Source organism: Miscanthus floridulus, chromosome 6 (genome assembly GCF_019320115.1).
Source record: "Miscanthus floridulus cultivar M001 chromosome 6, ASM1932011v1, whole genome shotgun sequence".
Classification (NCBI taxonomy): Eukaryota; Viridiplantae; Streptophyta; class Magnoliopsida; order Poales; family Poaceae; genus Miscanthus; species Miscanthus floridulus.
This window is the reverse complement of record NC_089585.1, coordinates 7,080,521-7,152,291: the sequence shown is the minus strand read 5'-3', so window position 1 is coordinate 7,152,291 and position 71,771 is coordinate 7,080,521. Positions and strand designations below refer to the sequence as shown.

Genomic DNA, 71,771 nt, shown 5'->3' with positions numbered 1-71,771 from the left:
TTGGTGAAGCAACAAGTGAAGCCTTAACCAAAGCCACAAGTTGAGCAAGAGAAGACACCCCAAGTTCAAATCAAGATCAACCATGAAGATGGTGGTGATTTAATGATAAAGAAGAAGAAAACAAGAAGGGGTGGAAAGGCAAGGCATCCAATGCAAACTCAAGATGTCAAGATGATGAGCAAGAATGAAGATGAGAAGAAAGTCTATGCTCACATCAAGTGCTTCAAGTGTGGAAGTATGGGACATTTTGCCTCTAAGTGTCCTACCAAGCTTAAGAAGAAGGCTCAAGAAATCCATGAGAGGCAAGGCAATGAGAAGCACCACATGAGCAAGAAAAAAAAGGCTCAAGCAAAGAGAAAGTGCTACTCATGCCAAGAAAGAGGACACATGGCATATTTATGTCCCCTAGGTAAAATTTCTAAGCCTATTTCAATTGTTGATGATAATATGCTTAGAAAGGATGGCAATGGTACCTCATTGGTTGTAATTATAAAACATCCCGCTACTCATACTAGGGCTTTGCCTAAGTATGTTGCTTCTAACTTGAGAGGACCCAAATTAGTTTGGGTACCATCAAAAAGTGGATGAATGATTGTAGGTACCATTGTGTAACACCCCGGGTGTTTAAATACTAAAACTGCCATGTCGTCATCATATGCATTGAAAGGCATTTGGTCATATTAAAAACTTTGTATGCATTCACTAAAATAAGTTTACATTTATGTTATAAGCATTGCTTGGTATTGTTTGAATCAAGTTCGAAATCTTTGTATTGATTTGAAATTTCGAAAACCCTGATTTTCAATATTTAAACTCTACTCTGAAAATCCATTTCAAAATCTAAGCATATTTTGGGGTTGAGACCAAAAGCAAAAGTGTAGAGCTTTACAAGTTATACAAAGTTTGTTTTTGGAGTTTTTCAAGTTGTTTAGAAAAATTTGGAGTAATTCAAAAAGGCGTAATTCGGTAAATTTCCCTATTCAAATTCAAAAGTTCATTTCAAAATCTAGACCGAATTAGGAGATGGTTATAAAAGCAAAGTTGTAGAACTTTTTATTTTTGAACAACTTTTGTTTTTGGTGATTTTTTAGTTGTTATGAAAATTTAAGAGTAATTTGTGAATTTTGGCGAATGGCAAATCTGTAATTTTTGTGAACAGTGTCCACCGCCGAAGCTACATTGCTGACGTTTCCTTCTTCGGTGTTCCAGGCGCGGTCGTGGCCGTTTTGGCGTCGTGCTGGCGCGGTAAAGGCCACAGCGCGGCTTCCTCGAGCTTCTTGGCCCCCTTTATAGCCTGAGCCGCCGTCGTCTTTGCCCTTTCTCCTTGCTCTGTTTTTTTCCCGTCGCCTTGCTCATCTCCGGTGAGCCTGCGCCGTCGTTGTTGTGCTCCACCATCGCTGATAAGCTAGTTCCAACTTCGCTTACTCCTTGCGCATCCAGCTGACCCACCAATTCGGCTTGTCTTTGTTGGGAACTCGAGTTGCGTCGTCTTCTTCCTCGCGGTCGGCAACCCCTCCGCCGAGCACGATTCGCCGTGGCCAGAGCTCCACGGTGCATCTCCATCCTTGGTTTTGGTTGATTCCATTTTGTCTCGATGCTGTGGTACTTAATCCATAGTTGGTTGCTCATTTTGACCACTGTAGTTGCCGGTACACCATCGTCGACGACGTTTTGCTCCACCGTGCTTGCGCTGATCGTCGAACCACCTTGCTGTTGCTCCTTAGGCTCGGTATTTGACTCCAAACCGTTCGGGGTAAGCTACTGATGCTTCCCAGACCTTTTGTTTAACTGCTACCGGCCTGTTGTTGCCGGCATAGCGCCATCGTGCATTCGCGTCCACCATGGCCAGCGTTGTGCTCGGTCCAGTCGTTGTTGGGTCTTGATTTTGCCACCAATCGATGCGTCCTGTTGTCGTGAACGTATTAGAGCTTTGTGTGTCGCCGGTGATCTCACCGTCGGCGAGTTTGCGTCGGTCAGCACCGTCGTCATCGTAGTGGTTTATGAGAGGTTTGAATACCAAGCTGCAAACAATGATGACAACTTGCACCAATGTCACTTATCATGAGGCCGTAAATATTGCAATTGCTTCAGAGTCAAAGTATCGACAGCATAAGGAGCTCAAAAAGAAAAAGAGTATGTCGTCCGGATCTTTTGGGGGAAATCAGAAGAGGTAGAGGGTGATTTATCATCCAGTACATCATAATCGTCCTCCTTATCGTCTGCCGCAGTTCCAAGCCGGGCAACAGACAAATATCCGTCATGCTATAACCTATCCGAATTCACAATCAACCAATGCTCCTGGTGGCAATGCTCCAACGTCTCAGGGTCACAACTATCCATGTTACAATTGTGGAAGGACTAGTCATTTCTCTAGGGAATGTCCATATCCTAGGCAGGCTAATCAAAATTATCAGAAGGCCCCTGCCAATCAACAACAGGGTCAGGCACCAAACAAGAACCCCATTCTAAATGCTCAGAAGGGCAAAGATGAGAGGAAGACAGGACGGGTGTTCTATATTCAAGCTGGAGAAATTCCAGAAGAGGAGCCAGTGATGATGGGTATGTTTTCTGTTGCTAATCACCCTGCAGTTATACTTTTTGATTCTAGCGCATCGCATTCATTCATCAATAGAACATTTGTTGTGAAGTATGAAATTTCAATTGAGGCAACAAAGGAAAGTTTCTTTATACAGTCGCTCAGGAGACGTCTGTGTACTAAGGAAATGGTATACCAGGTACCCGTAAACCTGGGTGGGCATATTTTTCCTACTACCATGATTATCCTTAAGGATCAGGATATAGATGTAATCTTGGGAATTAATTGAATGTATCAGCATAAGGCTGTTATAGATGCTTTAAATAGGACATTAAGGGTGAGTTTGCCTGATAGTAATTCTCAACTTCTCATCCAACTTCCAACCCTAAGAAGATCAGTGGGCAAGGTTTGTGCAACTGCTGTCAAAGAGATTAGAGATATTCTGGTAGTGTGTGAATTTCCGGATGTATTTCTAGAAGATCTACCCGGTCTACCACCTGATAGGGATGTACAGTTTAACATAGAGTTACAACCTAGAATAGCTCCGATTTCTCGGAGAGCTTATGGGATGCCACCTAAGGAATTGGCTGAGTTGAAGACTCAGTTACAAGAATTGATTGAGAAGGGGTTTATCCAGCCTAGTTCCTCACCTTGGGGATGTCCGACAATTTTTGTGAAAAAGAAAGATAAGACCCTGAGGTTATGTGTTGACTATCGTCCGTTGAATGAAGTGACCATCAAAAATAAGTATCCATTACCTCGGATAGATTTGCTTTTTGATCAATTGGTCGGAGCCAAAGTTTTCTCTAAGATAGATTTGAGGTCGGGATATCACCAAATTAAGATAAAGCCTGAAGATATTCCCAAAACAGCATTTACCACAAGATATGGATTATATGAATACTTGGTAATGTCTTTTGGATTGACAAATGCTCCAGCTCATTTTATGTATCTGATGAATTCAGTATTCATGCCTGAGCTAGACAAGTTTGTAGTGGTGTTTATTGATGATATTTTAGTATATTCCAAGAATAAGAAAGAACATGCGAAACATCTTAGAATTGTTCTGACCCGCTTGAGGGAACATCAACTATATGCCAAGTTCAGCAAATGTGATTTTTGGCTCAAGGAAGTACAATTTCTTGGACATGTCTTATCAGCTGAAGGCGTTGCAGTTGATCCAAGCAAAGTGAAGGATGTGCTTGATTGGAAACCGCTAACCACAGTTCATCAAGTTTGGAGTTTTCTGGGTTTGGTAGGGTATTACCGTTGGTTTATTCCAGATTTCTCTAAAATATCAAAGTCCATAACTGAACTGTTGAAAAACCAAGTCAAGTTTGTCTGGTCATCTGATTGTGAAGAGGCTTTCTAGACTTTGAACAGACTGTTGACTACTGCACCAGTGCTAGCCCAACCTGATATCGAAAAGCCGTTTGATGTTTATTGTGATGCTTCAGGTATTGGTATTGGATGTGTGCTGATACAAGAAGGCCGAGTTATTGCTTATGCATCTAGATAACTTATGCAACATGAAGAACACTATCCAACTCATGATCTGGAGTTAGCAGCTGTGGTTCATGCTCTGAAAATTTGGCGGCATTACTTGCTTGGTAATACGTGCCATATGTATACAGACCACAAGAGCTTAAAGTATATATTTACTCAGTCAGAGTTGAACATGCGACAAAGAAGATGGTTAGAACTAATTAAAGATTATGACTTGAAAGTACATTATCACCCCGATAAAGCAAATATAGTTGCAGATGCCCTCAGTCGCAAAAGTTATTGCAATTGTTTGACAGTGAGAACAATGGGTCTGAATTTATGTCAAGAAATGGAGAAGTTGAATGTAGAAGTAATTCAACAAGGTAGTTTGACCAACATAATTGTTGAAGCCACTATTCGAGATCAAGTTATTGTTGCTCAGAAGGAAAACAAGGGTATAGCCCATATCAAGGAAAGAGTCAAGAATGGAAAAGCGGAATGCTTTAGCATAGATGATGAAGATGTGTTATGGTTCAAGGATCGCCTAGTGGTACCAAAAGTTCCTGAGTTGCGGCAGTCAATTCTAAATGAGGCACATGCTACTAGGTTATTTATCCATCCGGGAAGCAACAAGATGTACCATGACTTGAAGCAAAGATTCTGGTGGACTAAAATGAAAATCGAGATTGCTAGATATATAGCGAAGTGTGATACTTGTCAAAAGGTGAAAGCTATACATTTGAGGTCTGCTGGTGAATTACAATCATTACCTATTCCATCTTGGAAGTGGGAGGACATAAGTATAGATTTTATTATTGGTCTACCCAAGACATCAAAAGGATTTGACTCGGTATGGGTTATTGTAGATCGACTCACTAAGTCCGCATATTTTCTTCCTGTCAAGACTATATATCCTACGATCCAATATGCCAAGATGTACTTAGGAAGAATCATGAGTTTGCATGGAGTACCAAAGACCATAGTGTCAGATAGGGGTACATAGTTTGTCTCCAGCTTTTGGAAACACTTACATGCTTCGTTGGGTACCAAACTTCTATATAGTACAGCTTATCATCCGCAGACTGATGGACAGACTAAAAGAGTCAATCAAGTACTTGAAGATATGTTAAGGTGTTGTGTCCTTAACTATTCCAATAAGTGGGATGAGTGCTTACCTTTGGCCGAGTTCTCATACAACAATAGTTATCAGGAAAGCATTAGAATGGCTCCATTTGAAGCACTCTATGGTCGTAGATGCAGAACATCGTTGAGTTGGTCTGAGCCTGGAGAAAGAAGATTATTTGGAGTTGACCTTGTGAAAGAAATAGAAGACAAGGTTAGGCAAATACAGAGTAATTTGAAGATAGCTCAGTCCCACCAAAAGAGTTATGCGGATAGAAGACAGAGACCATTGGTATTTAACAAAGGAGATTTTGTATATCTGAAAGTATCACCAATGAAGGGAGTTACCCGTTTTGGTGTTAAAGGAAAGTTGGCACCCCGATACATTGGACTGTATCAAATTTTGGAGAGGTATGGAAAAGTGGCATATCGCTTTAAATTACCTGAACATCTTGTAGCTATGCATGATGTGTTCCATGTTTCTCAATTGAAGAAGTGTCTCCGAGTGCCTGAACAGAATGTTGAAGTTGAAGGAGTGGAACTAGAACCGGATTTAACTTATTCCGAATATCCTATCCGCATGTTAGATCAGAAAGATCGTGTTACTCGAAGACGGACAATCAAGTTCTATAAAATATAATGGAATCAACATTCAGAAGAGGAAGCTACTTGGGAATTAGAAGATTACTTGTTAGACAAGTTTCCAGAGTTTCTAGCGTCAATATAGAATAGAGTAATGTTAGTTGAGCTCGATTGCTACAAGTTGCATTTTGTAAAGGAACCTCAGCTGTTTTATGGACAAGTTTTGGATATTTTTGGACTGACACATTTCCTTTTCCGTTACTTACTCTATGGCTTTGAATCTCGGGGCTAGATTTCTTTTAGGGGGAAGGATTGTAACATCCCGGGTGTTTAAATACTAAAACTGCCATGTCATCATATGCATTGCAAGACATTTGGTCATATTAAAAACTTTGTATGCATTCACTAAAATAAGTTTATATTTATGTTATAAGAATTGCTTGGTATTGTTTGAATCAAGTTCAAAATCTTTGTATTGATTTGAAATTCCGAAAACCCTGATTTTCAATATTTAAACCCTACTCTGAAAATTCATTTCCAAATCTAAGCATATTTTGGGGTTGAGCCCAAAAGCAAAAGTGTAGAGCTTGACAAGTTATAAAAAGTTTGTTTTTGGAGTTTTTCAAGTTGTTTAGAAAAAATTGGAGTAATTCAAAAAGGCGTAATTCGATAAATTTCCCTATTCAAATTCAAAAGTTCATTTCAAAATCTAGACCGAATTAGGAGATGGTTATAAAAGCAAAGTTGTAGAACTTTTGATTTTGAACAACTTTTGTATTTGGAGATTTTTGAGTTGTTATGAAAATTTAAGAGTAATTTGTGAATTTTGGCGAATAGCAAATCTGTAATTTTTGTGAAAAGTGTCCACCGTCGAAGCTACATTGCCGGCGTTTCCTTCTTCGGCATTCCAGGCGCGGTCGTGGCCGTTTTGGCATCGCGCTGGCGCGGTAAAGGCCACAACGCGACTTCCTCGAGCTTCTTGGCCCCTTTATAGCCTGAGCCGCCGTCGTCTTTGCCCTTTCTCCTTGCTCTATTTTTTTCCCGTTGCCTTGCTCATCTCCGGCGAGCCCGCGCCATCGTTGTTGTGCTTCACCGTCGCTGATAAGCTAGTTCCAACTTCACTTACTCCTTGCGCATCCAGTCAACCCACCAATTTGGTTTGTCTTCATCGGGAACTCGAGTTGCGTCGTCTTCTTCCTCGTGGCCGGCAACCCCTCCACCGAGCACGATTCGCCGCGGCCAGAGCTCCACGGTGCATCTCCGTCCTTGGTTTTGGTTGATTCCGTTTCGTCTCGATGCTGTGGTACTTAATGCATAGTTGGTTGCTCATTTTGACCACTGCAGTCGCCGGTACACCATCGCCGACGATGTTTTGCTCCGCCGTGCTTGCGCTGATTGTCGAACCACCTTGTTGTTGCTCCTTAGGCTCGGTATTTGACTCCAAACCGTTCGGGGTAAGCTACTAATGCTTCCCAGACCTTTTGTTTAACTACTACCAGCCTATTGTCGCTGGCATAGCGCCACCGTGCATTCGCGTCTGCCATGGCCAGCGTTGTGCTCGGTCCAGTTGCTGTTGGGTCTTGATTTTGCCACCAATCGATGCGTCCTGTTGTTGTGAACGTATTAGAGCTTTGTCTGTCGCCGGTGATCTCACCGTCGGCGAGTTTGTGTCGATCAGCACCGTCGTCATCGTAGTCAATGTCGGAGGTTGAAGATGACATGTGGGGTCATGGTGTCAGTGACTCAGCGTTCAAATGGATTTTTTCTATTTTTAGATTTGAATGAGTAGTGATGTAATTTGTTATTTTTGTGTAGATTTATTTAGAGCTCCAAAAATTATGAAAATTTTTGTGTGACTTCTCTGTGATGTATAGTATTTAAGAAAAATATGAAATAATGTTTTTCAGTACTTTTTGAATATGATAAAAATTATGGATGATTCAGGGTTCCTCGAGGACACCCGACAGACTTCCTAAGTTACCAGGAACATATGCATAGTTGTCAAAGGTCGATGGACAGTGACAAGTGCGTGTGGGTCCTATAATTTAGGAGGTTCTACCACACATTGGCATTGGAGACTTGATTCAATTGATTTCATATTGATCATCATATGTTGAGTCAAGACATTGAAGCTTAGTGCATATCCAACCCAAAGCTAAGTGAAAATTGAGTGAAGTCCAAATGTGCTACAACATACAAGTGTCAATATTCAAGCTGTGGTGATTTATTGGATTATTTGATGGCTTGCAAATATTTGAATTGAAGCTTGCTAAATGGATGATCATGAGTTAACCAAGGTATATCTCTTGTTGATTATTTCATTTAGGTGCATATAAGTTGATTGAATTGGATAAATATGCGAAGTTGCTTGCTATAAGAAGTTTGAATGGATAAATGATTAGTAATCAAGTTTGGATTGATTTGTGTTAGATAAATTCATGAGATGACTTTTAGTAAGTGGTTTGAATGGATATATGTCTTATGAAAGTATTCAAATAAGTTAGTTTCAAGTTTGATTCATATTTGATGAAGTATAGCTCAAGTGTTGAAATCTGTCCTAAAATTGAAAATCTGAGCTAGATGGGACCTTGGTCATGTTTGAGTAATCAAAATCTATTGGATTGGCATGAAAATTGGTATACATGCTCTAGACTTATGGTATAAGATGCTGTAGAAATTTCATGTAAATTGGATAAGAAATGCTTCAGTTTTGGAGTGGTTCTTGTCAGCTGTAGTGCAGCAATTTTCAGCATGTAGCAGTGGTGAAAGAATTGAAATCTGGTAGCAATCTATAAGTCAAATGAAGCTTAAATTTTTACAGCTGCTAGATAACTTAGTAAATCACATCTTCACCAAATTTTGTGGTATTTGGATATGTACTTTGGGAAATATACTTGTTTCTTTGAAAGGTACAGAATCTAGAGTCACTTTGATTGAAAGGTCCTCAAGTTGGAAACATGTTTACAAGTGTTTGAGGTACCTAAGTTTGGTTTTGAGATGATCTAGAAGCATGACAAGAAAAGAGTACAAGGCCATTTGATTGAGTAGTGTACTTTGCACACATTTGGTACTCAAGATGAAGATCAAGATCAAACTCAAGTTGAAATTGAAGTTTAAGTTCTAGATATGATTGGAAATCTTTTGGTAGAAAAAAGGACTTAAACAAGTAGAAAGAAAAGATCTTAAAGAAGGAATCAAGGTTACTCATCAAGTTAAGTCCATCACTTAGATCAATCAATCAAATCATTTCAAGTGAGTATCAAGAATGGTTCTTGGAGAAAGGTCACTTCTCCCTAGTGTAGGGGCTAGCCGCCTATGAGTAGGTAAACCAAGTGTGGTACTTGGAAGGCTAACATGGAAGTGGTGATCCGAGAAACATTTGAGATGCTTAGTTGAAGCAATCAAAAGGGTTGATCAAGAAAAGCAAGCAACACCCAAAAGAGAGCTAGTCATGGTATTTCAAATGGTATTATCACGTTGATGCTCTCATGCAAGCATAGATCAAAAGACAAAGCAAGTCAACCACAACAAGAAAGTGCACTTGATCATAAGTGGTATTTATTTCATATGGGTGAAGAATGGAATTCAAAATGGTATCTATTGGTCTTCACTAAGCTTATAATTGGACTTCACATTGCTATTGGAGTAATGAATTGGAATCTATGTGACTATCCTCTACTCCAGCATAGCAAAGGTATCATTATAATGTGCATGATCATTTCATCCCTTACTAGTATGCGGTTAGTGTATATAGTACATGCTTCATAGGATCATGCATAACAAATGAAATGTTTAAATTCATAGCCTACCACTATTGCTTGAATGATTACTTGATCTAGTGGTTAGTATATGAATTTGTTCATGAGCTAGTGAACCTAAGTACTTGATTTAATATGGATTGCTAACAAGTGACAAGTACAACATTGGCAAGATGACCCTTGCAAGAGGTGTGAAGAAGCTTGTCATTGGTTCAAACCGGACTTGGAAGCTTAGGCAAATCAATTTAGTTCAAGTCAACCATAAAAGCTCATGATAGTGATAAGAGTACAAGCACAAGACAACAATGCAAATAGATATCTAGTTTGTATGTTTCAAATGGTATCTAGACTCAAGTATTTCATCAAGAATTCATAAATGATGTCTAGATCAACTCACAAGTAATATCCTATAAGTGGTACTCATAAAGATAGCAAATGTTCAAGAAAATGATCAAAATTGATAAATCCAACAAGTGGTTCCAAAATAGAAATTTATTTCAAATGGTATCACATCTACATATAGTATCAATTATACAAGTAATATCAACCATGAAAGATGATGGTTCCACAAGTGATCCTCAACTTTAAGTGATCATCAAATGAAGAATGTATCCCTCACCTACAAGAGCTCAAGTATGTCAATTGGATGACCCATGCTATCACATAAGGGAAGGTGTACCATTGATATCAAGATCAAAAAAAATTACAAGTGGTATCTCAAGAAGCCCTATACAAGTTACAAGTGGTATCTACAAACGGTGTCATTCCAACAATCAAGTGATGTCCATAAAAAATGCTAGATTCAAGCCTCAACCATCTACCCCAAATGCATACCTTTGCATCAATAAGAAACACACCTTTTATGGAAATTGATGACAAAGGGGGAGAGATTGTACAAAGATATGAAAGCTTTTATAAGGGGGAGAGATAAATTATGTAAGAGGAGAGATAAGATATGAAAGCTTAAGAGGTTGGACATGAATTTGGACAAAGAGGGAGCAACATTGGAGAAGAGATGGATCAAAATTCTTGGACAAGAGAAGCACATAAGTAGGGGGAGCAAGCTCATAAACTTTGATTGATTGCATTTAATATGTGCATATTCATGTGCTTGCTTGCATTGCATAAGTTCTTAAATTCAATATGCATGCTTGTGTGTTGTATGCTAGTTATAGAACTTGAATGATGATTTGATAACTAGCACACTTAGGATGATAGCTAGTACCATGCTTTTAAAGTTGATCTCATGAGGTATCTAGTGATTTTATTTCCAAGTGATATCTAGCTAACCATGGTGCTAAGGATGAACTTAAAGGTGCAACTCCGATTGGTATCACACTTTAAAGGTTTATTCTATACACCTTAGTATCATTCGGTAGTAATCACTCTCCCACAATTTTAATCCATGCATATGTGAGAGCTTCAAATCAAACACTCTAGCACATATGTAGGGGGAGCTAATACTACCATTTCGGATTTGTGGTACTTGTCCAAAATCATTTACACATGGTAAAATTGCTTGGGCAAGCAACATGAATCCAAAAGAGCTTAATTTCCATATCTTTGTAGAGTTGTCATCAATTACCAAAAAGGGGGAGATTGAAAGGTCCCTGTTTAGTTTTGGTAATTGAGTGACAACCTAGGTGGACTAATTGTATTTATGTGAGATACATAGGTGATTAGTCCACAAGTACATGTGTGTGAGCAACATATGACATGAAGGTGAAAATGGCTTGGAGATGTTATAAAGCTCACACATGTGGTGATGAAGGAGCTTATTGCACATGAGACATGACATTGAGTCATGTGATCAAGGTGGAGAAGATCAAGACAAGACTTGGCTTGATGGACCAGTTGCAAGCGTGAAGGGCAAGTCGAAGGCTTTGGAGTGATGGACCGCGTAGCGGTGAAGCTTGAGCAAGACTTGGCGCCGATGGACGATGGCAACGGTGAAGAGCAAGTGAAGTCAAGATCGATAAACCAATATGATCACATGATGATATGAAGTGGATTATATCATTGTTGATCATGTTGGTGCATGTGTTGCATCAACATTGGAGGAGATGGAATAGAATGCGCAAGGCAAAGGTATAACCTAGGGCATTTCATTTCACCGGTCATAGGTGTGTAGAGAAGTTTATGACCGGGTTTAGGATAGATGGTCGTACTATCAAGAGGGGCAAACTTGTTTGCATATCGGTCATATAAGTGCCACTCGAGTGATCTAACTTTGCATCGTCGCTAGGATTGAGTGGCGTGACAAGTTAAGTGGCTAACCCTTTGGGAAATGATTGTGAAAAGCTAACACACATACACATGGTGGTGTACACTTGTTGGTGTTGGCACATTTACAAAGGAGATAAAGTTAGAGTTGATGTGGATCAATTCGGTGAAGAAATAGAGATGAGAAAGGTCCCACAGTGTGGACCGGACTCTAGTCATGCAGTGACCGGACGCTGAGGCTCAGCGTCCGGTCAGTGGTGGCAGTCAACGTGCAGCATCGGTCAGTCGACCGGATGCTGGCTTTGAAGGTGATCAGACGCTGGTGGTAGTGTCCGGTCCTGTTATCGGACGAAGTAGTGTCACTAGAGAGTGATCGGACGTTGGGGCTACGTCTGATCACATCCGACCAGACACGTTTGGTTTGGGTCGGTACCTTACTGTAAACAACCGGACGCTAAGGGTCCAGTGTCTGGTCAGTTGAAGCTGCTGCGTCTGGTCAGAAGATAACCGTTGAGATCAGAAGAATGCCGTTGAACGTAGGTGACACGTGGCTATCATCGGACGACCGAACGCTGAGGTCTAGCGTCCGGTCAACACGACCGGAGCGTCCGGTCGACCCAACAGTTGCCTAGTGAAGGGGTAACGGCTAGTTTAGCCCTTGGGGCTATAAATAGAAGTGGCCTTCAGCCATGGCTAGAGTTGAGCACCTTGGGAGACTTAGTGTCCATGCTTGAGAGTGCTTCGGAGCCCTCCATCTCACATATACTTGATAGTGATCATTCGATTGTGTGAGAGAGCGATTCTAGTGCGATTGCATCGTGAGGTTGCATCGAGTGGCACTAGGTGATCGAGTTGCAAGCCGGTGGTGCTTGTTACTCTTGGAGGTTGCCACCTCCTAGATGGCTTGGTGGTGGTCTCCGTGGAAGCCCGCAAGAAGCTTGTGCGGCGCTCCGGAGAAGTGCTTTGTGAGGGACATTGTGCTCGCCCCATGGGAGCCGCGAAGAGCAACTTTAGTAAAGCGTGTCATTGAGCTACCCTCTCCTTCGGGGTAGGTTCTTGCGGCGCCCGATGTGCGGGCTTAGCGGGTGATGCTAATTAGCCGCCGAACCACCAAGTGAGAGGTCGACACAACGGGGACTAGCGTGTTGGTAAACACGTGAACCTCGGGAGAAAAATCATCGTGTCAACCTTGTTCTTCCCATTGGTTTGCATCCCCATTACACAAGTGTCGATGTTTTACCACCGATAGCCTACCACGGGGGTACCTGGGGCAGTATGTTCGGGCTTCGGCGTATGCTGAACTTGATGGTTAATGCAAGAGATAGTCGATTTATCTTGATTTAGGCCCCCGATCGTAGATCGAGTAATAACCTTACGTTCAGTCGGCGTTAGCCTTTGTGTTGGATTGATTGTGATATGTTGTGTTGTAAAATTGTCGTCTTCTTCTCTTAGGAGCCCTGCCCTCCTTTATATAGTTAGGAGGCCAGAGTCCTAGTCGGTTTATAATGAGATTTCCTAGTAGGATTACTTAATAGTTCTACTACTAAGATTACATGGGAAGAATCCTAGTTGGATTAGATCTTCTCTCTCCCTTGTGGGGTATCCTGTGGGTCCCGCATCAACAAGTCCCCGAGCACTTCATGGTTGAGCTCTAAAAGTCTCGCTTTGCTCCTTCGAGTCTTGTTGAGTAGGAACAAAATGTCATCCGAGTGCTTTCTGGAGTGAAACCTTGTAGCGCTTCTTGGGATCTTCGAGTGGTGAGTGCTTTTTGAAGAAAAAGTATATCCATCTAGTTGTAGCCCCTGAGCCTCTTGCTATTTGTAACAAGGAGCTAGAGGATCTTGTCTTGAAGTTACTCTGATTGTTCGTTGAAGTTTTATCAAAAAGAACTCGAATATGGCTCGTTCTGGGTTCTTTTTGTCGTAATGTCTTGAAGTGGTCTACGTTGAGGAAGTCCTTTGGTGACATGCGCTTTTTCAAAGAAAAAGTGCACTCACTGAGTGTAGCCCCCGAGCCTCTTGCTATTTGGAACAAAAAGTTGGAGGGTCTTGATCCTTTATGTTGTTTGAAAATTTGTGTTCTTAAGTAGTCCCTGAGACTTGGATTATGTCATCATCCGAGTAGTTTTGTGGCATCTTTCCATAGCAGCCCTTTAGTCTTGGATTAAACCATCATCCGAGTAGTTTCGCGGCATGCAGCCTCCGAGCTTATGTCTGAGTTCTTTTTGGGTGGGTGCAATTTTTCATAAAAATTGCACTCACTGAGTGTAGCCCCCGAGCCTCTTGCTTTTACTTGCAAAAGTTGGAGGGTCTAGATTCTTGTCTTCAAAAAAATTCTGGGGCTATGTATCCCGTAGCCCCGTGCTTTGTCCAAAGAAAAGAAGTCGGATGAAGAGTCTTGATGTGTCATCGTCGTTGTAGTCTTGAGTTTCTTGTATTCTTGGTCCTTTGTCTTTGGTTTTGAGCCTCTGGGAGTAGTTGAAATGAAGGCCGATCTCCCTAGCTTAGTGTTGATTAAGCTATGATGCTGGCCGAGCCCCCGAGCGTATATCCGTGTTGTTTCGTTCAGGAAGAACTCGGATGCGAGGTCTTGGCGTATTCTTTGATAGTCTACTATTGTCAGATATAGTTGTATGGTGGTGGTTGAGTGTAAATGCCTTTTGTTCATGGGTTGTACTGTGCTGGTATATTCTTCCGAATATGCCTATCTTCGAGTATTGTTTCCTCTTGCCTGAGTCATTCATTATTGAGTCCTATCTTTAGGCTTATTTCGTTGGTACTCCTAGTCCATGTGCGCCGCTCCTTTGGTCTATAAATACTGTCCCGGAGTGCTTGTTTTCATCCATTGGACATTCTGTTGAAACCTTTGTGGTTATAAACATGGTAGTTTGTGAAGTAGAACAGCCCCCGGGCATATTTTGTAGTTCCTGTGTGTCTTGTCGTAGCTGGAGGAAGTCTTGTGATAGGGATTAGAGGTAGGCTAATCCCACGACAGCATTGTGCCAGGATGTATGTGGTGGTAGTTGGAGGAAGTCTTGTGATGTGGGCTTCGTTCCTTCATCCGGCAGTTCTAGGTTGATCCTCGTTGCCTGTCTTGAGACTGTCTGGTGCAGATCAACACCATATCTAGCATCACATCGGTCTTGGGTAGACAGATGCCCGCCGGCCTTCTCTACTCCATGTTGCCCTGCCGTGCTGCCGATTTCTGCCTTGGATGCACTACGTCCGTCCTTCGAAGAAAACAGTGTAGTTGATGGCGGTTTGTCCTTCCGAGTAGCAATTTGGGACACGTAGTCATTCCAGAGCCTAGCTGTGTCCGTGTTCATCTTTGCTACTTTGCTTTTCGTGGTGCCGAGTTCGTTGGGTCTTGTAAGATTTGTAATCTTCTATTTTTGAAGTCGCTTGTAATGTAACGAATCTTGTCTTCTGAGTTGTCTTTTACTTTTTTGCTGTGATCCCTATCGTTCATGAGATTACCGAGTTCTTTCTTAAATAACCGGGTTCCTTTGTTCCTTGCGAGGTAGCCCTTTCTTTCTTCTTGGTTTGACGAGTTGTTCTTGTAGCGATCTGATAACCCTGCCGTGGTGCTAGACGGATAAGTCTGAAATCTGCCCGTTGGTTTGTACCGTTGTGTGAATTCGTGCCCTCCGTCGTTTTAGCTGTGTTGGTAAATGGACCGTTGCGTTCTCACACTATGTTTTAATGGGCCTCGTGGGCCGTTTTCATCACTGAAAAATCTATTTAAAGACCTTTTATCTTCCTTTCCTTTGCTGCCTAGCTCTTGCCTTTAAACCCTAACTTTCAGAAATCCGCCGCCGTCATCGTCGCTGTCACCCGAGCACCATCATCCTAGCTTCCTCTTCCCTATTGCCTTCTTTGCTTCTGCTAGTTCATGGGAAAGAAGAAAACCGCAAGCAAGTCTTAGGCGACCTTCGTGGACGAGGAGTCATCCCTTTCTTTGATCGAAAACCAGGAGTTCGTGACCATGAGGGCTGCTCAGAAGGTTTAGCCGGCTCCAACAACAAGCAAAGACCAGCTGCACGAGCTCGTTAGCGACGACTTGATCCAAAGCAAAGTCATCGCTGAATGGAGAGTTCCGGGCGAGCATCGGGTTCTAGCTCTGGGTCCTAGTGAGATTGTCCTCTTCGTTTCCTTTGTCTGCGCCGGACTTTGCCTTCCTGCTTCCACCTTCCTTCATCAGTTTCTTGATTATTTCGGGGTTAGTCTGAACCATCTAACCCCCAATGTCCGTTCTCCATCTTTCTGTTTTCGTTCATCTTTGTGAAGCTTTCCTTGGGATCCCTCCTTCTCTATCTCTTTTTCACTTTTTCTTTCGTCTGAAAACCTCAACCCTACCATGAAGAAACCAGCGTTCTTGGCGATTGCGGGATTCAGTTTCGCCAGAGTCTCAAGATTAAGTTTTTTGACTATGACCTGGTCGATTCTGTAAAAGATTGGCGTGCCGAGTGGTTTTACGCTGCCAATTTGATCCCTTCCCTTGTCGTCCACTCTAGATCTGGTCCTATGATGAATGACCGATGGGACAAGAAGCTTGAGTCACCTGCTGAGATTCAAGTGATCCAGCCACTCCTTGATAGGATTAGCATGCTGAAGCAGCAGGGTTTGACCGCCTTTGGAATTGTCTCGAGCTTTCTTTGTCGCCGGGTTCAGCCTTTGAAAGAGCGGGAGCATCTTGGCTTTGAGTATTCTAGGGCTGAGGATCCCTCACGCATGGTCCCAGCTCTTGAGCTGACTGGTGAGGAGGTACTCGAGCATCTCCAGAAGATGCTGAAAGGAGTGAGCGTCATTCCTCCTGTTGTCCTCGAGTTCTCAGCCAACAACCCGCCCCCAGCTGTGAGTTGTCTATCTTTTTGTCTGAGTACTTTATGTACTCTTGCTGCATCCGTTCCTGCTTAGCTTTTCTTTGTCTCGGTGTTTTATCCTTTTTCGCAGGAGCTTGGGCAGAACTTTGTCGACCCGATCCCCCTTGATGTTCTCCCTGCCGTGGCGAAGACTGGGGATCGTCTAGCTGGAACTTCTGCAATTAGTAAGTCCCAAACCTCTACAGCCCTTCCTGGGGTTTCTTCTGGATTTGTTGATGTATATGAAGAATATGTTCCTCGTCTAGTCCCTCGCGGTCCTCATAGTATCCTAAAGAGGGGGCAAACGGATGGGTCTTCATCAGGCCAGCCTGTCTCCAAGAAGCCTCGCAAACCAAGTACTCCCTTAGGTACTCCAGTTGTTGCTAGCATGCTCTTAGGTGAGCACATTTAATACTCTTTGTTCCTTTATTTTCCTGTTTCTCTCTTGAACCGAGTACTTTTTATCCTTTTTTCAGCAGGTGCTCTGGTTTCCTTGGCTAAGGGAGAAGAGGATGATGAAGTACCCCTCATCATGCGGCGGTGAGTTGTTTTTCATATTCCTGTTGCATTGAATTTCTCTTCTTTGTCTTGACTTTTAGTCTTGAATTTTTTTGAAGTAATCGGAGGTCGGGTGTGAGTCCTTCCGAGGCCCTCGCGCCGACTTCTTCTGAAGCTTCGGTGTCGAGTTCTTTGGTAGCCTCTGTCCCGAGCTCTACCGCTCCTCCAGTGCGGAGTTCTTCCATGGCTCCAGCCCCGGCTTCTTCTGTGGCTCCGTTGTCGGCTATCCTGCTCCCGTCGCCGGGTGGTGGGGATGTTTTCGCCGTCGTGGTTCCCCCTGCGAGGCCTTCTTTTGGCTTCGCGAAGAAGAAAGTGGTCGGGTGAGTAAATTCTGGCTTTTATCTTTTTGGCTTCTATCTTGCTTCTTCTGGTTCTTATCGGTGCTTCCTTTTATCACTTTTCAGTGTTTCGTCTTCTCTTGTTTCTTCATCGACTTCTTCTCTGCCTCCCGCTATGCCAACGAGTTCCGAGCCTCAGGACTCACAACATTCTGTTGATGAAGTTGCTGCGGGGGCTTCGGAGCTACCTGACGAAGTTGCGGATTTGGCCTCTCTGGAGGTGACTGTGGCCGTCGTGCTGGGTCCTTCTGAGGGTTTGGCTCTGGCTTCCCTAGAGGTTGCTTTGGTCGCTCCTTCTTCGCCCCAGCCGGCCTCTCCTTCCCCTTCTCTTGCTTCCGGTGGTCCTTCTTTTTCTGGTGACGTGGTGCAACAGTTCGATGCCACCCATCGGTTATCGGAGCTGACCACAGCCTGGGGGAGCTTGTCGACCCTCGCGACTTCTTTTGGTGAAAAGCTCTAGGTAGGTTTTACTGCCACTCCTTTTTTGCGTGCTTGTTTTTCTTCTGTCCTTACGCCTTGTTTCTCTTTGCCCCTTTTTGCTCAGTCTTTCTCTCATGATCATTCTGGCTTCTTTTTCTCATCTGAGAATGAGAGAAAGTTGTCTTCTGAGGTGGACGCTCTGAAAGCCAATCTCGACCTTCTCCGGGCTGAGTTGGAGACAGAGCGTCAAATGCACCAAAAGGAGGAGAATACCCTTCGTGCCCGGGTTGTGGAGACGGAGAAGCAGAGAGATGCCGCGGTGGAGTCTGTGAAGAATGAATGCAAAGGTGTTGCGGGTTCTGCCTGTTTCTTCTTGTATTTTGACTTCTTTTTTCGCTGACTTGTTCTTGGGTGTCTTGTCTAGTTCTCCGAGTTGAGAAGCAGAAACTCTCGAAGAGTATCGATGAAATGAAGGCTCTTGTCCGCTCTAGTCATAATAAGGCTGAGGAGGTAATTACTCATGCTGAGGAAGAACTCACCCTTGCTAAGCTGATTAGGCACGGAGCTGACAGAGATCTTATGCAGGCCCAAAAAACTATTGAAGGCTTGTCCGGGAAGCTGGCGACGGCTACTGAAAATTGGAATGTTTTGTGGAAATCTTTTCGTTCAGTAGCCGATGTTCTCCGGACTCCAGCAGATGATGGGCAATCTTGGGCGCAGTTCATTCCCCGGATTCCGACTCGTTTCCAAGAGTTCATGAAGAAGTGTGCTCAAGTATGTACCAAGAATGTGCTGGCCCAGGTCTAGGTCCTTGCTCTAGAGGCGCCTCTGTCCAAGATAGCAGAGGAAGCTGAAAGCCAAGAATACCTTAACGCCGCTGAGAGGATGGAGCCTGAGGTCGAAGGTTTAGCCAGTAGGGTTGTAGACAGTCTAAATATTAACATTTCCCTTTCTGATGACAATGCCTTATCCGATTGAGCATCCCATTGTAATATTACACTCCTCTTTAAATGAGGATTCTTTATTTTTGTTGATGTATTCTTTGCCTGGGTGCGGTTGAAGTTACTTGACTTGCTGAGTACTTTGTCCTGTTTTTGTCTCTGCTCCGCAAAACAACTCTGTGCGTTATCCTGACGAGACCCCTCGATTTGTCGAGTACTTTTCTTTTCTTCCTCTTTTGTGATCCGTTGAGTGCTTTGTCCATGCTATGACTTATTAGATGTAAATCTTTGTGTTGATAACCTTTCGTCCGTGCTATGTAAAAACGACTCGGCATAGAATGTTGCCTTGACGAACTTCGGCATCTGAATGCTTTTTTTTTGAGTGGCGCTTGTGCTTTTCTAAGGAAAAAGTATTCCTATCTGGATGTAGCCCCACAGCCTCTTGCTTTTCGGAACGAAGAGCTGGAGGGTCTTTTAAAGTTCAATTTTGGTCGACTAGTTTTAGCTTTTAGCTACCTTCATCGGCGGGCTCAAGCGTCTTTTCAGCTATTTTGCTCTTGGCCAGGATGCTCAGGCATGTTTTCATCCATTTTGCTTTTTGTTTCGGGTGTTAGCTTTTAGCTACCCTCATCGGCGGGCTCAAGCGTGTTTTCAGCTATTTTGCTCTCGGCCAGGATGCTCAGGCATGTTTTCAGCCATTTTGCTTTTTGTTTCAGGTGTTAGCTTTTAGCTACCCTCATCGGCGGGCTCAAGCGTTTTTTCAGCTATTTTGCTCTCGGCCGGGATGCTCAGGCATGTTTTCAGCCATTTTGCTTTTTGTTTTGGGTGTTAGCTTTTAGCTACCCTCATCGGCGGGTGCAAGCGTCTTTTCAGCTATTTTGCTCTCAGCCGGGATGCTCAGGTATGTTTTCAGCCATTTTGCTTTTTGTTTTGGGTGTTAGCTTTTAGCTACCCTCATCGGCGGGCTCAAGCGTGTTTTCAGCTATTTTGCTCTCGGCCGGGATGCTCAGGCATGTTTTCAGCCATTTTGCTTTTTGTTTCGGGTGTTAGCTTTTAGCTACCCTCATCGGCGGGCTCAAGCGTCTTTTCAGCTATTTTGCTCTTGGCCGGGATGCTCAGGCATATTTTCAGCCATTTTGCTTTTTGTTTTGGGTGTTAGCTTTTAGCTACCCTCATCGGCGGGCTCAAGCGTCTTTTCAGCTATTTTGCTCTCGGTCGGGATGCTCAGGCATGTTTTCAGCCATTTTGCTTTTTGTTTCGGGTGTTAGCTTTTAGCTACCCTCATCGGCGGGCTCAAGCGTCTTTTCAGCTATTTTGCTCTCGGCCGGGATGCTCAGGCATATTTTCAGCCATTTTGCTTTTTGTTTTGTGAAAACAACTCGTTGGAAGTCATGACAAGACATGCTGTGGATGAATATCATCTTTATTGATCATAAATATAAACTAATACATATGTTGTTGAAGAATATTGTCCTTCATCGATTGTGAATGTTGGTCCCTTGTGGCTTGCATATCTATTTTTTCTTGAGTTGTTTTTACGCGTAGAATCTTCTTAGCAGACTGATGTGCCATGTATTGCTGACTTCTTTTCCATCTTCGGTTATTAACTTGTATGTGCCTGGTCCGGTGACTTTTGTGACAATGAACGGACCTTCCCATGGACTGAGTAGCTTATGTCGTCCGTCAACCTTTTGTATCCTTCTTAGCACTAAGTCTCTGACTTGTAGTGATCGAGGATGGGTACTCTTGTTGTAGTGCCGTCTTAAACCTTGTAGGTATCTGGCTGATTGGAAGGTAGTGTTTACTCTGACTTCTTCTGAGCTGTCGAGTTCTAATCTTCTTGTGTGTTCTGCTTCTCCTTCATCGTATTGTTCTATCTTTGGTGATGTCCAGATCAAGTCGGCGGGCAGTATGGCCTCTAACCCATAAACTAGGAAGAAGGGTGAGTAGCCTGTTGCTCTGCTTATTTGAGTTCGAAGCCCCCATACTACTTTCGGTAATTCTTCAATCCATTTGGACCCATAGTCCACTAGTTCTTCGTATAACCTTGGTTTTAATCCGGCTAGTATGAGTCCATTAGCCCTTTCTACTTGTCCATTGGCTTTTGGATGTGCAACAGACGCATAGTCTATACTGAAACCACAGTCTTATGCCCAGCTCTTGAATTCTGTAGCTGTGAAGGGGGAGCCTAGATCTGTGATGATTCAATTGGGCATGCCGAAGCAGTGCATAATGTCTTGAATGAACTCGACTACTTTGGTTGCGCTGTATTTCGTGAGTGGTTTGTATTCAATCCACTTGGTGAACTTGTCGATTGCTACAAAGATGTACTCGAAGCCGCCTTTTGCTTTCTTCAGGGGTCCTACTTGATCCAGCCCCCAGCAGGAAAAAGGCCAAGCGGGTGGGATGCAGATAAGATTGTGAGCTGGCATATGGGCTTGTCTTGCAAACATTTGGCAACCTTTGTATTTTCTGACAAGTTCTTTTGCGTCTTTCAAAGCGGTTGGCCAGTAGAATCCGGTGCGAAATGCTTTGCCAACTAGTGTTCTTGAAGCGGCATGATTTCCATAGTAACCTGAGTGTATTTCGTCTAGGATCTCTTTTCCTTCTTCAAATGAGACACATTTTAGGAGTACTCCTGATGATGCTGCTCTTCTATAAAGTCTATCTCCTACTAGAACGTAGTTTTTGCTTCTGCGAACAACTTGGGTGGCTTTTGCTTTATCTGCTGGCAATTTATTTTCTTTGATGTAGTCAATGAAAACTTGGCTCCATGAAGTGTTGATTACCAAGATCTGAATGCCTTTAGCCTGAATTTCATGGGTTGTTTCATCGGGTTGTTTGATAGAGGGAACTAATAGCTCTTCTATGAATACGCCGGGTGAAACCTTCGCTCTATCTGATCCGAGCTTGGCGAGGACGTCTGCTGCAATGTTGGAATCGCGCAGGACGTGTAGAATTTCTAATCCTTGAAAATGTTTTTCAAGTTTCCGTATTTCAGCACAGTAAGCACTTATGTTTTCTTTGGTGCAATCCCAATCTTTGTTGACTTGGTTGATGACTACTGCTGAATCGCCGTATGTGAGTAATCTCTTTATTTCGAGAGTAATTGACACTCGTAATCCATGGATGAGGGCTTCATATTCTGCTTCGTTATTTGTAGCTTGCCATGATATCTGAAGGACGTACTTGAGTTGTTTTCCTTCTGGAGAAATGAGGAGAATGCCTGCACTAGCCCCGCCTAGTTTGTGTGATCTGTCAAAGTACATCTTCCAGTGGTCAAGGATTGTATCTGATAAAGGTTGTTGAATCTCTGTCCACTCGGCCACAAAATCGGCGAGGGCTTGAGATTTGATTGCTTTCCGCGGGGTGAAATCGATGTTAAGAGCTTCGATTTCAACTGCCCACTTGGATATGCGCCCCGTGGCATCTTTATTGTGTAGGATGTTTCTGAGTGGAAAATCTGTCACCACGGTAATCTTGTGGCTTTCGAAATAGTGGCGAAGCTTGCGTGAGGTGACGAGTAGAGCGTAGAGTAGTTTCTGTACATGTGGGTACCGGATTTTGGATTCTGACAATACTTCGCTGATGTAGTATACGGGACGTTGCACTTTATACACGCGCCCTTGTTCTTCTCTTTCTATGACTATTGCCATGCTGATTACGGTAGAAGTCACCGCAATATATAGCATCATATCTTCGTCTTTCTTTGGAGGTGTCAGGACAGGCGACGAGGTGAGGTATTCTTTAAGTTTTTTGAAAGCTTCATCAGCCTCTATTGTCCACTCGAACTTATCTATTTTCTTTAGTAGTTTAAAGAAAGGTAACCCCTTTTCGCCGAGTCTTGATATGAAACGGTTGAGGGCCGCCATGTATCCTATTAGTTTCTGCACATCTTTGATACTTCTAGGTGGGCCCATTTCTGTTATAGCTCGAATTTGCTTGGTGCTGGCTTCGATCCCGCGCTGACTGACCAAAAATCCGAGTAGTTGTCCTGAGGGAACTCCAAATATACATTTGTTTGGGTTCAATTTCCATCTCCATCTCTTCAAGTTTTCGAAGGTTTGCTTTAAATCTTCAATCAGAGTGTCTGGGTTCTTTGTCTTCACCACTACATTGTCCACGTATGCCTCCACATTTTCACCGATTTGATTCCCAAGGCAAGTTTGGATAGCTCTTTGGTACGTGGCGCCAGCGTTCTTTAGTCCAAACGACATGGTCTTGTAGCAGTAGGCATCAAATGGGGTGATGAAAGATGTCTTGCTCTAGTCTTGTTCTTTTAGTGCGATCTGGTGATACCCTAAATAGCAATCGAGAAAAGATAATAGTGCAGATCCTGCTGTTGAGTCAGCTATCTGGTCAATGCGCGGTAGCCCGAACGGATCTTTTGGGCAATGTTTGTTGAGATCTATGTAGTCGATGCACATGCGCCACTCGTCCGTGTTTTTCTTCTACACAAGGACTGGGTTTGCTAGCCAGTCTGGATGAAGGATTTCCCTGATGAATCCGGCTGCCATCAGTTTTGTTATTTCCTTTTTAATTGCTGCCTTTTTGTCGAGTGAGAATCGTCGTAGCCATTGCTTTATAGGCTTGGAGCTTTCATTAACATCAATTCTATGCTCAGCCAACTCCCTTGGGACTCCTGGCATGTAGGCCGGCTTCCAGGCAAAGATATCTTTGTTGTCCCGAAGAAAGTTGGTGAGCACGAGTTCCTATTTTGCCGAGAGGTGAGCACTGATGGTTGCTGTCTTGGAGGTATCGCCTGTGCCTAAGTCGATTTGCTTGACGTCGGCTTCTTTTGGTGGTGCGATGATGCTGGGCTTTTTAGCCGGTATTTCTAACTCTTCTTGGCTTGTCTCTACAGCGATTGTGGCTATTTCTTTTCTTCCATTGTTGGCTTGTGCTTTAGCTGCAATTTGGATCGCCTGAACGTCGCAGTCAAAAGCATGCTTCAAATCGCTTCAAAGAGAAAGGATACCATTTGGTCCTGGCATCTTAAGCAGTAAGTACGGATAATGTGGTATTGCCATGAATTTGGCCAGTGCTGGGCGTCCGAGGATTGCATGATATGACGAATCAAAGTCAGCGACCTCAAATTTGATAAACTCTGTTCGGTAGTTTGAAGGAGTTCCAAAAGTAACGGGTAAAGTAATTTGTCCGAGTGGTATGGCTGCTTTGCTGGGTACTATTCCGTAAAAAGGTGTGCTTGTTGGTGTGATCATCCCGGCGAGTTGTAGTCCCATCTTCCTTAGAGTTTCTAAAAAGATGATGTTGAGTCCAGCTCCCCCATCGATTAGTACTTTGGTGACGGTCATACCAGCAATAGTTGGATCTAGAACCAGTGGATAATGGCCTGCGTTTCCCACGCTAGTCCATTGGTCTTCTCTGGTAAATTGGATAGGATACTGTGACCAATTGAGATATCTTGATGTAGCCGGTTCTGCTGTCATAATGGTCCGTAGTGCTAGCTTTCTTGATGTTTGCTTCTGCAATCCAGAGCCCCTGAGAAGATCACTGCTACCATTCCCCTGGGTTTTTGGAATCCTTTGTCCTCATGGTTGTCTTCATCTTTTTTCTGATTGTCCTCTTTGGTGTTTTCTTTACTATCTTTTCTTGTGTATCGATCATTGAAAGTGTAGCAATTTCCGATGGTGTGCCTCCCATTAGGGTGCAATGGGCAACGCATGTTTTCAATGTCATCATATCTTCTGGGTTTGGAAAACTTCTTTGATTTGTCGGCCATTGCCACAGTATTGTCTGGTCTACGTTTTCTTTCTTGATGTCTGCTATTTCGGTGATTTTGCTTGTCCGAGTTGTCCTGGTTGCTTCTGTCCGGGAACCTCTCTCGTGTTTTTTCTTCTGCAGTAATCATCTTTTCTACTGTTTGTTTGAATTCTTTATTGTTTCTCGGATTTTCTTTGCAGAAGTCTTGCCACCTAGCCATGATTCCATGAGAGAAAGCTTCAATTACTTCTCATTCGGTTATGTCATGCACTTGAGCTCGTAGTTCGTCGAATCATCAATAGTAATTTCTAAGACTTTCACCTCCCTTTTGCTTGAGTCCTTTTAGTTCTGCATGAGTGATTGGGTGTGTAATAATTCCTGCGAAATTCTCACAAAAAGCTCTTTGCAAATCCTCCCAATTTCTGATAGATCCTAGATTCAGTTTGTCGAACCATTGGAGGGGCATGGCTTCCAGTGCCATGGGAAAGAACAGGGTTTTGATATCATCGTCTCCTCCGGCTAGTTCAATTGATTGTGAATATATTCTGAGCCATTGCCTTGGTTTAGTTTTGCCATCATACTTGGAGTGGTTAGACGGTTTGAATTTGTGAGGTAATCGTACCAATGCAAGCCTGTTCACGAAACAGGGGAATCTGTCGTGTGTCCTGGTTTCTTTGAATTCGGATTCGGCACCTTCTTCTGGCCAACTGTTGTTTTGGTGGAAATAATCTTGCGAGGTTGTCTGGGTAGGCACCCTACTCCTGGTCTTCCTTGGTTGTTCAAATCGGTGGCCTTGATTATGTTCCTTCCTACTTCCTCCGTCATGGCTTCCACCCGGCCCAAGTCTTTCGAAAGCAAATTTCCTTTGATTTTGATCTTCTTGCTGGTGGGTTGTTGATCTGGCGGGTAGTCTTAATCGAGCTCTTTCTTCATGCGTTCTTGGGATCGTCGATCGGAGCAAGTCCTGGAGCTGTTCATACTTCTCACCAGGATGTGAAGTTGCTCCGAGTTCTTCTAATGCTTCTCGAATCTTATCGTAAGGCGTATTTGCCGTGCGTCTTCCTTCGACTTCTCATTGTGATTTTCTTTTGTTGTACTTAGCCAACTCTGACTCATATCTGATCCAAGCTTCCCTGCGCTGCCTAGCACGGTGTTGGCACCCTTGCTTTAACTTGTTTTTTCTTTCTCTAGCTTGTTTCTAACTCTCGGTTTCTCCATCGTAGCCCTAGGCAAAGGGTGATATGTTGGATTCTAATTCATCTGATGACCTGACATCGGGTGCTTCCGGGGGATTTAATGGTGACCGAGGACGTTGAACCATGAGCACTTCTCGTGTGTGAGCCGTTCTGTTATTGGCGTTAGTTTTCATGCTGTCGGAGTCACTGATAACTTTAGTAGATGCCTCGATGTCGTAGATTGAGTCTCCTTCTTGGTAAGGTAGAATAGCTGTTGTTGTTGTGCCGACTAGTTGGGTTCCACTATCTTCAGGAACGGAACCTGGCCAGTGGATGCTACAGTCTTGCGATGTTATCGTTAGCACGAGACCCTCCTGGGCTCCTGTCAGTGGTATCCCGAACATTGGATTAAAGGATCTTTCGAACTATCCCTGATAGGATTTTGCCATGTTGTCGAGCCCAAATGGAAAAGAACTCGACTTCTTGAAAGAACTCTAAGGGTAATCCGAGTTGTTTTGGGTTGTGCTCTAGAATCTTGCAAAAAAAGAACTCGGTTTCTTGAAAGCACTCGGATAAAACTTCGCCTTGGAACTTGAATTCGAATCGAATACGCGTGGCCGTGAAATCTGATTTGAATCGGATACTATGAGCGAATCTTCTAGTGAGCTAATCCGTCGTAGTTGTTGAAATAGGAAATTCTTTATGATGATCTGGATCTTTGAGGAGATGGCCCTGAAGCTTGCCGTTGTTGTCTGCCTCGCAGATTCATGAGCCAAAGATGAAAGTTGATCCCGTCGGGAAGATTATGTTGTCGAGATCCATCGAGCTCTCGGATGCAAAGTTGCCGAAAGCCCCTACCTGGCGCGCCAGCTATCGATGTTTCACCACCGATAGCCTGCCACGGGGGTACCCGGGGCAGTATGTTCGGGCTTCGGCGTATGCTGAACTCGATGGTTAACGCAAGAGACAGTCGATTTATCCTGGTTCAGGCCCTCGATCGTAGATCAAATAATAACCTTACGTCCAGTCGGCGTTAGCCTTTGTGTTGGATTGATTGTGATATGTTGTGTTGTACAATTGTCGTCTTCTTCTCTCAGGAGCCCTGCCCTCCTTTATATAGTCAGGAGGCCAGAGTCCTAGTCGGTTTACAATGAGATTTCCTAGTAGGATTACTTAATAGTTCTACTACTAAGATTACATGGGAAGAATCCTAGTTGGATTAGATCTTCTCTCTCCCTTGCGGGGTATCCTGTGGGTCCCGCATCGACAACAAGCTTGCAATTACTTTTATATATATTAAGCTTGTGTAGTTTCTCTTATAATTAGTTAGCTTGTGTAGCTTACTAGTTACCATCTTGCTTGTGTAGCATAGAAGTAGCTCCCTTGCGTGGCTAATTTGGTTTGCGTAACCTTGTTAGTCACATTGCTTAGTTTGTGTAGCTAAGTAATTGCGCTCTCTAATTTAGCATTGGTTGTCTTGTTATTGAGCATTGCTAGTGAGCTTAGTTGGCTTTGTGCTTTTTTTTCTAGCATGTGTAGGAGCTCCCTTGTCGCTTAAAGTACTAGTGGCATAGGTTTGTGTGACCTTGCTTCTAGAATTGGTTAGGAGAGCTCTAGCTAGCCCGGCACCTTTGTTGCTTAATTAGTATTTTTGAAAGGTGCTAGTGAATATAGATAGAGGGGTGTAGTCTTGGCTAGACTGATAGTTATAATTCCGCACTTGTTTCGGTTAGTCGACGCGATTAAGTTTTAGAAAAGACTATTCACCCCCCCTCTAGTCATCATCTCGACTCTTTCAACCGGAGGAGAGGGGATGCCAATGGCACAGTGCGTAGGGGCATATGCCCCTATGGGCATATTTAACTTACTCCACACTCTTCTCCATGGGCACCACCACCTCCTGACTCTACTCCACAGCCTCCGCCACCTCCTGTACCCTGGGCAGGGTCTCCTTCGCTGCATGCAGTTGAGCCTATAGCTCCTGCGTCTGCTTGGCCTGCCATGTTGAGTAGCAAAAATGATTAGTTCAATTTCCAATTTAAAACAAATTTGAGAAAAAAAAACTTTATTTATTGCAACTCACCTGTGCAACGACGACGAATGCGACGTCGATGTTACTGGCGCTATCGATGCCCCTTAGTGTGAGGAGTGCGGCTGCTATGTTGCCTCCTCTGCTGAGAAGTCGCCGCCCACGGGGAGGAGCGGTGACGGAACGTCCCGACGTCCTGCAATCAGCCCACTCAACATTTCAAGTTAGGAGACAGATAACCGTCGCGCAAGAGGGGAGCGCACGACCAGCGCCCAACCCCGCAGTTCTCGCCCTCGCCCCTGCCTCCGGCGAGCGAGATGGCGGCGAGGCAGGGTGGGCCTAGTCACCTATTTGAGTGTGCGTTAAAAAGATCCGTACCTACGCAGGAGGTGCAACGGCATGGGATCGAGGCTTTGTGGTGCCCCAATGAAGGACCGAACCATAGCTCGACTGGATCGTGCTCAAGGCAAATGGTTATAGTGTATCTTATGGTGGTGTAAGTGGGTAACCTACAATTGGTGTTTTTCGGGTCAGTTTGGTTTATTTCTCCCATAAATTAAATTACATGGTATGCCATTCTAATTCGTTTTAGCAAGTTTTGGGTTGACTTAATGATCAAGTTCCTGGAACTTGCATCCCTATGCATGTATGGCCTAACGTTCTTTGTTAAATCTTACTACAGCGGTAACTTTTCTCAGGTTTGCTAGTGCAAAAGTTTTGAGCTTCGAACAAGTTTTGAGTATTGAAGAACGCTCATTTTCCGTTTGTTAATCGAACCAGCAGAACTAAGCGCACAAGGATTCATGCTAAGGGTGAATTTCAATAGCCTGCTGTGAAATTTGACGAGACGGTAAAAAAGTTTTCCAAGGGACGGCTCACGGCACCCTTCCTTGACTCGTGGGAGCCGCGCTGCGGTCATGAACGGGTGGCGGGCATGGAATTGGAGCCTCGAGATGGCGAAACCATTGGCCTGCCTCTTGTTTTTTCCGAGTCGCCGTTTTTGACCCAAAATGGACGGCCTGCGAGGGAAGCAACGAGGCTGCTCTTTGTTGGCTCCTGCTCTGCTGGCCTCGGAGTTGTGGCCAGTGCTTGGTTGGTTGGTGCCTGCCGACTGCCGCCGCTGCCTGCCGGAGAACGGGAGGCGCCGGCGTTTTTCCGCGGCGCCAAGAGCCCCATGGTTTCACCTCAGACCGACTCACCGACGCCAAGGGTCAGGACTCAGGACATCGCGAGGCAGCTGTTAACTGCTCAAGTTTATCAGTATTCTCGTACTCCGTACCTGAGCAATGAGTAGCATGCTAATTAATGCTTTCTCGCCTATCACTCTTCCTAAACGTCCCCTTTACGATGCATTCTTTATATAAGCACTCGAACCTTAGTGTTCTTTATCCATAAACATTGCTCAATGAAGAGAGCTTCTTATTATGTTTATACTTTATATATAAAAAGTGGAGAGTTCTAACTAAATTTTTTTTATAATGATATATATATATTATTCCCTCTATTCCTAAATAACAGTCGTTTTTTGTTTTTGTGCCGTAAGTTTAACGGGATTTTATAGAAAATGCGTGCAACATTTGTATCTCCAAATAAATTTATTATAAAAATAAATTCAACGATCTTAATGATATTAATTTTATACCATAAATATTAATTTATTTTTATATATATTTAGTCAAAGTTGTTTCTCGGGAAGCGAAAACGATGGTTATTTAGGGACGGAGGGAGCAATAAAAAAGTTAGAGTTTTACACGTGCAAAGATGGGCATAAGCCACGTAGAGGCAAATGGCCTAGCAGGGCAATGACAGAGAAATCACTATGAAGGGGCGCCAACAAGGACCCCAGGTGCTTCCTCCTTGTCAAGCACCACATCCTAGCATCATCATGTATTTTATCAACCACTTGTTGAGGCTCGATCTGTTGGTTCTCTCTCTGTATGCATGTCAGCATGTAATTAGTGGAGATGTGTGGCTGTCAAATTTCAGCCAACGTCACAAAGTTAACATCCTACTAAGAGAACAATGTAGTGCAGTACAATACTTTCGAGTTACTACCCGATCGAAGTGAGATTTCACAAGACCGCACTAAACTTTGATGAAAGTTATCTCTCAATCAAATGGACCCTTACAGGCAACTTGAAGAAAGTAAACTAAGCATGCTAAAATAAAGTGCCAACTGGACGGTTTTTTCTATGTTACACAAATTCTATTTGATGACCCTGAATATTTTTGAACCGGCTTATGTACGTGGTACTTGTAGTGGATGTAATTTTCATGTACTTCGTCACTGATTGGAACATCGTCGTGTAGTTTATACACATACAGATCAAAACCTTTAGCTGTCACCAATGAACATGTAGAGATCAAAGGAGACAGACATGGCGGTGGCCATCAAGTGACATGCACATGCATGCTTGAGTGATAGTACCTAGCTATTAACTAAAAGTATGAAACATAAAACAAACATCATCACTGAGTAATAAATTAAACAAAGCACACACCTTTTCAAGTTGGTCTTCTGCTCCTTCCGTTTGATGGACCCATGTGGATTGGGGTGGATCAGTGTGCAGCTAAACAAGCATTAAAATGGTTTATATGGTAAATTCGAACTGTAATTTTAACATGACCCATTCCATTGGTTTAATTAGAATTTGGGAGCTACCCAAGCAGCTGAATCACTTGCTTTAATTATTTCCTGATGGTGAGGGTTATTGAGTCCTTGATATGCCAATACCTTTGTTTTGTAATGTTATGAATATGTTTTCCATTTCAGAATGGTCAAAACATGAAATGGGACTCAAAGTCCATCATATAAATATATGTTATGCGTGGTTGGTTAAGGCTCGCTATTTTCTTTGATTCCTAGCACCAGGTTCTTAATTAATTGCGTGCGTGTTTGTTGCATCCTTGTGCATTTGCTCCAGCTGGAATGAGGTAAGGTAGCCATAGAATTGGCAAACTTGACTTTGCCTCAAGTTAAGTACCCTCATTATTTAGCTAGCTAGCCAGGTAAACTAGTTTGTAGCATCCTCTTCAATCTTCATGCTTGTTTTTCCCTTTTCTTTTGGACGAATATGGTTCTTATTTTATTTCCTTTTTTTCAATGGCCGTGTATCGCTTTCTCGAGTGAATCCAAGAGGAAAAACTTCTTTGGAGCATTGACAACTGGCAAGCTAGCTTCCAATCCCAGAAGTGTGGTCATATATATTATCTCCATCAAGTTGAAGGTTTCATGCACCAACCAAACTCAGCACAAAAGCTCAAAAAATTGTATGACATGAATAGAACCAATTAATAAAAGTAGTCTTTTAAACAAAAGAATCAAGAAAAATAAACTTATACTCAATTCTATTAGATTCACATGTGGTAGTAGTTGCTTGTAAGATGATGGCATTGGATTTGTGACAAAAAAAAAAGAATACTGAAAACCGTCCATCCAAATCGGAATCAGGTGCAACTTACAAGCAAAGCATCTTCCAGGGAATATGCTCCTGCTGAAAAACAAGGGGCAGGCAGCGTATCACCTTTTCAAGCAGCAATAAGCTTATCAGAAACCGTGTGAGAGCTTATCGAAGCCGCTGGTTTCATTGTGACCACAGATCATCAGCAGCATATACTATGTACTACGCCGTCACCTTTTTATAATGTTCATGTTCTGATGCTACTTATATCATGAGTGGCTGTTAGCTTCAAGTCTCTTGAGTCTTAATTATCTTATTATTATAATTGTTTGCTGAGAATAAAATAAAGCTAAATCCATCTTTTATTCTTTGGAGGAAGCAAAGAAAGAAAGAAACTTGTAGCGCATATTATACATAATATGCCGCTGGTGGGCGGTTGAGGAAGCCAAGACGGATCGCAGTTCGCACACAGTTTCTTCATAGAAGAAAAGGAAATGGAGAAAGTTTACACATGGAGGCGACCAGAGAACATGCGTGGTTGGCTGAGCATGGCGTACGTCCTCCGCGTCTCGTGTGCCGTCATGTAGGCTGTAGGCATATGATGCAGTATGCAGCGCAAGTCTCCCCTCGTCCGTATATTAGCGGGCTAATAACAAGAAGACTTGGTATATGTGTACTTGCGTTTTGATCGGCATGTAGCAGCCGGAGGTACGTACAGATCGCCATTTCGGCGTACGCGACCTATATATCACCTAAGTGGTTTATATGGTTTGTACCATTTTTCCAGAATAAACCGGCACTGAAAATGTATGTTTTTATTGATATAGCAACAAATGAAAATCAGTATTCCTCAAAAGTTATCTGCAGGGGAAAAAAATAAAATGAAAACACCTATAACACTACTTAACTTTTTTTTTTTTTGCGATCGACACTACTGGAATCGCGCGATTTGCCTAGTGCCGCAGGCACTAGGCAAAGGCCCAGAAACACTAGGCAAACAGTTTGCCTAGTGTCACACTAGGCAAACAAGGGTCGGCAGAGGCGGACTAGGCAAAGAGCACTTTGCCGAGTGTCAAACCTCGGACACTCGACAAAGTGTTTGCCTAGTGTCAAGGACACCACTCGGCAAAAGTATTCCACTGACGGTGGAAATCGTAACGGACGTTTTGCCTAGTGTCGGAGGTCTGACACTCGGCAAAGTATGCAAAGTTTGCCTAGTGCCAGGCGTCGGACACTAGGCAAATATGTCAAGCTTTGCCTAGTGTCAGGCCGCCTACACTAGGCAAATATGCCAAGCTTTGCCTAGTGTCAGGCCTCCGACACTAGGCAAACTGCCTACTTTGCCTAGTGTCAGTTTCCTGACACTAGGTAAAGTCTGCTCCCAGGTGTGCCACGTGTGGCCCCTTTGCCTAGTGTCAGACCCCTGACACTAGGCAAAGTAACCAGAAGCTGAATTTTTTTTATTATTCCATTTGCGACACAAATATAAATCATATTCAAACACCACAAATATATCACATGAATCATAAATAAGAACCACATGTTCACATATATCACATGTTCATACCAAAAGTCCAAATGTGCCACAAGTTCACAAGTTCATAAGTGCACAACCAAATTTCTTAACAAAGTTCACAACAAGCTGATCACGACGATTGTCAAGGGTGAAGAGGCCCGTGGTTTGATGCTCCAGGCGACCCTTCCACTTGATTCGGCTCAAGCTGTGGTGCCGGCGACGCTCCAATCTGTGAAGCCGGCGACCCTCCAATTTGATTCGATGCCACGCCCGATTGATGCTGAAAAAAATGAAAAGGATACCGTCAATAAAAAATTTCGGCACAACCTCCCCTGCACGGAGAGGTTTCCAAACCCTGCAAGAAAACAAACGGCACGATGACCGTCAAGAACATACATATCAATACACCGCCACCAACACCACCACCACCCGAACACCACAACTGCCACCACCACACCACAACAACAACCGCCGTCACCACCAACACCATATTGTATGTTTGAGATTGCATATTTTTTCTAGTGTGCCATATGTCAGGTTGGAACATAATAAGTAATATATTGGTACTCATGATGTCCATCAATCATACACAGCTACATATTTGGATTGTTTGCCTCCAAAACAATAAAGCCATCTCAAGATAATCAAAAACAAATCAAACACTGGATCAGCACTTTGATCACCTTGTTACTGCAACAATTGCAGATTTGTGTCTCCTGCAACAATTGCAGAGGCCGGCGATGATCCATCAAAAGCTGAGGACAATGGCTCATGCTCCTCAAGATTGTGTTGACGCTGAATGACAGAACAAGAAGATCAATGACAAAACTTAAATAACAAGCAAAGTAATTAAAAGTGTGGAAGGCTATCAAATACATAAACTACAGTCAGGTCAACTTAAGTATCAATTATGACTCACTGGAAAAGTTTGCAATTATCAAATATATAATTATATATATTAAAGTAAACAACACAAATGCTCAAAGATTACTTGCAATGGTAAATCATGAAGGATTGTTAAGAATGAAAAATGCACAGTTCAATTTGAAATTATATGCAAGTAGTTCACTGAGTACCAGGACATTATAAACACTGTCACAAGTAACTAGTAGCAAGAGATGAAAGTGAAGGATACCTGAACCAGCCAGACAACATTTTCGCTGTACAATTCATTGTTCACTATCCAACTTGCAAGTTGGTCCCACTCACTTTGCTTCCTTCCATAGATTGAAATCCTGTATTCAGCCATCTGGCAAAGCACATTACAGCATAATAAAAAGTTAAAGATCTCAAATAAGAAGTACCTCTGAATTAAAAACAAAAAACAAGTTATCAACTTGGCAGTTTACCTGATATTTGCTAGCAGAAAGGTCTGAGAAAACTTGCTTTGTCAACTCAGCAAGGAAACGTCCTAGTTCAAATCAAAATCAATGAGTATTTCAAAAAGGCACCAAGATAGCTTTCTTGAAAATGTTAAATATTGATCGGAAGTGAATATAATGAAGTCAAAGATTTCCATAGCATTTGTGTGCATTCGCTTGAAGTTTCAGCAGTATACACTGTGGTTTTTAAACATCAAAGCATAAAATGAGTTCTCTGTGTGACGCCCTCCCTTTTTCATACAAAGATGCTAGCTATAAGAGATGGCAAATGTAGCATTAAACATGAACTGCGTTGAAGCATAGATGAACCAGCATTGAAAGGAAATGTTTTTGACAGTAAAAAAAAGCATTGAAATCAACCAAACAATGTAAGCTGGAGTGAAAGTAATAGTCAATAACCGCTACGCCAAACAAGATATGGAGGAGCTCTAGTAACTTAAATAGAACTGTTTGCTAGAACAGCTCATTGGTCTGTATGTATCAACGTCAAGTGGTCAAAGTTGTGAGTTACCTTTTGAAACTCTGTCATTGCCATGAAAAGAACATTACACATCGTATGGTACTGCAAAAGGTCCAAAACAAAAGGAACAAATGTATCGATATTTTCAGACAGCAATCATATGATTAGTCAATTTTGGGAACAGACTTGAAGCCCAAGTCAAAACTGAGGTACCAATTAATTTGTCACATGGATTGTATTTTACGTTGAATTTGTCAAAACGATGAAATGTACTTTTGTCTGCATGGACATCTAGCAAATCAACATTCAAATCATACCTGATAAGAAAAAGAATTATTAGCCAATGGTAGTGTCAGCATCATATGTACACAGGACAAATCCAAAACATTATGGCCTGTCCCTAATGGAGTACCTATAACAATAAGATATAACTAGTAGATGAGATCACAGACATATACTGATATACATTTATGTCATTGTGATCTACCCGCAAAAAAAGAAAGAAAAGAAACAACACTGTGATCCACAAGAAAATTCGCACGAATCGCAGTAAGTGAACTAAGCTATGTACCATTTACTAACAACTAAAACTAAGAAACAATCTTGTTATCCAATCAGATAGCACTAGAAAGGGATGAGAAGGGACCAATCACCTCGGCTCCGACCGATTCGACGGCATACTCGTAGAAAGTGCGGATGCGGAGGCGCACGGCGGCGTGGAGCTCGTCGAGCGTGACGAACTCCCGCACGGCCACCGCGGCGCCGTCGCGCTCCAGCAGCGTGGCGCCAGCGGCGGGCGAGGCGGCGGCGGAGGCTCGGGACCGGAGGCGAGGGACGGCGACGCGGTTGCTCGGGAGGGAGCGTGGTGGGGCGGCTGGGGACCTCCTACACGGCCGCCGGAGAGGAGGCCGCGCCGCCGGGCCGAGGGGAAAGGGGGAGCCGCGCCGCGCCGCCGAGGGGAGAGGAGGAGCGGGGCCGAGGGGAGAGGAGGAGCCGGGCTGGAGGACGGGGCGACGGCGGGTGAATGGGAGTGGAGATGGCAGTGGTGGCGGCGGCCGGCGGGTGAATGGGAGTGAAGATAGGGTTCGGTCGAATGATGGGCCTTGTTTTGTGCGCGAGATTAATGGGCCGGAAGTGAGGCGAAGGCAAATGGGCCTAAGAATGTATGCCGACGGATAGTTGGATGTATATGTTGAGTTCTGCCGACCAATGATTCGATGGTACATCTAAGGCCTTGTTTAGATCATCTCCAAATTTTAAGTTTTTTCACTCTCTCTCCATCACATTAATTTTTAGCCGCTTGCATGGAGTATTAAATGTAGGTAAAAAAATAATTAATTGCACAGTTTAGTTGGAAATCACAAGATGAATCTTTTGAGCTTAGTTGGTCCACGATTGGACAATATTTACCAAATAAGACGAAAATGCTACTATTCATCAGGTTAATATTTTTTGCAATCTAAACATGGCCTAAATATATATTCCGTCGAATGGTGAGCCATAATAACGTGATATACCGACGAATGGTCCGTTGCTCAGCTATACAGACGAATGGTCCATCGTTATTTTCAGACTTATACCGTCAGATGTCCGACGGGATATTGGGGTTGTGGTACAGTGAGATCTGACACTGGGCAAATATGAATGTTTTTGAACTATGAATTTTTTTTAAAATAAAAAAACACTCAAACAATATAAACTAAAAATTAACTTTACCGAGTGTCGATAACCCAACACTAGGCAAACACTATAAAAAATAAGTTTGCCTAGTGTCTTCCATGAGACACTAGGCAAAGAGGCCAGTTTGCCTAGTGTCTAGCTGGCACACTAGGCAAACTTATTTTTTTTTTCAATTTTGGTCTTCAAACTTTTTATCGAGCCTCCCTACATAAAATGAGACTACATGTTGAAAGTTGGCACAATTTTATGAAATTTTTCTATATTTCTTTAGTTTATTTAATTTCTTTGAATTTTTTCGACAAATGCAAATTTGAACTGCAAGTGTGACGAATAATGGCAATTCATGAATGCAAAAATGATATTCATGTTAGTAAGTGTTAGTTGAGGCCGTATCCAGAAACAGACCAAAAATTTCACACATCTTCACGTCGAGACATGACCACGAACTTGCGAGCAAATAGTTTTTAAATTCTATTAAATGAAAACGGAGTCTGAAATTCATGAAACTTGTCGACAAGTCAAGATATCGCATGCGGGTGCCATGATAAAAATTTAAAAAGATTTCGAGCACATCGTCACGTATGATGCTTAGAAACCCTAACATCAGATGTTAGGGTTTCTAAGCATCATACGTGACGATGTGCTCGAAATCTTTTTAAATTTTTATCATGGCACCCGCATGCGATATCTTGACTTGTCGACAAGTTTCATGAATTTCAGACTCCGTTTTCATTTAATAGAATTTAAAAACTATTTGCTCGCAAGTTCGTGGTCATGTCTCGACGTGAAGATGTGTGAAATTTTTGGTCTGTTTCTGGATACGGCCTCAACTAACACTTACTAACATGAATATCATTTTTGCATTCATGAATTGCCATTATTCGTCACACTTGCAGTTCAAATTTGCATTTGTCGAAAAAATTCAAAGAAATTAAATAAACTAAAGAAATATAGCAAAATTTCATAAAATTGTGCCAATTTTCAACATGTTGGTCAAGGTATAGTAGGAAAGCTACAGAAAAAAATTGGAAGCTAAAATCAAAAAAAGAAAAAATATTTTGCCTAGTGTCTCTGTAAGACACTAGGCAAACTGGCCAGTTTGCCTAGTGTCGTCCGGAGACACTAGGCAAAGTTCTAATTTTGCCGAGTGTTAACGGAAGACACTCGGCAAAATGGTAACGGCGGTTGCCCTCCGGCAGCCTTTGCCGAGTGTGATGGTATGCCTAGTATTGACACTAGGCAAAATGGTCATTTACCGAGTGGATTTCTTTGCCTAGTGTCGACACTCGGCAAATCGTTATTTTGCCTAGTGCCTTTGTTTTGCCGAGTGCTCCGGGGTCTAACACTCGGCAAACAAGCTCTTTGCCTAGTGTCCGACGATTGACACTAGGCAAACCATTAAACACTAGGCAAATCTCGGTTTTCCAGTAGTGCGAATAGAAATCAAACGGAAAATATCGGCCTCCTTTCCTCTTTTCTCGAAATGTCATAAGCTCTCCGAACGATTCTCCTCAGCTGCAGCAAGGTGTTGCCAAAATAGGGTAAGGTCTCGTTGGAGAACCTTCCGCCTTCGCTTTCGTTGTTGTCCTAGCCACTCGATTGTTATCTAGTTTTATGTTATTCCTTTTTCACAAAATAAAATCTGTTTTCATGGCTAGCATGATAGCCTATTACTTTTTTTTCTTTTCGAAACGCATGCACTCGTCATATGCATACTCGTCCCTATCGACACACGTACACACATCTTATCCATATGAGCACTTATAGAAGACTACCGTTAATTTTCGAGATTGACAAAATCACATTAATTCACTCACTCGATGTCCACATGCACGTTGCAAATACCAGGGACAAATTTGCAACAACAATTTATAACGTGCAACGCTGAAACTAACTTTTTAATGCACATGCATGTGTAGTTGTGCATGATCGATGAAATCACAACGTATCCTATAGCCTGGATTGGGGAAGGGGACAACGGCCGGCGAGGACGGATGCGAATTAGGGATCTAATTAATAAACCATCACCCCTAATTACGATCAAAAAAATATATGCACGAGTCCAAAACAATGTCCTCATGCCCGATTTGTTTCAATACCAGAGTCTTATTGAATCTGAAGTGACCTTATTTTTCCATTTACCAGAGATCGAGGAATTGAAACCATCCCAAAGGCACAAACACCACGTACCTAGCTAGCTCTTCCAGCGTCCTGGGAACCGGCCAGGACGATATCTGCAATCTTTTATAGTATTTCAGGACATTTGCGATTGTATATATAATCGTGATTATTCTACAGAAGAGATCAACATCATCTTGGAGTGTGATTGTAATCATAGTGATATATATTTTATATTATACTGTATTATGAAACCCGGCAACTAACTAGGCAAGGCAAGCAAAGCACGCCCCCGTGACGTCCATGGGCACGCGGCACTGCATACACAAAGGGCCAAACAGACACGCGTCATCGTTCCCATGTGGAGAGCCCAGAGCAACAGCGATTAATCTCCTACAACTAAAAAGAATAAAACATGAACACTTTTTAGTGCGACTTCTAACATGGGTTCATCATCCTGCCTGCCGCGATCCCACACCCCTCGATCCTACGTCCGTCCCTTTGACAAAACGATGCCCTCAGCCCCACGGCCGTCGCCGCCGCCGCTCCCGCCAGGACCTACTCCGCCGCTCTCTCCTCACGATCCCCGCGCGTCACGTCGCGTCGCGTCGCTGCACGTGTGCCGTGCCGCCGAATCTACCGCGTTTTCCCCAAGCTTGGGCCTTGTTTAGATTGAGGTTAGGAATCAGTATTGGACACTGTAGCACTTTTGTTTGTATTTGACAATTATTGTCCAATCATGACCTAACTAGGCTCAAAAGATTCGTCTCGTAATTTATAATCAAACTGTGTAATTAGTTATTTTTTATCTACATTTAATACTCCATGTATGTGTCCAAAGATTTAATGTGATGGAGAGAGAGTGAAAAAACTTACAATCTAAACAAGGCCTCGGGAGGGGAATGGGAATCGTTTCGTTGCCGGCTCCTGGACTTCCCTGCCACTGCCAACGTTTGTTTGTTCGTTCGTTTTCGTTCCGGTAGATTGGTTCCTCGCTGTGCTCCGTGTCGCGCCTCGCCGGCCGATTGTGTTGTCATATGCTTACTTTTCCTGCGACTGCGAAATCCTCTCCTCACGACTAGATTTTCGAAACTTTTTTCTCCGCTTTTGTGAGATGTAAATGGTGGTGGATACTGCGTGATGGCGACTGTTGTTTGTTGTTGACCTTGATCGGAAACATATGGATGGCAGTAGCTGTACAGGGAAACGGGTAGGTGGGGGGAATCTAAGGGCACGTTTAGTTTCCAAAATTTTTTGGGTTTGACTAGTAGCACTTTTGTTTGTATTTGGTAATTAATATCTAATTATGGACTAATTATGTTCGAAAGTTTCGTCTCGCGATTTCTCACCTAACTGTGCATTTATAGCTTGTTCGCTTGTTGGTTTCAGCCAGCCCAAACCAACCAGCCAACAGTGTTTTCTTCTCACGATAAACCAGCACCAGCCAGCCCATTTTCTTGGGAGGGGAATGGGAATCGTTTCGTTGCCGGCTCCTGGACTTCCCTGCCACCGCCAATGTTTGTTTGTTCGTTCGTTTGCATTCCGGTAGATTGGTTCCTCGCTGTGCTCCATGTCGCGCCTCGCCGGCCGATTGTGTTGTCATATGCTTACTTTTCCTGCGACTGCGAAATCCTCTCCTCACGACTAGATTTTCGAAACTTTTTTCTCCGCTTTTGTGAGATGTAAGCCCCGTTTAGATCCCCACCCAAAATCCAAAATTTTTCAAGATTCTCCGTCACATCAAATCTTGCGGCACATGCATGGAGCATTAAATGTAGGTAAAAAGAATAACTAATTGCACAGTTTACTCGTAATTGACGAGACGAATCTTTTTAGCCTAAATAGTCCATAATTGGATAATTTTTACCAAATACAAACGAAAGTACTACAGTAGCCAAAAGCCAAAAAATTCGCATCTAAACGGGGCATGGTGGTGGATACTGCATGATGGCGACTGTTGTTTGTTGTTGACCTTGATCGGAAACATTAGCCTGTTCGGGAGGCCGTATCGATTATTTACTGTTGGCTGGTTTGGTGTGAGAGAAAAACACTGATGATAATTAATTTGCTTGCTTTGGAAACGGGTAGGTGGGGGGAATCTAATAAGTTGTTGGGTCATGGAGCAGTTGTGTATCAGATTGATGATAATTAATTTGCTTGCTTTGGAAAAGCAAACTGCATTTGTGTAGATTATGGATTGTTCACCAGTTACACTGTTTACATTTGTGAAGAGGAAGAGCACCTGGCATTAGGCGGGAACATGGCACCGTACTCTACCTATGCTGGGGGAGTGAACAGTGTACTGACTAGATGCCAGGTGCTCAGGTGGTAGATGCTTACCTGAAAAAAAGTTAACCAAACTTTGAATAACTGAACTAACAGTGGCGTAATGAGTTGTTTTTGGTGATTCAATGGTTTTCTGTAGATAGCGAGAACCTAAGTATCCAGTGTGATCTCTCATTCTCTGAACTATACCTTGAGGTCACAGGGACAGTTGGTACAGTTATACGGCCTGTTAGGTTATTAATTCAAGAAAGTGGCTGGGTTCTCTACAGATGTACATCAATGTTATGATCTTGACATTTGGCGTGAAGTTTTAGGTGGTGTTTGGATCCCGCCACTAAAATTTAGGAGGTGTGTTGGGAGGATATTGTATGGGCTGTTCGGATACTAATAAAAAACAAATTACATAATCCGTCAGTACTTCACGAGACGAATTTTTTAAGCCTAATTAATCCGTCATTAGCACATATTTATTGTAGCACCACATTGTCAAATCATGAACTAATTAGGCTTAAAAGATTCGTCTCGCAAATTAGTCGCAAACTATGCAATTAGTTTCGTAATTAGTCTATATTTAATACTCCATGTATGTGTCAAAATATTTAATGGGACAGCGACTAAAACTTAGGAGAAGCCAACCAAACACCTCCTTACACAGCCATTTCTTTGCTTATTTAGATAACCGTAAGGGAAGCATTGAATACCGCATTAGATGAAGAAATGTCGGCAGACCCTTCTGTTTTCTTGATGGGAGAAGAGGTACCACCAGTACCTGTACTTGTTTATTTCCTGTGTTCCATTCTTGCTTCTTTTGGTTTAATAATTGTTGTGTCTGTGGTAGGTTGAGGTGCATACAGGATCAGTAATATTTCCAATGCTTCTTCTTTTTTTCTCTCCCTGTGGCAACTGAAAAGTAATATATGAATGTTACTGGTATTGAGCTTCTCTTCATTGTGGCAAATATCTAAAGGTTTGCTTGACAAGTATAGCCCTGATAGGGTTCTTGATACTCCAATTACTGAGGTTATAAACCCGCAAATTGATCACCATTGTCCATTCATAAGCTGTCAGGTTGACCCGATCACATTCTCATACTGATCTTATTTGTTTTGGTTCAGGCTGGCTTCACTGGCATTGGTGTTGGTGCCACCTACCATGGTCTTCTACCTATTGTAGAGTTCATGACATTTAACTTTTCGATGCAGCTCCGTTGTTTAATGAATTCTGCAAATCACCATACTAATTCAATTATTAACTATTTGCTTGCTTTGATTTGTTCTTCACTCCTTGGCATATCTGTTGGTTTCTGTACTCATTTTCTCTACATGCTTTGCAATCCCAGAAAATTCCTATTTGTTGCAGCATCCTATTGCATATCTGTTTTTGCTCTTCTCTGTTTGCTTTATATTTCTTAGAAAAATCATTTATTACATAAATTAGAATGGCTCCTAATGGTTGACGATTGTAATGCATTTTGTTAAGTAGCACCTCATTGGAGAAAGATGTATATACAAAACTAGCATGTTAACATGTTCGTAGACATTCTTCTCTTGAAAAAAAAGTGACATGAACTCCCTCACTCCAGTTTATTTTCACATGGTAGAATATCTGAGAAAATCTGTCAGATTCATTAAACATTATGATCCATTCTAATTTGATTACTGAATCAGAGGGGTTATAATCTAATATGGTGTCGCTGATGAATGTTTGGTGATTACAATTCCTTGCATGGCAATTTGTCTTTACAATTTTCTGCAACAATAATGTTTGTTATTCTGGTACCGCTCTCCATCTTTGAGAATATGAATACTGGAGACTCCAAATGCTGAAAAACAAATATGTTAATTACACACTGTTGTATATTCAGGCAATTGATCACATAATTAATTCAGCTGCCAAGTCGAACTACATGTCAGCTGGCCAGATATCTGTACCTATTGTCTTCAGGGGTCTAAATGGTGCTGCTGCTGGAGTTGGTGCCCAACACTAGCAGGTTATTATCACAAACTTACCTCTATATTGTTGTTCTATTGTTGTTCTTATTCTTTAGAAGACAAATAGTTATGCTATATGATTTAATGTTCTGAAAGTCTTGTGCTGGGACATACATTCACAGAGGATAGATTAATTGTAGGACTAAATAGTTCATTCCAAGAGTTATTTATCTCCATACTGTAATATTTAGTAGAACTGTTCTTAAAATGAAAATAAAATGTAAATGTGTTTACTGAGAAAGAGGTGTAAGCTTTAGGTCACATTAAAATCATGCAGCGCATATCATCTCATGGACATTATAGTCCTGTAAATATTTACAGATAGGTATGCTGTTGTACTTTGATGGAATTACTTACTGTCTTAGTATGCAGTGTTATGCAACTTGGTATGCACATGCTCCCGGATTGAAAGTTCTAGCTCCATATTCTGCAGAAGATGCTCGAGGTTTGCTAAAAGCAGCAATCAGGGATCCAGATCCTGTTGTGTTCCTTGAAAATGAACTTATGTATGCTATTTCTTTCTCTGTTCAACTATACTCTCTATGTTGTTTGTTTGAGTTGACGTCTCATTATATAATGCATTTTTCAAGTATGTTGCCTGGTGTTGTTGTTCCCTTCCCCTTCCTGTAAAGGTCGATTATCAACTTTTTAATACTGGGATGATTGTTATATTAACACTCCATCCTATTATAAGTTTTGTTATATTAACCGTCCATCCTACTAATGGCTATGTTCTTCAACTCTTTGCAGAAAGGGAATAGGATGTTCTCCAACTCTTTGCAGAAAGGAAATAGGATCTGGAGTTCAAGTAAACAAATAAATCAGGTGAGAACTTCCGAAGTGCAGATGATATGGTTGAGATCTATAGATAGTTTTCTTCAGTATATATATCACTGAATTATGGGTTGGCATTATCTTTTAAATTCATGGAGATTAAACGTAAGGTCATTAATTTCTTCCCTCAATTTTCTGCGCACTAGAGTACCTGCTTGTCTCAACGGAGTAGTCCTTAACAAAGATGACCGGGTGCACTAAAAAATATTTAAGAACTCAGAGTTTGCCCATTCGCTCACATACATAGGCAAAATTGATATAATTACATGAAACCATTCTTCACATGTTGCTTCAAATTTATTTACCAGGTTTGTTTCAAAACTGATTTATGAATATAATTTTTTTCGTGACCGTACCATTGCATGTTTTTCATTAAGAGGGAGTTTAGATAACATTTTTTCAGAGCCCCACTCCTGAACTTGACTGCTATGTGAGGCTACAAAACACTTAGATTTCTAGACTTCATGTATCTGCAAATGTTGTTGGGGGTGAACAAACATTGGAAGGCATGAACAAATAGTAGCACTGGAAATTTGGATTTTGTAAGCAAATGAATATGATTTTTTTTTGCAAGGAAAATGAATATGAATGTAAGCAAAACATTGCTTCTCAGCCTATTTAACCATTCATGTTTTATTTTTATTTTGATTGATACTCATGGAAACCTACGTTATAACATTCATGTCTTTTTTAAGTTCCTGGTTTTCTAATTCAAAGAATACAGTAAAAGATTTTCATCGTTGTAAGTTTTTGCTATGCTATTCTATTGCTGCATGCTACGAAGGATCTTTTAAAATGGTTTTCTAGAGTTGTGTTGTCATAATCTGTGTTTGTTTGAAGTGGAACACTCCGCTATTTTCTTTGAAGTGAAACATTCAAATTTTATTGCAATTAGAGCTACAGTAGTAAAGTGTCAGGCTGTATCCCGCAGACCTTGACTTTGGCTGTCGTTGGGCCGTTGGTCAAATATTATTTTGTTCCCGTCGTTGGCCCCGCCTGTGTACAGCGAGGTCGACGACATGAGCACTATATGGTGAGTATAACATACTTTGTTTTAAGGTTTTGTGAGAGATTTTTTAGGTTTTGTGAGAGATTTTTCAAGACATAGTATTACTTATGTGAAAGACGCTAATATATATATATATATAGGGAGAGGCTATTCAGTAGCCGGCTACAAAATAAGTTATTCTGTAGCCACCTTCATTTACTATAATTTTATATACTAATTTACCATAATATAAATACATATTTACGATAGTTGGGTTACTATAACACATGAGGATATTTACCATAACGTTATATTAAACCACTTAGTAAGGAGTTACTATAATCTCGTAAAATAACATAGTAATTATCGTAACTCAAAGTGGCTACAGAATAAGTTATTCTGTAGCCAGCTACAGGATAGTAGTTCTATATATATATATATATATATATATATATATATATATATATATATATATATATACATACATATAGGGAGAGGCTATTCAGCAGCCGGCTACAAAATAAGTTATTCTGTAGCCACCTCTATTTACCATAATTTTATATACTAATTTACCATAATGTCAATACATATTTACGATAGTTAGGTTACTATAACACATGGGAATATTTACCATAACGTTATAGTAAACCATTTAGTAAGGAGTTACTGTAAATCTCGTAAATTAACATAGTAATTATCGTAACTCAAAGTGGCTACAGAATAAGTTATTCTGCAGCCAGCTATAGGATAGTAGTTCTATATACATATATATATATATATATATATATATATATATATATATATATATATATATATATATATATACCTGTGTACATGATAGTACGGAGATGTGGCGGAACTTATCGTGGATTTATTAGCGCCCGAAAGAAATAGATATCGGAGATTTCTTTCTGCCAATATAAATACGGTAAAGTTTGTGAGCCTCGCTCTCTGTGACCGTTAATTTCACGAACTTTGCTTTTTGGATTAAATGTCACTTTAACATTGGTATTTAATTTCACATGATGGTTATCTTATCGTGCGATCCATATGTTTTTAGTATATAATTTTGCTGTCCCATAGCAATGCACGGGCATGAACCTAGTATATAATAATCGATCCTTATTTATTTATTTGTTTGTTTGTTTATTTATTTATTTTTATTTATTTATGCTCACGGCTCACCCAATTACACCTCCTGATAGCATTGCAAAAAGTCCACGCATGATGCTGATTGCTGCAAATGAAGTGGCCGATCCAGAAGGTCCAAATCGAGGAGCGGAAAATGAGCGGTGGACAGCAAGATGCGCAGCTAGCAAGGGAAGAAAGAGAGAGAAAAGACAATGCAAGAGGAGACGGCGAAAAGAAATGGTCGGCGTTGCGTCTCTAATCTCTATGGACGACGTCAAAATACAATAATGACGACGGCGATGGTTGCTGATCGGTGTCATCACTGTTTGCCCCTAGTGCAACTCTAGAATAATGCAGGCAGTAGCAGTAATCAGCATGTTCTGGAACACTATCGGTCTGTTCGCTGGTTGGCTTCTGAGTTAGTTTGGGTTGGCTGGTGTTGGTTTATTATGAGAGGAAAACATTGTTGGCTGGCTGGTTTGGGCTGGCTGAAACCAACAAACGAACAGGCTGTATTTTTCTTTGATTAACAGTGGTGCTTGCGAACAATCGCCGCCCCATGCTCCTCTGTTCCAAAAAATAAAAACGTTATAGAATTTCTAGCACAAAATGTTCCAATAATTTTTTTTGTACACCCCTTGAAAATAGTAGAGAAACGGCACTAAACATGCCAAATAATTTTATAGTATCTTTTTGTAAAATGAATGAAATCTAAATACTAGTACAAAATCTTTTTTTTAAAAAAAAGGGGGGCCGTGGTCGTTTTGCCTCTGCGATGGGGCTGAATCCCGTGCTGATGATACGATGCTTCTAGCTAGTTGTAGGTGACACATCACGGAGTTCATGGCTCGTGGCTTGTAAGAGCTAAGTATAATAGTAGGCTTAAAGCTGACTAAATGCTAAGGTGGAAGAGAGAGAGGAGGAAAAAGAGGAGAAACGGGCTGTAAGCTTACAGCTGGCTTGGGCACAAAAATCAAGAAAATCTATGAGAAAAACAAGTAGGCCATATATTAACTGTAAAGAGCTAACTACTATATGAGTGGACTAAAAAAGACTAAAAAAACCTTTTCGTACTGACCGTTTTGCCCTCTTGTCTTTCCGACTTGGTGGGTGCGGTTCGTGGGCCCCTCCCGCACGAGGGGCATGCGAGTCAAAAGTTAGCAGCAGGCCAGCGCCCCCCGCCGTCCTAGCTAGTTCTAGTCTAGTACAAAATAAAGATGGGCAGTCAGCGATCGATAGCGGTAGCCGAGAGGTGTTAGCAGCCTTCCTGTTTGTGCCCCTGGTTTACGACACATGGGCTGTCTGGGCACCGTCCTCGGCTTGTCTCGAACAAGGGAAAATTTTCCTATTCCTATATTTTTTTTATATGAAATTGAATTGATTCCTGTAAAATTCCTGAGTTCCAAACAAACCCAATCCGTACATAGAATCAAAGGATTAGGAAAAGATGGGCACATGCCTGCCTTATATATTGGTGTATGTATGGCCCTGTTTAGTTTTTTAGGCGCTCTTAAAATTTCTGTCACATCGAATATTTGGACACATACATGGAGTATTAAATATAGACTAATTATGAAACTAATTACACAACTTGCGACTAATTTGCGAGACGAATCATTTAAGTCTAATTAGTCCATGATTTGACAACTCGGTGCTACAGTAAACATATGCTAATGACAGATTAATTAGGCTTAAAAATCGTCTCACAAATTAGCCTCCATCTATGTAATTGGTTTTATAATTAATCTATATTTAATGCTCCTATTTAATATCTAAACATTTGATGTGACATGAATTTTAGGAGCGACAAAAAAAACCAAACACCCCCTATATATGATAGCTAGAGCTACCTAGGCTTGTTGCTACATTGGTGAAGAAAGGTCCACAATAGCTAATCTTTAGCTATAAAAAAAATTTATTACCTAGATGGTGTTTGGATCTCAGCAGTAGGGGACGTGTTTGGACTATATGCCTTGGGAAGCCTAACCAAGCGACAACCCTTAGCTTCAAATGTCCAAAATGATGCTATCTAGTCTACTAGACAATCGCCCTGCTGGTTTGGCTTATAAACCGTATTTTTTTAGCCAACGAACAATATTTTTCTCTCACAACAAATCAGTCAACAATACTTTCAGCCATGGCTTATCATCCAAGTTAACAGGGCAAATTTCTCCATGTCAAGAACTAAAAAGGCTCTAGTTGCAGTCCTCTCGCCTATTAGCCCACGTTAGCCGGTGTTGCCTATAAGGCTATAAGTGACCTAACAATAAATTTTCTGTTCGGTTGGCTGGTTCGTATCGTTGCTGGTTCGTGAAAATGTACTGCTGGTTGGTTTGTGTGAGGGAAAAATACTGTTCCGGCTGAAAATTTACGATCGTTTACGACAAGCCACAGCCAAACGAACAGGCTGTGAGTAAAAAGGCCTTGGCGAAAAAGAAATACCTACCCATTAACTGATATGTTTGTTATAAGTATCAAACAGGCCTAAACTTGACCTTGGACCAATACTATAGCTTCCTAGATAAAAACCAAATGTTGGTACAAAGATAGAGTAGGGTCAAGAATATCTATTAGAGTGTGCCTTCACCCTTTTGTACAAGACCTAATAAGGGTGTCTCACATGTATAAAGCAAACCAAAATTATAATGAGACCAAGTATGCTCATTCTAGCTTGTTTACCTAACCATAGACGCTTGTCTGAGCTAAGGGGTGGGATATGAGTTTCATAATATGTGCATTCCAGGCATAATAACAGTTAAAATATCCAATAGCTCTATCCAATCACAGATATTTATCATGGTCTTTAATAATAGCCTCGTTCGCTTCGCTGAAAAAACAAGCCAAAATATTTGTTGTGAGAGAAAAACATTGTTCCAGCTGAAAAAACAAGCTAAAAAATACGGATTATAAGAGAAGCGAACATGGCCAATGTATATATTCGGCCACGCACTTGTTTATTCTCAAATATATTCTTAAAATCATTCCAACCTATAAGATTTTTCAAGTATTTTGAATACGTTTTGACAACTCAACTTTAAAACTAAACAGTTTAAGAGTTATTAATGTTTGTACCTAAGTTTTCACTAAATTTTGTCATATCATAACTGAAATATGTTAACTGAGTAAGTACATTGTACATATAATATAGATTATCCACTTTACTTGATACCCATCATATTCAGCTATATTCACCCTTTTCCACTGCTAGTCACATTCAGGACTGTTTGGCTGCACTTTAATCACCCTACTCCATATGTATGGGTGTGGGTGAAAATTTAACTATTTTTACACCTCAATAATATGTATGGATTGAAATGTAGTCAAACAAGCTCTCAATGAAGAAAAATTGGTCACATTTGTAAAAATTATCTAAGGTACTCCCTCCGTTCAAAACACTAATTAATTATTTAGTTGTGAATCTAGTTAAAGTGTTAACTATCCTAGAACAAAGAGAGTATATGATGTCATTTCATCTTGCACGTCGGCAAACTCTACTCACCCTCAGCCCTGTTCATTTGGCTGTGGCGTGTCGTAAACGATCGTAAATTTCCAGCCAGAACAGTATTTTTCTCTGACACAAACCAGTCAATAGTACTTCTTCACGAACCAGCAACGATACGAACCAGCCAAGCGAACAGGAAGGATAAAAATAAAAAAAAAATAAAAATGTTGCACGCCAATGTCACGGTGAATATTCCACTTTCTATACAGGCCGGAGCGGCATTTCTTCCTCTCCAAACCGTACGGCACGCATCGAATGGCAGAGCCCGTAAATAAACGGAAATCCCAGCCCTTGTTCCACAGCCGCGAACCTTCTCTTCTCCCCCCTGCCCCCCTTCGGTCCTCCGTCCGTCGCCGTCGTCAAACGCGACGTTTAACGGCGGCGCAGCGCGCTAATCCCGCCCAAACCCGATATATAACGGCCCGCGGCTTCCGCAGACGCCAAGAACAGCCTCAGATTACTCGCAGAAAAGATTTAGCTGGCCGCAGGGTCCAACTGAGACTCTTGATCGCGCGCGCACACAGGGCGAGCGGACAAGAAAGCTTGCTTCGTGTTCACCGGCGGCACGGGCCCCCTGCGATGGAAGCCGTCGGCGTCGCTCCTGCGCCCGTGGCGGCGCCGGAGAAGAAGAAGCTGCTTGACCTCAAGGACCCCTTCCCCGCCGCCGCCAACGGCAGCGCCAAGGCGTCCCCGGCGGGGAAGTGGGCGATGAAGAAGAAGCTGGTGGGCGGCGACGCCGGCTACGTGCTCGAGGACGTGCCGCACCTCACGGATTACTTGTCCCAGCTCCCGGTGCGTGCGAGAGTCCCCCATCTTCTTGGTGTCTCACGTTGGGGACAGCCGGTTTCCTGACGGTTAGTTCCCGGCGTGGACTGGAAAGTTCTTGCCTTTTTTTTTCTTCTTTTTTAGTGTTGTCCGATTTTGGTTTCTGCCCCTTTTTTTTTTCCTTTTGGTCTATCTTAGGTTGAGAGCATGCGGATTCTAGTTTGGATTTGAGTTTTCACATACTGATCTCACAGTAAAAAGTGTCTGGTTACTCCGATAGAGTTTGTGGCAGAGGGGAATCAGCATCTGAAAGAAAGAGAGACAGCAAAATATGATATGAACTTTAATCTTTTTTTTTTGTTAGTTTCACTGATTACTGAATTCATTGGTGTTGTCGATCTGCAGACATACCCGAATCCCCTCCAAGACAACCCGGCGTATTCAGTCGTCAAGTATGATTTCTTCTCCTCATTTCGTGCTTCCATTTCACTATTTCCATTCCAACTTGATTCTTATCCATCCAGACACGGATGTTCCAAAGCTGACCTTTCTCCCACCACGTGTTTCTCTCAGGCAGTATTTCGTCAACGCAGACGACACCGTCACGCAAAAGGTGAGGCTTTCTTTTCTTTGGCAAACAATGAATTGGGACTTCTTAGTGGTCTTGCTCGGTGCTAATCTTGTGGCATGACTGTCTGCAGATTGTTGTTCATAAGACTAGTGCCAGGGGCACCCACTTCCGGCGTGCCGGGCCACGGCAGCGGGTGTACTTCCAGTCTGATGAGGTGAACGTCGCCATTGTCACCTGCGGTGGGCTTTGCCCCGGGTTGAACACGGTCATCCGCGAGCTTGTTTGCGGGTTGTATGATATGTATGGTGTCACCAGCATTGTTGGCATAGAGGTGAGGACTGAGGAGTTTCACAGTGTTCGTCTTGTGAAAATGTTTTTTATTCTTCCACATGTGTAGGTTACAATGCTCATGACGATGCTAACAATGTTTACTAGTTAATTTGAACGGTTTAAGATCACAATTGAACCGTTTCTCAACTGCTTATTTAATTGGATTAGTTAAGATTACAAATTATTTATAGCAAAACAATGATAAACTTTTCCTGTTGCCACCTAGCCACATGATGTTGTCTAATAGTATGAGGATAATATACTTATAAAACATTTTGAGCCACCTTGTTTCATTTCTGGACTAATTATGTATGTGTAATGTGTAGGGTGGATACAAGGGTTTCTATTCTAAAAATACTGTTCCGTTGACACCAAAGTCAGTGAACGACATCCATAAGAGAGGTGGGACTGTCCTTGGAACTTCAAGAGGAGGGCATGACACTGCCAAAATTGTTGATTGTCTTCAGGACCGTGGTATTAACCAGGTTTATATTATTGGAGGTGATGGTACTCAGAAAGGTGCTTCTGTAATTTATGAGGTAATACATGCATCCAGATGATTCTATTTCTAGAAATTGTTGTTAGATGCAAATATGATGTGTGACTCGAAATTTTTGAAACATGATTTCAGGAAGTCCGTAGACGGGGCCTCAAATGTTCTGTTGTTGGTATCCCAAAGACCATTGATAATGACATCGCGGTACTTTGTGCTTTCTGCTCCTCCTGTGTCTTTGAAAAGTAGCAAAATATTGTTCATTCCTGATTATAGCTTCATCTTGAACTGCTTATGCAGGTGATTGACAAGTCGTTTGGATTTGACACTGCTGTGGAGGAGGCCCAGAGGGCCATCAATGCTGCTCATGTTGAGGCTGAAAGTGCAGAGAATGGCATTGGTGTCGTGAAGCTAATGGGTCGCAACAGTGGTATGTTTATCTCCCTATTCAACATATTTTGCAGCACTATGATGATTATAAGTAACTAATAAGCTTTAAATTCTTCTGATCTGATGCAGGTTTTATTGCGATGTACGCTACTCTAGCTAGTCGTGATGTGGTATGCTCTTAACACTCTGCTAATTCATTTTATGTTCAACATGAGAAAAAAAATATCGAGTCAAATGACTGACCACTTCATTCTACTTGCTACCTCAGGATTGTTGTTTAATCCCAGAGTCACCCTTCTACCTTGAAGGGAAGGGAGGACTCCTTGAGTTCATTGAGAAACGGCTCAAGGACAATGGTCATATGGTCATTGTGGTGGCTGAGGGTGCTGGACAGGATCTCATCGCAAAAAGTATGAATTTCGTGGACACTCAAGATGCTTCGGGAAATAAGCTGCTTCTGGATGTTGGCCTTTGGTTATCCCAGAAGATAAAGGTAGGTCCAAATCTTGATTTCCTTGTCAAGTGGGGACAGAGAACCTGATCTGCCTCCTCTACCATTCAGTTAGCTCTATTATCATAAATGGATAATTCCCCAGTAGCAGAACTTAATGTAAAATCAAACCATCCTATAAAATTAATTATGTCTTCTCTTCTCTCTATCCTTATCATTAGCTGGAACAATGGTGCCCCTGGTCTCATTGCAGTACTGAATTTGTAGCATTTCTTCGTCATGCAGGATCATTTCAAGAAGAAGTCCAGCTTCCCGATAACTCTCAAGTACATTGACCCGACTTACATGATCCGTGCTGTCAGGTCAAATGCTTCTGACAACGTCTACTGCACTCTGTTAGCCCACAGCGCCCTCCATGGTGCCATGGCGGGGTACACCGGCTTCACCGTCGCTCCAGTCAATGGCAGACACGCTTACATCCCGTTCTATGTAAGTCCAGGGCCTTGTGTTGTGCGATTGAGCCCAGCTTCCTGAACACCGGTTGATTCTGATGGTCTGAAACCTGGACAATCTCTTGTTGCAGAGGATCACCGAGAAGCAGAACAAGGTGGTGATCACGGACCGGATGTGGGCGAGGGTGCTGTGCTCGACGAACCAGCCCTGCTTCCTGAGCCACGAGGACGTGGAGAACATGAAGCACGACGACGACGAGCACCACCTGCACAACACGCAGCTCCTGGAAGGCGAGAGCTCGCCGGTGAAGGACGCGTCCAAATGCAATGGGACAGGGTGAAGGGCACAAGAATACGCAAGGATATATATAGTATCATTAAGCATGTAATTATAGATGGGGGTTTTGTCTTTTTGGGTGCTGGCTGGCGTTGTAGAGAGTAGCGACCACTACTATAGATAGGCTTGGATAATGTGAGCATTTGGTAATAATATATGCTTCGCTGAAGTAAGCTCAGTTTTGGTTGTGAATGGGCTAATAACGTTGCTATCATGTATTAATTTCGTCAGGTGGGGGCAAAATCGAGCTCACTACATGAGTTATGCTGGTTACGAACGATATCTTCCGCATTTTCCCAGACATCACAAGACTTGAACAAACCCTTCTCCCCTCAACAAACCACAGCCATCGTCAGTCAGTTCGTAACTGGACGGCCGTGATTCTTCAAGGCTCATATGGGCTGACAAATGAAATATTAAGAGAAGTCTTCAGAGAGGCTTAGAACAGATATATATTCATATGTATAGACGAGTAAGAAGGTTGTTCAACAGGAATGCTACAATAATACAGGGCATTTTGCCGTATCCTCACGGGCCTCATCACACAGACGCTAGTCCACATTGCCTGGTATCTGCGTTGAGACGGTGCTACAAGATACAGTTCGGGGTTTGGCAGTTCGGTCGGGCGACAGAAGCTTAGTTCAACAGTGGAAAGAAATAAAGAATCGCACTCCCCTCGAATTGGGGAGAGTGGAGGAGAGGCATGGTGGATCTACCCTCTGTACACGCCGGAAGGGTCGGCATTCTGGACGATCCACGGGTGCTCAAGAACCTTGTGGAGAGGCAGCCGCTGCGCCGAGTTCTTGACCAGCATCTGTGTACAACAATTGATGAGGTTCAGGGATATGACTATCTGAATCTGAACAGCCATTTTCTTTACAAGACAAAGGAAAAACTGAAGACTTCTTACTTGAGAAATCAAATCCTTCGCAGCGTGTGAAACGAATGGTTTCAGTGGGAACTTCAAGTCAACTTTCACTATCCTGTATCCAAGTAAAAACGACAGATTCAGAAACAGCAGTTGCTCTCTGAGTTTCACAACCACGAGGGTAGATATTCACTATGCTATACATATATACTAATGATAGATAGAAAGAATTCATGGATCTAAAACATGTGAAGCTGTGGGGTGCTTCCTCTTTGCTACACTAGCACTGTATGCAACTTCAAAAGTTTTCTCACCAATTATCAGACATAGCTCAAAAGTTGCAAGAAATAATCTAGAACTCATATGGGCAAATTAGGGACAAAATCGCTGCATACTAAGATCCCATAGTTGCTTTCAGAAAACAGCAGTTGTTTGCAAAGCCACAAAATAAGCAAGTCAAAGACTCGAGTTTCACAACCACAAGGATAGATATTCAGTATGCTATTACATATATACTAATGATATTAGATAGAAAAAAATCATGGATATAAAAACATGTGGAGCTGTGGTGATCAATATAGTGCATTCTATTTGCTACACTAGCACTATATGCAACTTCAAAAGTCTCCTCACAATTATCAGAGCATAGCTCAAAAGTCACAAGAAAAAATCTAGAACTCATATGGGCAAATTAGGGACAAAATTGCCGCATACTAAGATCCCAGAGTTGTGGAGTTACCTTCTGTATGTCTCTGAGTGCTCCTTAGCTTCAAAAGGTGGGACACCGTAAAGGAACTCATAGCATAGAATACCCAGGCTCCATATGTCGACATTGTAATCATGTTCTGTCTTCTCCACTGGACAAATCAGAACAGGATTCAGAGCCAAGGAAAGCAGCTAGGCCAATAGAGAACTGGAACAGCTGTGGGAATTTTCAAAAATCATTGAGCTAGTTGATAACTGGAGGTAAATGGTTAGCAAAGTACCCATTTCAGGTGGCAGGTAATCCAGAGTTCCGCACATAGTCCGTCTTCTGTTGAAGGTATGCACGGACCAGCCGAAGTCAGCAATTTTGATCTCGCCCTGTTCCAAGGAAACATACAACAATGAAAGTAAGCATAGAGTTCCAGTCTTCCAGATCAGGGATACGAAAAAAAAACACAATTCAAGTACCTGGGCTCCAACCAAAAGATTCTCTGGTTTAATGTCCCGGTGGATAACATGCTTGCCATGAAGGTAGATCAAAGCTCTAGCCAGTGATGCAATATACTAAAAATAAAAGGAAATCTCCATTACTACTTTGTTGAAAAATGAGCTGCAAACAGATTCACCAAGTACATGTATAGAGCAACAACTTACAGTCGCTGAACGCCGCTCTGAAAAATGTTTGCACCCTGTCAGTTCCTTGTACAGTTCACCCTTGGCAGCATATTCCAGGATTAGGTAAACCCGGGTCTGAGAATTTCACATGACAGAGAAATGATGACCACTCTTGGCCTATAAACGAAGCAATGGTAATTCTATATTAGAAATGTGGATAGTTTTTTACCTGATCATAGAAGTACCCATACAGGCGAAGAATATTAGGGTGTCGAAGATGACTTTGAATCTCCACTTCGCGTCGCAGCTGATGCTCGACCTGTGATTGCTTGAGCTGGCTCTTGAAAAGAACTTTCAAAGCCACAATCTGACTACTCTGTTTCCACAAAAAGAAATACGGTAAGCCCTAGCTGCTCACTAGGATGATTAACTAAAGCATAAACGGAAAAAACACTCTATAAGACGTTTCCAGAGTTGTCATTCAACATGTTTACTGTTAGTTGCAGTGGTACATTTGCTGACTATATAGCATTATTAGTTGCATTAGTATAGTTGCTGACCATACAATAATACGAAAAAAGTTCAGTTAGTAGATACGAAATAGGGTACAATACTGAATTAGTCAAATACCAGAAATCTCGGTGCAGTAACCATTCAGCTAAGCTAGAGACTAAAAATAATCAGTGCAATACTTCCTGACAAATAACATTAGTTACAGACTTGCAGTAGTATATTTTCTGAGTATACCATAATATAAAAAGTTCAGTAACTAGATACGAAACAGGGTACAGTACTGAATTAGTCAAATATCAGCAATCTCAGTGCAGTAACCATTCAGCTAAGCTAGAGACTAAAAACAATCAGTGCAATTTCTGACAATTAACATTAGTTACAGTAGTATATTCGCTGAGTATACCATAATATAAAAAGTTCACTTAGTAGATACAGACATTTTACAATACTGAAGTAGTCAACTCCAAGCATCACAGTACAGTAAATCATTCAGTAAAGTTAGAGACTCACAATAATCAGTGCAAGTAAGCTTAAACATGTTATTTACCCTCTTTTCTCTGGCAAGGTAAACGTGCCCAAACTTGCCCCTCCCAAGAGGTTTTCCAACCTCAAAGTCAGACAGTACCCACCGCTTCTCTACGTTGGCATGGGCTGAAGCCTGCAAAGTGAAAACAAAATGCATCGTTATATTTCCATTACACTGCAGCCAAGCTACCAAGCTCGTAAGCACTACCACAGTACCCTGAAGCCACAAACCATCATTAGAAGCTTAATCAACCATGAATCCTCGTTTACTAACCCTCTAAACCCAGGAAAAACAGTCAAATGGAGCGAAGTTCAGGGTTAACCACTTAACCAGACCAGGAACAGAATGGAGAGTTAAAATCCTAAGGGAATGATCTCGTAAACCCCATATTACACTTCACGGGCACAATGTATAACCAGCCAAGCAAAGGGGACGCCCATGCTTTTGCACACATAGAGGTCAAACCTAATCATCAACTCTGCATAAGGATATTGAGAAAATGGACTGTGGCCAGGGTACCAAGCTCGCAAGCACTACCACAGTACCCTGAAGCCACAAACCATCATTAGAAGCTTAATCAGCCATGAATACTAGTTTACTAACCCTCTAAACACAAGAAAATCACTCAAATGGAGCGATGTTCAGGGATAACCAGACCAGCAACAGAACCGAGAGTTAAAATCCAAAAGGAAGGATCCCTCCGTAAACCCCATACTTCACTGTCGCAACGTGTAACCAACTTTTCCTTAAAAAAAAACGTGTAACAAACCAAGCAAAGGGGACGCCAATGCTTTGCACCAATAGAGGTCAAACCTTAATCATCACTCCGCAAAAGGGTATTGAGAAAACAGGCTGCGCACAGCTAACAAAGCAACGATATATTAATGTCACACGCAGGAAAATAAGAAACGTCTGTTTGACCCTGTCGCGTCCACGAGCAGACGAGCAACCTAGGAGCAACAGCACCCACAATCAATTTGACCACGGAGACAACTACAATCAAGCACACCAAGGCTACGGCACGCCAATCGCTCGAATAACCCCACGAATCCACTGCTACGCGCGGATGCCAGCCAAAATCATGCGCAGGCGGATCCGACCAGGGGGAGGAGGGGACAGGGAGCAGTAGTATACCCTGTGCTCGCTGCCGCGCGACTCGGTGGCGATCGCCATGGCTGGAGCCTGGAGCCTGGAGGAGCGGCGCGGAGGGGGAGGAAGAGGGTAGGGATTGGGGACGGGGAGCGGCGAGGCGAGGCGAGGAGAAGCTTGGAATTGGAATTGTGGGGCGATCTAGAATGGGTGGGGGCTTAAGATTTGGGCGGAGAACGCAACGGTCGAATCCTGCCTGGCTCGCCTCGCCCCGCTGGATTGCTGGTACTGGATGCCCGTGCCGCTCACGTGCAGGGCCGCGAGCCGTTTGGAGTCAGCGGCCTCGCCGGCGTTGGATCGGGTTCCCAACGCCGAATTGGATGATGGGCTGCTGCGACTGAAGTATCGGGGCATTGGTGCTTGGTGGGCCGTTTCCTTAAAAGAACACTGCTGGGCTAAGCCCCTTTCCTTAAATTGTGTCATTGTCTAAAAAAGAAAGAAAAAAGTTCACATTATCTCTCAACTTTGAAAGTGTTTTTTCTCCCTGAACTCTAAAATCGGGTAAATCACATTCCTAAAAATTTAAAACCGTTCATTTTACCTCCTTAACCGGTTATAATTAGTTTTCAAAGGCGGTTTTGTCTTTTTCTTTTTTATTTATTTTGGCTAAATCTTTGAAAAATCATAGTAAATCATAAAGAAATTATAAAATGAAAAGTCCAATTTTTTTTTGACTCCACATGAGTTGATTTAACAAGCATATATCTAAATAAATCTATAACTAAGTTATACATGATCCAATGAGTATAAAACTTTTACTACAGTTCAAGCATACAATAATTAGTCCTCCATAAAAATTTTACCATAATTAGACCATAGAAACTGCAACTATGAATTAATTATAGGAAAAATAGACTTTCGCAAAAGTTGAGAGATGTAATGTGAACTTTTTCCACAAAAAAAAAGTCCTACTCTGTCTCTTAATATAGCTTATTCCATTCCCTTAAAAAACTATTCCAGGTCATAAGACAAACTTATTGCAATTTTTTTATCAAGTTTATAGGAAATTAGTATCTATAATACCAAATAATTACATTGTTAATTTTGTTTCATTGATCCAAATGATGTTGATTTGGTGTCCTAGATATCTTTAATTTTCTTTCGATAAAATTTAGTCAAACCTAATATTGTTTGACTTAGACCAAATATAAAAGAGCACTTATTGGTGCATGCATATCTGACCACGAACTCGAAGGAGGGGACTCAGATAGTTTGGAAACTGCATTTCGTGGGACTCGGAAATTTCTGTATGGAGACGATGTAAAACATTCTCCTGGGGAATAGGTACGTTTTGGACTACCAAAATCAACTAAAACTAGTTTACTGTGAAATTAAATGAGCAGTATTCCGTTTGTATTTACCTCTCCAGTTGACCAGTTCTACTATATAATATGCAACCAGAGGATTATGGCTCAAATCGCCGGTGTTTGCTCACTTTGCACGGTGAAGTATTTCCCTTTTTTTATATAGAAGCTTTGGCTCTATGGCCTTTCTATTGAAAACACAGGCTCGACTAAATCACGAGCAATAAGAGTTTGTACAAATTCTGGGATGGGGTGAACCCAAACATGAAGGTTACCCGGGTCCCAACTCCTTGCATACTTTGCTAGTTGATGTGCAACCGAGTTACAAGCTCTAGGAACAGAAATAATGTCACTACAAACAAAGTGTTCCCGCAGTCAAACGAATATCTCTGATCATCATTCGCAGGGCGCTAGATCCATAGAAGTTGATTGTAAAGCATGTTGTAGGATAGAGGAGTCTACTTCCACCTGGATACGAGAAATTCCAAGGTCTGTAGCCACTTGTAAAGCCTGTTGACAAGCTGCCGCCTCAACGGTAAGAGCATCTGGTGCTGCAAGAAGACGTCCAGCCCCGGCCAGGACTGCTTCACCATCATGATCCCGAACGATGAAAGCTCAGCTTCCTTGCATCGACTCTGGAATGGACGAACCGTCTGCATTGATCTTCAGCATGTCCTGTGGTGGAGCAAACCATCTTTTCCGCGCCGCCTCGCAACGCATCAACTGCTGCTCCTCCTTATTACTGAGGTCGTCAATCAGGTTCAAAACATCGGTAGCAGACCATCCCCTTTCTCCTTGATTAAATTTGTTGCGTACACTCCACCATCTCCATAGAAGAAGCATTGTCTTGGTACAGACATCCTCCTCCAAGCCAAGCACAGCTTCTATGACTTCCCAAGCCGATCTTTTCAGTAGAAACATTTGGCGAACCGGCCCAAGAGAAAGTCTAGCCCAGCATTGCCTAACCATCTTGCATTTGAGGAAGCAGTGACCACCATCCTCGTCAAAGCGATTGCAAACAGGACATCTTGTATCAAGCGGCACCCCACGGCGGCGAATATTCATCCTCACAGCCAAACTATTACGCGCCAAGCGCCATATAAAGTGCCGAACCTTCGGTGGGTTCCAGATTTTTCTCCATATTGCTTTGCTTTGGTTTGGTTCTCCCACGCTGCTGCTGCTTTCACCTTTCTGTTGAATTTTCACTCGGTGCTTTTCATCATTTAACACATGGTAAGCACTCTTAACTAAGAAGAGTCCCCTCCGATCAAAATGCCATGCAAGGAAATCATCATGACCTGGATTTGTTGGAGTTGCAAGGATATATCGCACATCTTCTTCCCAAAACACATCCCGTATTAAATCCTCGTCCCAAGTGCCTGATCCCGGGTTTAGGAGCTCCTCTACCTTTGTCAACAGCACATGGCCCCTTGGAGTGATTGGCCTCCTAGATACCCCGTTAGCGATCCATGGATCCTCCCATATTTTTATTTGGGAACCATCACCAACCCGCCAAATCAATCCCTTTTGCAAGGCTTGAAAACCTCTCACAATACTCCGCCATGAGTAGGATATACCCGGTCCCTGCTTGTAACAACTGCGCACATAAGGAATCCGGATTCTGAAGAATTCTCCAACCCTGTCGAGCCAGCATTGCAAGATTGAACAAGTGGAGATCTCTGTACCCAAGTCCACCTTCCTCCTTTCTCCTACACACTTCCTCCCAAGAAACCCAATGCATTTTATTTTCTTTGTCCTGTTGTGACCACCGATAGCGACAGATCATCTTGCTCATATCGTCACATAGAGATTTAGTGAGATCAAAGCAAGACATAGCATATGCAGGAATAGCTTGTGCCACTGCTTTGATCAGAGTTTCCTTGCCCGCCTTTGACAGCAATTTCTCCTTCCCCCCCTGAATGCGCTTCCATAATCTCTCCTTCAAAAATGCAAAAAGACTAGATTTGGACCTTCCCATGTAAACTGGCAATCCCAAGTATTTTGCGTTCATAGATTCATGCGTGAGATCAAGATTTTGCATAAAGTTCCTTCTATCCCGAGCCTTTGTATTTTTGCTGGAAACAATGGAGGACTTCTCTTTATTAATTTTTTGCCCCGAGCATGTCTCATAAATTTGTAGCACATGTCGCAAATGGGCTGCATTGTTACGGTGGGAAAGGTGTACCACCGCCGTAACAAGAAGAGTGGCTAAGGTAGTTAGGTGAGGGCTTGCACCAGAGTGCGGCAACCAGGGCCAGGCGTGGGAGCTAGGTTGGGCTCCAGGTTCAATAGGAGATTAGTTATTAAGAGAGCTATTTTAGTTGGAGTTTGTTAAGTCAAGTTTGTTAGCCCTTAGATTTAGGAGAGGTTTGTTATTGGGTTGGTATAAGTGTCAAACAATCAAAAGAAATAAAGATCAGCTTGGGATTGAGTTATCTCACCTTAGGCCCTCGGGCGTTACTGTTCACGGTCATCTGTTGTCACCCAGTTCCAGCCAGGCGCTGAACACGGCGCCGCCAGTTCGTCGCCGAGGTTTCAAGCCCCGGCCTTCCATCTCCCACTCCTACGCCCTCAGATCCGTAAGCTCCAACAACCTAGTATCAGAGCCATGTCGGGTCCTGGGTCGGCCGCCGCCGTCGTCGTCCCAACCACCGCCACTGCCACCGCCGTCGCCACCACCTCCGCGTTCCCGGTTCTCACCACCTCTGCACCCGTTGTTGCCACCACCGCGTCGTTGCTTAGTCCGCCGCCCGCGACCCCAGCATCTCCCACTGAGGCATTCAACGCCTTGACGTCGGCCATCTACGCGATGCAACGCCAGATGGGGATATCTCCCTGCGTCTCGTGGCTGTGGAGCGCCGGCCCTCGTCTTCGGGGCAGTCGTTCTTCCAGTACGGGATGCCAGGATACGGCGGCATTTCGGCATTGCCTACGTCATGCCCGGCCGTCTCGGAGCTCCCGCTGTCCGCCCCATCTTTCCAGGCCGCACACCAAGTGCCGACCACCGGAGTCACCATCTCCGGTGCCCTGTCCCTACCGTCGCAGCTGCCATCCACGGGTGTTCCCATCACCCAGATTGCCTTCCCACACTCACCATCGCTCGTGCCTTCACTGTCGTCCATCATGCAAGGAGCAGGGGTTGCTGCGCCGCCAACCGCGGCCACGATGCAAACACCATCGCCATTGCCTCATCTACCACCAGAGTCGGAGGGCCCTGCTGTTGCCCGCTACCATAAGCTGTCTTTCCCCACCTATGATGGCAAGGAGGACCCGCTCGGCTGGCTGCTCAAGTGTGAGCAGTTCTTCCGTGGCCAGCAGACTCGTCACATGGATTGGGTCTGGCTCGCGTCCTACCACCTCACCGGCACTGCCCAGATGTGGTACACAATTCTAGAACGTGACGTCGGTCGGCCCGAGTGGGAAGAGTTCAAGCGCTTGTGCCATCAACGTTTTGGACCCCCGCTCAGTACCAATCACCTGGCAGACCTGGCACGCCTACCATTCACATTGTTGGTTGATGCGTACCTAGATGCGTTTCAGGCGCGTATGGCGCACATCGGTCGCCTCTCGCCGTACCAGCAGGCTCAGCTGTTCACCGGGGGCCTTCCAAACCACATCCACGTCGACGTCGAGCTCCACGACCCGCAAGATCTCTAGTGGGCCATGCGGCTGGCACACGCGTACGAGCGGCAGAATACGCCTGCACCGCTCACCCTGCCAGCGCCGTCGGCCCACCCGCCTCGCCGCAATGCGGGGACTACACCAGCACTGACCGCGCCGATGGGCTCCCAGGGGAGTTCGGCATCAGCTTCAACCGCGTTGGCAGTCACTACAAGGCCATTCAAGCGGCTGTCACCTGAAGAGATGATTGAACGTCACAAACAGGGGCTCTGCTACAACTACGATGAGCAGTATGTTTGTGGCCACAAGTGCGCCCGGCTCTTTTATCTGGAGGCATCGGACTACATTGTCGAGGAACCAGATGACGCCGATGAGGAGCCAACGGCACCTGCAGCAGCAAACCAACCGCCCTTCAACCCCGATGCCCCCATGATCTCGCTCAACGCCATTACTGGCATTCTGACTGAAGACACGATGCAGCTCTACATACAGATTGGCAATGAGCAGTTTGTTGCGCTCTTGGATTTGGGGTCCACACATAATTTTGTGCGCGGTGACATTGCCAGGCGCGTTGGCCTTCAGTCCCACCCTTGCCTGGGTGCCGGGCTCATCGTCGCCAACGGTGACCACGTGACCTGCCGTGGCCTCACGAAGGACGTCGCCATTCGCATTGCCGACGAATAGTTTTCCATCGACTGCTACTCGATCCCGATTGACGGCTACGACATGGTCCTCGGCGTCACTTTTCTGAGGACATTGGGGCCCATCCTCTGGGACTTCAATGATTTGTGTATGAAATTCTCACGCGAAGGCCGCCGTGTCTTCTGGTGTGGCATCAGCTCAACACGGCATGATGTACAATCAACTCAGCGCCTCCATGCACTTCGCCAAGATGGGCTAGCTCTGATGGAGCGCTTACTGCAGTCTTTCGAGGACCTCTTTGCTGAGCCCCAGGGATTGCCGCCGGTCTGTTCATGTGATCACCGAATCCACCTGTAGCCCAACACAGCGTCAGTAGCAGTTCGGCCCTACCGGTATCCACAGCTCTAGAAAGAAGAGCTCAAGTCCTAGTGTACTGCTATGCTGTCCTAGGGCATAATCTAGCCAAGTACATCAGCATTTTCAGCGTCGGTGCTACTGGTCAAGAAGCCGGACTCGTCCTGTTGCTTTTGTGTGGATTATCGCGCCCTCAACGACTGAGGAGCTCCTGGATGAACTCAAAGGCGCCAAATTTTTCACCAAGTTGATTCTCCGTTCAGGCTACCATCAAGTCCGGATGCACGCTGATGACATTGAGAAGATGGCCTTCCACACGCATCATGGGCACTTCGAGTTTTTGGTCATGCCGTTTGCCCTGACCAACGTGCCGGCGACGTTCCAGAGCCTTATGAACACGGTCCTTCGACCGTACCTGCGTAAGTTTGTATTGGCTTTCTTCTATGACATTCTCATCTATAGCCCTTCGTGGACGTCGCACCTCCAGCATGTCAAGGCTGTCCTCACAACGTTGCAGGACCAGCAGCTGCGCAGCAAGTGCTCGTTCACCATGTCCTCCATCGTGTACCTGGGCCACATCATTTCCGTGGATGGGGTGGCCATGGACCAATCCAAGGTGGAGGCAGTGATGTCGTGGCCTCAGCCGCGCTCAGCGTGGGGTCTCTATGGCTTCCTCGGCTTGGTGGGCTACTACCACCGCTTCATCAAGGATTTGGCACCATCGTTGTGCCTCTCACGTAGCTCCTTCACAAGGATGCTTTTCTGTGGTCCGAGGCGGCAGCAGCGACGTTCATGGCGTTGAAACAAGCACTGGCTATGGCTCCAGTTCTCCAATTGCCGGACTTCAAGTTACCCTTCACGGTGGACTGCGATGCGTCTGGGTCAGGATTTGGCGTTGTGCTACACTAGGGCATAGGCGCCATCGCATTCTTCAGCAGGCCGTTCTCACCTAGGCACATGAAGCTCGCTGCGTATGAGCGGGAACTCATTGGATTGGTACAAGCTGTTTGGCAATGGAGGCCATATCTTTGGGGGCATCGCTTTGTCGTGCACACCGATCACTATGCGCTCAAGTTCCTCCTTGAAAGCATCTAGGCCTCTTGTTAGGTTTCGGTGATTAATGACAATACAAGATTACTATGACTAACGTGTGTTTTGCAGAGGCAATTAAGTTAGGTCATGGTAATGGAGATCAATTGGGCAATCAAGGTTGTCATGCCCCTACGATGGAAATCATTTTGGTTTTCAAAGGATGGACGACAAGGTTAAGGATGACTAGTTCTAAGTGTCAATTGGAGTTGGAGTGACACTTAGAGTAATTTAGGACTTTGTTTTTCCTTTGGCCGTACTATTAAGGGGGGTATGGACGGGTAGCTTGACCTAGGTGAGTCTAGTGAGTTAGGTGTGGTGCACACTTATTAAAACTAGCACTAGGTAGCTCCACAATAGCCCTATGATCCTATGGAGCAAACTTCATTCTCATATGTTCGAGAGTTGGAAGTGAATGGAGGGTCAAATGCTGACCGGACGTTGGCTCCGGTGCGACCGGACGCTGGCCGTAGGGTCCGGTCAGTTCATTTGATCAAGAGACTGTGTTTGGTGCGACCGGACATTGGAGTGGTCAAATGACCGAACGCTGGGAGGCAGCGTCCGATCGACTCCAGTAAGGTTCCAGAGAAGGAAATCTGCGACCAGACGCGTCCGGTCGAGTACAGTAAGCATCTAGTGAGGGTTTAATGTGACCGAACGCGTCTGGTCAGTGGTGATCGGACCCTGCCAACGTTCGGTCAACACTTAAACACTGGAATGCAGGTTGAACTGACCGGAGCGTTCGGTCAACATGACCGGAGCGTCCGGTCACCCCGTAGAAGCTCATAACGGTTCGTTTTTTAGGCTGCCTTATAAATAGAAGCTCCACTCGTGTGTGGAGTCACTTTTGCTCATTCCAACAGCTAAGAAACATGTTTGTGAGTGCTAAGAAGGGCGAGGTCCTAGTAAGGTGATTGAGATTCGTGAATCCAAGAGAGTAGCCTCATTAGTGAATCAAGAGTAGCCAAGTGTGCATCCACCGTTCTCATTAGGCTTCGCGTGGTCAAGTGAGAGTTTGTGCTTATTACTCTTGGTGATCGCTATCACCTAGACGGCTTGGTGGTGATTGGGAGCTTGGTGATCACCCGGTGGAGCTTGTGGGTGACCCAACTCAAGTTATGAGCAGTTTTGGGTGATTCGCCGCGACGGAGTGTCGAAGAATCAACCCGTAGAGAGCACTTGATCCTTGCGCGGATCAAGGGGGAGCTACACCCTTGCGCGGGTGCTCTAATGAGGACTAGTGGGGAGTGGCGACTCTCCGATACCTCAGCAAAACATCACCGCGTTCCTCTCCCTATTTACTTTGAGCATTTACTTTGAGCATTTACTTTGAGCAATTCAATACTTGTCTTTACATTCATAGAATTGCCATGCTAGAGTAAGTTTGAAACATAGGTTGCAAGTCCATTGTGCGTTAGATTAATAGAAATACTTTTCTAGGCACAAGGGGTTAATTGGGCTAACCGTAGGATTTAATTATTGCAAGAAAATTTAGAATTAGCTCAATTCACCCCCCCCTCTTGGGTATCTTGATCCGTTCAATTAGTATCAGAGCCTCATGCTCACGTTTTTAAGCTTAACTGCTTAGAGCAAGATGTCTCACGGGGATGGACCTCCTCCTATCTTTGAGGGAGATGACTTTCCATATTGGAAAATCCGCATGGAGGCGTACTTAGAAGCTCTAGATGTTGGTATTCTTAGAGCCACCTCACAAGGCTTCCCAAAACCTCAGGATGCTACTAACTTACAAGGCGATGAGGTTAATTATGAAAAATGGAATGCAAAGGCTCGAAACACCATCTTTAGAGGCCTTTGTAAAGATGTGTTCAACCGCGTAAGGAACCACAAAGACGCCCATGCACTATAGTCGGACGTTTGTGCGCTCTATGAGGGAACCAAGAGTGAGCGTGAAGAACGCTATCATCTTGTGATTAAAAAGCTAAATTCATTTGAGATGCTTCCCAAAGAATGTGCTAATGAGATGTATTCACGTTTGAATATTCTTGTAGAGGAAGTCAATGGGCTTGGACTTACTCAAATGTCACCATTCGACGTTGTGAGAAAGATCTTGAGTGTCCTCCCCATTGACAAATATGGGTATATTGTGACCGTGTTATACCAAGGTAATCTTTCCACCGCTACACTGACACAAATCTTGGGAAAGATCAATGCTCATGAGATATACATGCATATCACGCCACAAGATGGCTCATCCTCTACCAAAAAGAAAGAGAAGGACTTAGCATTCAAAGCTAGCCAAGACAAGCGCAAAGCAAGACTTGAGTATGAGAGCTCAAGTGATGAAGAAGATGAAGATGAAAATCTTGCTCTCATGGTGAAGAAAGCCGCCAAGATGCTAAAGAAGCTAAACAAGAGTGGCATCAAGTTCGATGGCAAGAAGAAGAAGTTCTTCACAAGCTCTAGAAGAAAGCCAATCTCTAAAATGGATTGCTTCAATTGTGGTGAACTTGGTCATCTAGCACATCAATGCCCCAAGCCCAAGAAAGACAAGTTCAAGAATAAGAACAAGGGCAAAAAAGATGACTCAAGTAATGAAGATGAAGATGAGAAGAAGAAGAATAAGCCATACAAGAAGAGAGATGGCAAAAAGAGGGACTTCCACAAGAAGAAGAAGAGTGGAAAGGCCTACATCGTCGGTGAACTACAAGACCAGTGGAAGTCATTGGGTTATTAATAGTGGTTGCACTCAACATATGACCGGTGATCCTCGTATGTTCACCTCACTAGATAAAGAGGTAGATGGACAAGAGAAAATAACATTTGGAGATAATTCAAAGGGCAAGGTTAAAGGATTGGGCAAAGTGCAATATCAAATGATCATTTCATCTCCAATGTGCTATATATTGCCTCATTGAGCTTCAACTTGCTATCCATTGGACAATTGTGTGATCTTGGCTTTCAATGCTTATTCACCGAGAAAAAGGTTGTTGTATCCAAGGTAGATGATAATCAAGTGATATTCAATAGATTTAGATACAACAACTTATATCTAGTGGATTTCACCTCCAAAGATGCAAATTTGAAGACTTGTCTATTCACCAAAACAACACTTGTGTGGCTATGGCACAGAAGACTTGCTCATGTTGGGATGAGCTCACTCAAGAAGCTTATGAAGAATGATTTGGTGAGAGGGTTGAAGGATGTAAAGTTTGAAAATGACAAGCTTTGTAGTGCATGTCAAGCCGGCAAGCAAGTTGTAAATACTCATCCAACTAAAGCTTTCATGTCAACCATAAGAGTGCTTACATGGATTTATTTGGACCAATAATATATAAGAGTTTGGGAGGGAATCTCTATTGTCTTGTGATTGTAGATGACTATTCAAGGTATACATGGGTATTCTTCCTTCATGATAAATCCAAAGTTGCATCTTGCTTCAAGAAGTTTGCTAAGAGAGCTCAAAATGAATTTGAAGTGAAGCTCAAGAAGATAAGAAGTGACAATGGAAAATAATTTGACAACACAAACATTAAAGCTTATTATGATGAAGTTGGGGTCAAGCATGAAGTCTCCGCAACTTATACTCCTCAACAAAATGGTGTAGTTGAGAGGAAGAACTGGACTTTGATCACTCTTGCAAGGACAATGCTAGATGAGTACAACACCCCTGAAGCTCTATGGACAGAAGCAATCAACACTGCATGCTATGCATCAAACCGTCTATTCCTTCAAAAGTTCCTTGGCAAGACACCTTATGAGTTGCTCAATGGAAAGAAGCCAGACGTCTCCTTCTTTAGGGTGTTTGGTTGCAAATGCTACATCTACAAGAAGCGGCAATACCTAGGGAAGTTTCAAAGACGTTGTGATATTGGTTTTCTTGTTGGTTACTCATCAAAGTCCAAAGCATATAGAGTATTTAATCATGCCACCGGCTTGGTTGAAGAAACATGTGTTGTGGAATTTGATGAATCTAACGGCTCCCAAGGAGCACATGAGAATCTTGATGATGTAGGTGATGAACCATTGAGGGAGGCTATGAAGAATATTTCGGTGGGAGACATCAAGCCAAAAGATGATGAAGATGATATATAAATCATTGATCAACCTTCTTCATCTAGTGTGCCACAAGATGGTGAAAAAGATGAGAGAGTAGAAAATAAAGATACTCATATCTCCCATGGGCAAATGGTGGTACAAGCACAAGATGTTGATGCTCCACAACCTCCTCCTCAAGTGGTCAATAGAAGAAATACACCTCTCCTACAAGATCATCCACAAGATCTCATCATAGGGAGTCCATCAAAGGGTGTAATAACTTGATCTCAAAAACGTACTTCATTTATTGCTCATCACTCTTTTGTCTCTTGCTATGAGCCTATCAAGGTAGAAGAAGCTCTTAAAGATCCGGATTGGATCAATGCCATGCATGAAGAGTTGAATAACTTCACTCGCAATGAAGTTTAGACTCTTGAAGAGCGACCAAAAGGTGCAAGAGTCATTGGAACAAAGTGGGTGTTCCGCAACAAGTAATGTGATCAAGGTATTGTTGTGAGGAACAAGGCAAGACTAGTTACAAAGAGGTTCTCCCAAGTTGAAGGTTTGGATTTTGGAGAGACCTTTGCACCAGTTGCAAGATTAGAAGCCATCCATATCCTACTTGCATATGCATCACATCATGAAATGAAACTATATCAAATGGATGTGAAAAGTGCATTTTTAAATGGCTTTATTAATGAACTAGTCTATGTTGATCAACCTCCCGGGTTTGAAGACCCTAGATATCCTAATCATGTTTATAGGTTGTCCAAGACGCTATATGGGCTTAAGCAAGCCCCAAGAGCTTGGTATGAGCGCCTTCGGGACTTCCTCATTGAGAAAGGCTTCGCCATTGGAAAGGTCGACACCACACTATTCACCAAGAAGCTTAATGGACATATCTTCATTTGTCAAGTGTATGTTGATGATATCATCTTTGGATCATCAAATGAAGACTCATGCAAAGAATTTGGTGAATTGATGTCGAAGGAGTTCGAAATGTTCATGATTGGTGAGCTTACATTCTTTCTTGGTTTTCAAGTCAAGCAAATAAAAGAAGGTATCTTCATCTCTCAAGAGAAATACACAAAAGATCTTCTCAAGAGATTCAAGATGGATGAATATAAGTCAATCAAGACAACAATGCCTACCAATGGACATCTCGACCTAGATGAGGGAGGTAACCCGGTTGATCAAACTCTCTACCGTTTCATGATTGGTAGCTTGTTATATTTAACCGCATCTAGGCCCGACATCATGTTTAGTGTGTGTATGTGTGCTAGATTTCAAGCTAATCCTAAGGAAACATATTTAATTGCCATAAAAAGAATCCTTAGGTATCTTAAGCACACACCAAGCATTGGCCTTTGGTATCTCAATGGAGCTATATTTGAATTAGTTGGCTATTCCGATTCGGATTATGCCGGTTGCAAAGTTGATAGAAAGAGCACATCTGGAGAATGCTATTTGCTTGGTAGATCACTTGTGTCTTGGTCCTCCAAGAAACAAAATAGTTTGGCTTTGTCCACCACCAAAGCGAAATACATTGCCGCGGGTGCTTGTTGTGCACAAATTTTATATATGAAACAAACTTTGCTAGACTATGGTGTAGTTCTAGAAAAGGTACCTCTTTTGTGCGACAATGAAAGTATGGTAAAACTTGCAAATAATCCGGTTCAACACTCTTGCACCAAGCACATAGATATCCGCCATCACTTTCTAAGAGATCATGTTTCTAAAAATGATATATCACTAGAAGGTGTAAGAACCGAAGATCAATTAGCGGATATCTTCACTAAACCGCTAGATGAGGCTACATTTTGTAGATTGCGGAATGGGCTCAATGTACTTGATTTTAGTAACTTCACTAAAAATTGAGCTTGTGTTGTCCCTTGCATTCATTGTAATATACAACATGTTTGATTTTTGGTAATACATATAGGGCTTGTCTAACATGGTTAAGATAACTGTCGAAAAGCATGTGAAGAAGCTTAACCTTGGATCAAACTTGATAAGCAACTAGATTTACTTACAAAGTATTGCATATGCATGGATGTTGTTTTGTCGTTTTGTTTCATTTGCCCTCTTATTGCCTATTTTCTTAAAATGAACTATAGCCTAAGGCAAAATATTTTGAAAAACTTGAGGGTTTGAGAGAGGTCACTCACATCAGTCCCAATTGGTGTTTATTTAGATCTTATTTATGTTGGGACTTGATTGGGAACGGGCAGCGTGGAGGAACATTGAAGATTTGCTGGAAAAGAGTGACCGGACGCTGCACCGGACTCTACTGTCCAGCGTCCGATCAGTTCATAGGAGGTGAATAGAAGCTAAAGGAGTGACTGGACTCTACGTTTGAGCGTCCAGTCAGGAAGGGTTCTAGCATCCGGTCGATCTACATGGAGTTGAAGGCAACTGACCGGACTCTGGCTGCGTTTGGTCATGGACCACTGGACGCGTCCGGTCGTGATTCTAGAGGAATTGAACCTCTCTGGAATCGACCAGACGCTGGGTGGTAGCGTCCAGTCGCTACCACCGGAGCATCCGGTCAGTAGATCTCGTGCGGCTTTAGGACTCTTTATCCGTTTCCTTTCTTGTCACATCGGGGATCCTATTTAACCAATCCGGCCATACCGCCCCATCCAGTCCATGCCCTAGCCACCGACGCCGACGCAGCTCCCCTCGCCAGCTCGCCGCGCCAGGGCATCTCGTGCCCTTACCGCCGCTTAGCTCCACGCACCGCCCGCACACCACCATGCCCGTGCGTCCACACCATCTCTAGCCACGCGCGCGCGCTGCCGTCTGCTCCCGAGCGCCGAGCACCACACACCACTATGCCCGTGCGTCCATGCCGTCTTCAGTCGCTCGCACACACCGCTACGTCGTCAGTGCCTCCCTATGTCGCGCAAGCCCTAGCGCCGCTTCGTTGCCGAGCAACGAGCGCCACTGAGTCACCATGCAGAGCACCATGGCCGTCCACTTCTTGCGCGCCTGTCGTGCTCCCTTGCCACCGAGTCACTGCAAAGCTCTCATAGCGTCAGTAAGGCCATGCCCTAGCATCCTTTTCGCTTGATCTAGATCATTTTCAATGCATTGACCTAAATTGCAATCAAGGCCATCGATTCATTGAAGTGGTTCGCAACCCTAACCCTAGCCAGTTCTGAGGTTCCTCGCGTGACGTCTCTTCTTTTCTCGGATCGTCGATTCGTTAGGTAGCAAGCCAGTCGTTTCAATTTCACATCTAAATTGCTTGCTCTCATAGGGTTTCGTATCTTTTAGATATATCGTATTTACTCGTATATCCATCTATTCCATCGTGCAGCGAGTCAGTGCCATTAAGGTGACAGGTGCAGTTATCAGTTTACTCGGAGCCAAGCTCACAAGTACGGATCGAGGCCAAGCCTCGAAAGTGTCAGTGGATAGTTGATCTTGTCAGCAGCAGCTTTTCTCTTGTCAGATCAGATGACTCGCACCAAGAACATTGGTGGTGGTCTAGGAGATGACGATCGGAGGCCCCCGCCTCGCTTGCCCGCAGCAACCAAAGGCAAGGCGATGAAGT

At 43.2% G+C, this 71,771-nt stretch overlaps 2 protein-coding genes and 1 pseudogene across 3 annotated transcripts; 2 read left to right on the top strand and 1 right to left on the bottom strand.

The window, feature by feature from the left end:
- The first annotated feature begins 36,034 nt into the window (after positions 1 to 36,034).
- LOC136460158 (pyruvate dehydrogenase E1 component subunit beta-1, mitochondrial-like) lies at positions 36,035 to 43,216 on the top strand (annotated as a pseudogene).
- Positions 43,217 to 49,326: 6,110 nt separating this feature from the next.
- Positions 49,327 to 53,008, top strand: LOC136461579 (ATP-dependent 6-phosphofructokinase 6-like). 2 transcript variants are annotated; one of them, XM_066460863.1, is made up of 11 exons: positions 49,327 to 49,833; positions 50,212 to 50,258; positions 50,380 to 50,419; positions 50,508 to 50,708; positions 51,034 to 51,246; positions 51,339 to 51,407; positions 51,501 to 51,630; positions 51,720 to 51,760; positions 51,859 to 52,083; positions 52,327 to 52,530; positions 52,625 to 53,008. In XM_066460863.1, exons 1-11 carry the CDS (start codon positions 49,621 to 49,623, stop codon positions 52,832 to 52,834), a joined length of 1,593 nt encoding a protein of 530 aa, XP_066316960.1. In that variant the 5' UTR covers positions 49,327 to 49,620; the 3' UTR covers positions 52,835 to 53,008. The 2 variants fall into 2 exon arrangements, with proteins under 2 accessions (XP_066316960.1, XP_066316961.1); XM_066460864.1 differs by having other exon boundaries at positions 49,690 to 49,895.
- Positions 52,897 to 57,489, bottom strand: LOC136461582 (serine/threonine-protein kinase Aurora-2). Its single transcript, XM_066460865.1, has 9 exons — positions 57,192 to 57,489; positions 56,079 to 56,189; positions 55,248 to 55,394; positions 55,058 to 55,153; positions 54,872 to 54,967; positions 54,685 to 54,781; positions 54,438 to 54,555; positions 53,741 to 53,813; positions 52,897 to 53,644 (listed from the first exon to the last, which is right to left on the bottom strand). The coding sequence occupies exons 1-9, from the start codon at positions 57,228 to 57,230 to the stop codon at positions 53,543 to 53,545; spliced, it is 879 nt and encodes a 292-aa protein (XP_066316962.1). The 5' UTR covers positions 57,231 to 57,489; the 3' UTR covers positions 52,897 to 53,542.
- Positions 57,490 to 71,771: the final 14,282 nt, after the last annotated feature.

Bases quoted from the DNA above. Each gene is read 5' to 3' on its own strand.
- LOC136461579 (XM_066460863.1), top strand. From the start codon at position 49,621: ATGGAAGCCGTCGGCGTCGCTCCTGCGCCCGTGGCGGCGCCGGAGAAG. The intron at 50,420-50,507 runs GTGAGGCTTTCT...GACTGTCTGCAG, and splicing joins ACGACACCGTCACGCAAAAG to ATTGTTGTTCATAAGACTAG. The intron at 52,531-52,624 runs GTAAGTCCAGGG...CTCTTGTTGCAG, and splicing joins ACGCTTACATCCCGTTCTAT to AGGATCACCGAGAAGCAGAA.
- LOC136461582 (XM_066460865.1), bottom strand. From the start codon at position 57,230: ATGGCGATCGCCACCGAGTCGCGCGGCAGCGAGCACAGG. The intron at 55,154-55,247 runs GTAAAAAACTAT...TGAAATTCTCAG, and splicing joins ATGGGTACTTCTATGATCAG to ACCCGGGTTTACCTAATCCT. The intron at 54,782-54,871 runs GTACTTGAATTG...TCCTTGGAACAG, and splicing joins ATCTTTTGGTTGGAGCCCAG to GGCGAGATCAAAATTGCTGA.